General features: G+C 42.1%; 2 protein-coding genes across 2 annotated transcripts in view; one reads left to right on the forward strand and one right to left on the reverse strand.

The window, feature by feature from the left end:
- The window catches only part of LOC115104672 (C-type lectin domain family 4 member E-like), a 2,631-nt gene extending 2,294 nt beyond the window's left edge, over nucleotides 1-337 (forward strand). Inside the window, exon 4 of the mRNA XM_065007348.1 lies at nucleotides 1-337. This exon is cut by the window's left edge and continues 227 nt beyond it. The gene's annotated coding sequence lies outside the window, so the exon portion shown is untranslated.
- A 3,817-nt stretch (nucleotides 338-4,154) lies between these two features.
- LOC115105573 (spectrin beta chain, non-erythrocytic 4-like) lies at nucleotides 4,155-34,181 on the reverse strand. The gene is made up of 20 exons (XM_065007345.1): nucleotides 33,999-34,181; nucleotides 22,601-22,864; nucleotides 21,750-21,980; nucleotides 21,379-21,468; nucleotides 20,838-21,116; nucleotides 20,488-20,618; nucleotides 20,072-20,276; nucleotides 19,554-19,799; nucleotides 19,063-19,197; nucleotides 18,295-18,535; nucleotides 17,457-17,644; nucleotides 16,708-16,792; nucleotides 15,790-15,870; nucleotides 15,641-15,756; nucleotides 12,069-13,648; nucleotides 11,804-11,867; nucleotides 11,402-11,649; nucleotides 10,950-11,120; nucleotides 10,742-10,784; nucleotides 4,155-10,381 (listed from the first exon to the last, which is right to left on the reverse strand). Exons 1-20 carry the CDS (start codon nucleotides 34,125-34,127, stop codon nucleotides 10,070-10,072), a joined length of 4,839 nt encoding a protein of 1,612 aa, XP_064863417.1. The 5' UTR covers nucleotides 34,128-34,181; the 3' UTR covers nucleotides 4,155-10,069.
- Nucleotides 34,182-58,232: the final 24,051 nt, after the last annotated feature.

Raw genomic sequence — 58,232 nt, forward strand, 5'->3', positions numbered from 1 at the left:
CCCAGCGTACATGTTACACACAGCAGACTACGGCCGGATACATTTATTAACAGTACAACATGCTAATACTCCTTTCACCTCTATCATGTAGACATTCCTTAAAATTGCCATTTAATGTTGAATGAACCATTATTACTTCATTTTATCTCTTACAGACTTTAACAAACTTTTCTGTAGTGCTCTCATGAACCATATTTACATATTTATTTATGTATATGAACACAGTGCCTTCAGAAAGTGTTAACATCCCTTTTTCCACATCCTGTTGTGTTACAGCCTGAATTTAAAACGTATTACATTTAGATTTTTTTTGTACAAATGAATAAAAAATGAAAAGCTCAAATGTCTTGAGTCAATAAGTATTCAACCCCTTTTATGGCTAGGCTAAAACGTCCAGGAGTAAAATGTGGCTTGGATGACAGCTTTGCACACATTCTCTCACACAGCTTCTCCTGGAATGCTTTTCCAACGGTCTTGAAGGTGTTCCCACATATGCTGAGCCCTTGTTGGCTGCTTTTTCCTTCTCTCTGTGGTCCAACTCATCCCAAACCAGCTCAATTGGGTTGAGGTTGGGTGATTGTGGAGGCCAGGTCATCTGATGCAGCAATCCATCACTCACCTTCTTGGTCAAATAGCTGGAGGTGTGTTGGGTCATTGTCCTGTTGAAAAACAAATGATAGTCCCACTAAGCGCAAACCAGATGGGATGGCGTATATCTGCAGAATTCTGTGGTAGCCATGCTGGTTAAGTGTGCCTTGAATTCTAAATAAATCACAGACAGTGTCACCAAAAAAGCACCCCTACACCATCACACCTCCTCATCCATGCTTTATGGTGGGAACCACACATGCGGAGATCATCTTGACCTACTCTGCGTCTCACAAAGACACGGCAGTTGGAACCAAAAATCGCAAATTTGGACTCATCAGACCAAAGGACAGATTTCCACCAGTCTAATGTCCATTGTTCGTGTTTCTTGACCTAAGCAAGTCAAGTTTTTATTGGTGTCCTTTAGTAGTGGTTTATTTGCAACAATTCGACCATGAAGGCCTGATTCACACAGTCTTCTTTGAACAGTTGATGTTGAGATGTGTCTGTCACTTGAACTCTATGAAATATATATTTGTGCTGCATTTTCTGAGCCTGGTAATTCAAATGAACTTATCCTCTGCAGCAGAGGTAACTCTGGGTCTTCCTTTCCTGTAGCGGTCCTCATGAGAGCCAATTTCATTATAACGCTTGATGGTTTTTGAGACTGCATTTTAAGAAACTTTCAAAGTTCTTGAAATGTTCTTTATTGACTGACCTTCATGTCTTTAAGTAATGATGGACTGTAATTTCTCTTTGCTTATTTGAGCTCTTTTTGCCATAATATGGACATGGGCTTTTACCAAATAAGGCTATCTTCTGTAAACCACTCCTACTTTGTCACAACACAACTGATTGGCTCAAATACATTAAGAAGGAAAGAAATTCTACAAATGAACCTTTAACAAGGCACACCTGTTAATTGAAATGCATTCCAGGTGACTACCTCATGAAGCTGGTTGAGAGACTGCCAAGAGTATGCAAAGCTGTCATCAAGGCAAAGAGTGGCTACTTTGAAGAATCTCAAATATAACATATATTTTGATTTGTTTAACACTTTTTTGATTACTCCAGTTGCCGGAGAGGAAGGAAACCTCTCAGGCATTTCAACATGAGGCCAATGGTGACTTTAATACAGTTACAGAGTTTCATGGCTCTGTTGGGAGAAAACTGAGGATGGATCAACAACATTGTAGTTACCAGTGATGTAGGAGTCTTGTATCGAGACCACATTTTGAGTGTCTCGGTCTTGTGTCGGATACAGTTGTATTCGGTCTTGACTTGGTCTCGGACAGTGAGGACATGTAATTTCTTCCAGAGACCAGCCGAGATCAGCGGAGTAAAACACTCATAATTATCAGGTATGTAGGAAAGGCGTTTCAACTTATGATATATACAAGTAAATGCTAACTAAGGCAACAATGGGTATGCAAACCAGGTATTGAAAGAGTTTAGTCCGAAGTCTTGGTTAGTTATTTGTGATGCACAATTCAGTCATCATGCCCCATTTGCCCACCCTCTGAGGAGCCAGGCCCACCCAATCAGATTGAGCAAAAACAAAAAAAGAATACATTATTATTACAAAAATACTCCTCAGCACCCCCCACCCCCCAAAAATATATTTTTGTAGATTTTTCCCAGGCCTCCAAAATGGTCTCCTGATGTAGTTTAAGCATTGTTGTGGACTTAGAACATGCCATTTTTATTGTTTTTCTATAAAACAAAAAGTTTAATTTTGAGAATGCAAATCTGAAAAATATATAGGAAAAATAAAAATAACAGAAAAATACAGGAATTTTCACACAGGGTGTCTTTCCTTCGTTGTGCAGGCTGTTAGGGGAAATGTTTGCCAAATCAGAGTATACACACTTCTCCAAGCACCACTACATAGGGCTGATGGAAAGACAGCAACCACACACAGCATGATGTTAAAGATAAGCAGACCATTCACTCAGACATAATAAGCCAGTAGGTCCCAATCATAAGAATGCAAAAACACAACCATTAGGCTAATTATTTCCTTATCGAAATATACAATAATTACTTCCCATTGCAGAAAATATTTAATGTTCAGCACAAAGTAACCTGTGACCTAAAGTTTAAATGCATCAATGTTTCACACACAAGTTATTTTAAAAGAGATGGCTATCAGCGAGCACCAATTAAAAAAAAAAACAGTTCCACTCACCAGATGATGATCATTTATACTTAACTTATTGTTGAAAGTTATTCTTGAAAAGGGAGAAGTTAACAAATTAGCAACAACATCCTCTTCGATAACACCTGCTGCTGCCGCTGCAAACTGGCTTTCAGCAAAAGATAGCTAGCTAGACCATGGGAAATCTACTGCTCCTGTGACCTGTTGGCCTTTGAGAAGGCTGAAGTTTCCATATTCTTCGTAAAAACGGTCAAAATGTGATTGGTTGATTCCACTGTCACTCCAAAATGTGGACCTAATACAGTTACATTTTAAATTGAATTGAACCTTTATTTAACTAAGCAAGTCAGTTAAGAACAAATTCTTATTTACAATGACGGCCTACCAAAAGGCAAAAGGCCTCCTGCGGGGATGAGGGCTGGGATTAAAACAATTAAAAATATATATAAATATAGGAGAAAACACACATCACGACGAGACAACACAACACTACATAAAGAGAGTAGATGGCAGATGCCTTCTATCTAGCTTCTGATGGACTAGCCAATGGCTGATTTAGCTAGCTAGATTTATCGCCCAAGAGACCACCAAACAAAACTCAGTGTTAACCCTTTCCTTTCCAACAAAATTGGCTCTATTTTCCTTCAGCATGCGTATATATGTACATTTATGTACATCATTGGTCACACCTCATTGTCAAGTAGAAAGTCTTAATAAACCATTTGCTGTTTCATACCATGCCATTTGCAGATTTGAAATAGATCCATATATCCTTTTCAGGGTAGTGGTTAGAGCGTTGGACTAGAAACCGGAAGGTTGCAAGTTCAAACCCCCGAGCTGACAAGGTACAAATCTGTCGTTCTGCCCCTGAACAGGCAGTTACCCCACTGTTCCTAGGCCGTCATTGAAAATAAGAATTTGTTCTTAACTGACTTGCCTAGTTAAATAAAGGTAAAATAAAATAAAAATACATTTCAGTTCACAGATTGGTAGTCTCCTTCACTGCCTGTGTGTCTGAAGCCTGGCACGCGGCGATAACAAACAGGTGGTGCATGGGCATCTTCTTGAAACAACAGTTCCCTGTCTGCCTGTGGTTATGTCTAAAACAGCATCATTTACAGAGATGCAGTGACAACGTACAGAAAGAAATCTGCAGGTTAGTGAAGCACAAAGACCAACAGTATAGCAGTAAATAATGATACAGTATCATCATATAGAAGCCATATAGAATTGTTCTGCTCATATTACTGCAAATGGACCAATGATCAAAGCCAATAATTAGATTTGAGGTTAACACAACACAATACAGATGAAGTTCTTGCACATTGTGTCATAAAACATATGATTTTCATGTAAAGGAGTGCCATTCAAGCAATAATAATAAGTCATAAAAATGACAGTGCCAAGATTAAGGGATGAACAGAGTTTATGAGACAATATGTTTCATATTTCAACAGACAGATATTGGCAGATGTTACTCCAGTCTATTTAATAAACAAATCAGAATTAAAATGTACATTCTTAAAATACTTACATTGAGTTGTGCAGACTTTGTGCAATACTGTATACATGTATATTTCTTATAGACCCTGCGTCACCACTAGCATTTTACACTGTGCAATGGGGCAGTGCTTTAGTGCAAAACAAAAGTTGCATGACATTTCTTCTTCCACATCATCAATTATTCATGTTTCCACTTGCACATCTTGAAAACTGCGGGTAGCACTGCTGCGTTTCAGCCTTTCACTGATCTGCTATTAGAGGGCTAAAACATTTTTATTTTGTACCAAGCAAAGATTTCAAGCTTAATGATCTGAAGCGTTATTAACTCTAAACAGAAAACTTTTTTTTATTTTTAAAGACCAGCCCTTCAGTTGACATCCATCACTGACTTAATCACTTAGGTTATCAGAGCTATGTGGTTCTGTTACTATCCCCAGATGGCATTATGAATACTACAAGGTGTGGAAGACACTGACAGCATTTTTCATCTTACAAAAAATAAATCAAATGACTTAGTTAAATACAGGGAATACTTTAGTTGAAAGTGTATGCATAACTGTGTCATTATGCCTATATAAGTGTATCATCATGACACATGACATTTTGCTCCATGTGTTAAATGCACAAAGGCATTAAGAAGTGGAGATTGGAGCATGGAGCTCATAGCTGGTCATATGGATTAAGTCCATGAATTCTAATAAATGTTTTCCTATGCTAATTGGTGATTATGTCATGAGGTATTATAATGACAGTATGTATACCCCCTCAAAATCATGATAATGGACCTTTATGAAAGCATATCTCAAAAATTGTACTCTCTTTTATTTATTTATTTATTTATACTGAGTTTAATCCCTTACACAGGAATCTCTTAACTTTCTCTAGTCAATCAAGTAAATTGACTTAGATTTTTATACACTGTGAATGGCTGCAACGTCAGGAATTTCTTAATCACTCCCACTACTATATAGAATGCATCATGTGTCTAGTGATCTGTGGAGGATGGTTGATGTTGACTTTTAGAAAAAATCTTGGTTTAACACCTCTGTGTCAAGCATACATCAATGTTCATGTCAATTTTGCATCAGCAAGTAAGGAGGTTTACATAGAGAAAATGTCATAGCAGCAAAGTATAGGTATCATTAAGGTACACTGTATCTGAGACAAGAAAAACACAAACACACAAAATCACAAAAACACTTCTCACCAGCAATGAGGTCAAGAGCTTTGTTTCTGTGGGTTTAGTAGGTTTTGTAGTATTTTTGTTTGTTTGGTAGGTACTGTAGTATCATTAACCTGTTTTATTCATGAAGTGACAGGATTTCTCATTGTCTAACGTCAGATCGTGTCACTCCAAACGCAACGCTCATCAGTGCAGGCGGAATCGATGTGCTAAGACAATGGGGATTTCTCTGATAAGAATGTAGATGGAGGAACCATAGAATTGGAATGAATAGAATTACAACCATATAATTATCATTATAATTATATTGGAGGAACTATACATCATGTGCAAAGTAGAGCCTCTCTTTCCTTCCACAGAGGAGAATAAAAGAAACAGCTACTAGTGTTTAACTAACTAATATGTATTGCAATGAAAGGCTCAATTCCGGAGGGGTAGGTTACACTAAAAACAACTGGCTATAGGCCTACAAATAGATGACAATTTTAGGTACCATTAGTTTTTAAAGCCTGTAATATAGAATGGTGTGGTACCTATAATAACCACCTACAATAGACCGTTTGTTGTTATACTGTAATTGACAGTTTCGCAAAAGTTTCTTTCCCACGTTGTGACAGAGGACATAACACATATATTGTGACATTTTCAAGTGTTACCAATAAGTTAACTGCGTCTAATCAACAAGCTGCAGTTAGAGTCCTGACTGTTGCGTGTGTCATAACACTTTAATGCCAAAGTCAATAAGTGCCAGTATTTGCATCCTGAGTCAAATGGAACAGTCTGTATTGTGTCTTTTGTTAAATTAATTCACTTTCAAAATACTGGTTTCCATTGTTTTGGGGATAAGGCTTGATAAGGTTGTATTTTTTATATTTGTTTTATATATTTGGTTATAACTAACACTACATTACACACAAACCAGTTTAAGCAGTAATGTTTGATTTGGCAGGTCCATGATATGGGGCATTTGGGAATCAGATAAAACATATCTGTAAAAAGTGGCCCATTTGAAACTTGGAAGTTCAGAGTGACATAAAAAATAAACACAGTCGACCAAATGTCAAACTATGCTGGCTGTTGAAGTTTATGAGTTGTACAGTACTAACTAACCTTACATTTTCTTTGTGTTTATGAATGTTCTTGTCAATATGTTTATAATTAATCATCCAATATGACCGAGGCTTAAGCAAAAAAAGAAATAGTGGGATGTATGGTTGTATTTAGCTTTGAAGTCACAACCCAAGAGTCACAGCTAAAACGTGTGTAGCCTGGATACCAGACTGATCAGCTCCAGAGTTAACAAATAAACTACAGTAGCATTTAGTCTACCAAGTTCTTTGTTATCATTCAAGCCATTTAACCCGTTCAAGTAAATGGTCTGTAGACTTATCCCTCGCAACAGGACTGTTCTTATAATATTTCACTTGCCTGACTGGATTCAGCTACTAATAGAAAAAACTGTCTGTATCAAGTCCGTATGATCAGTTCATTGAAATACGCACATTTATAAATACACAACAAATGTACCTGTCCAGCACTCTTTTCCCTTGTAAAGTGTCAAATGTAACTAGATATTGGTGTATATATCCTTTGAAAGATGACTCCTAATCTGCATATTTTCATTTAAATGGAATAAACAGTAATATCGTAATTGACTGATGAGTTTTCCCCATTTCATTTGTGTGGAGTTAAGAGAAATGTTTTAACCTTAACCCACTTCAGTACATAGAACTCCGTTAATTAGAGTATAGAATTTATTCGTAAACATTCAAAGATACACTACATGTCCAAAAGTATGTGGACACCCCTTGATAATTAGGGGATCCGGCTATTTCAGCAACACCTGTTGCTGACAGGTGTATAAAATCCAGCACACCGCTATGCAATCTCCATAGACAAACATTGGCAGTAGAATGGCCCATGCTGAAGAGCTCAGTGACTTTCAAGGTGGCACCATCATAGGATGCCACCTTTCCAACAAGTCAGTTTGTCTCATTTTTGCCCTGCTAGAGCTGCCCCGGTAAACTGTGAGGGCTGTTATTGTGAATTGGAAACGTCTAGGAGCAACAATGGCTCAGCCGCGAAGTGGTAGGCTACACAAGCTCACAGAATGGGACTGTCGAATGCTGAAGCGCGTAGTGCGTAAAAATCGTCTGTCCGTTACCGAGTTCCAAACTGCCTCTGGATGCAGTCAGCACAATAACTTACATTTACATTTAAGTCATTTAGCAGACGCTCTTATCCAGAGCGACTTCATTAAATTAAATAACTTCATTAAACTTCATTAAATGGGTTTCCATGGCGGAGGAGTCGCACACAAGTCTAAGATCACCATGCGCAATACAAAGCGTCGGCTGGAGTGGTGTAAAGTTCGCCGCCATTGGACTCGCTTCACCATCTGGCAGTCCGACGTACAAATTGGGGTTTGGCGGATGCCAGGAGAACGCTACCTGCCCCAATGCATATTGCCAACTGTAAAGTTTGGTGGAGGAAGAATAATGGTCTGGGGCTGTTTTTCACGGTTCATGCTAGGCCCTTTCGTTCTAGTGAAGGGAAATCTTAATGCTACAGCATACAATGACATTGTAGACAAGTCTGGGCTTCCAACTTTGTGGCAATAGTTTGGGGAAGGCCCTTTCCTGTTTCAGCATGATAATGCCCCCGTGCACAAAACAAGGTCCATACAGAAATGGTTAGTTAAGATCATTGTGGAAGAACATGACTGGCCTGCACAGAGAGAGCCCTGACCTCAAAAAAAGCCTTCTCAGAAGCGTGGAGGCTGTTATAGCAGCAAAAAGGGGACCAACTTCGTATTAATGCCCATGATTTTGGAATGAGATGTTCAACGAGCAGTTTTATTTATTTAACCTTTTATTTAACTTGGCAAGTCAGTCAAGAACAAATTCTTATTTATAATGATGGCCTACCCCAGCCAAACCCTAACCCGGACAACGCTGGACCAATTGTGCGCCGCTCTATGGGACTCCCAATTACTGCCAGTTGTAATACAGCCTGGAATTGAACCAGGGTCTGTAGTGACGCTTCTAGCACTGAGATGCAGTGCCTTAGACCACTGCACCACTCAGGAGCCTTTGTCCACATACCTTTGGCCATGTAGCTTATGTACAATTTCATGACTAGATAAATCCCCTCTGACTGACAATTGTTTTCTATTGGTTTCAACTCAGAGTGAAAGAAAACAGGGAGGGAGAAGTAGTTAATAATATACTCTGAGGTTCATCTAATATTGATGTTACTATTGTATTTTCACTAGTGCAACAATTACAATCCTTATGAAATATATTGCAGTAATATAATAAAAACAGCAATGAGGTTATACTGCTTCTTGTCTCAGATCAAATAGAACTCGAAAGAAGCATGAAGGATGTCTGACTTGGGCTTGTAATGTGGGGAACTTTCTCTGCTCTGTCATTAAAACATATCTTCCTATCACCATACTTCATGTGGGGAGAGTTTAAGATCCCTGAAGAGAAGCCTTTAGAACGTTCTTCAGTATTCCAGAATTATACCACGATGTTAGCATTATACACAGTACTTTCCTTTAGATTAAATTATTGCACAGCCAAATTCATTTCAGAACTGGTCAACTTCAAGACCATGAAGAACATTACTTTTCATTAAAGTAAAAGGTGCACTATACAATGTCATGCCATGGATGGTTAGATTTAATAAGTGAGATGTAGACACAGGCCTGGCACTACAAGTGGGTTAAGTTTGGCCTCCTCAAATAGACTCTTGGGGGTGATTGAGTTTTGCTTACGTTGGCAACTCTAGTTCACCTTTATTCCTGGCATGCCATGGGCCTGTGCACGATTAATCCAAACGTTCAGAAGAGAAACATGTGTGTTGATCAATTCCATTATTAACACACACAGCATTCCATCATGACAGCATGACTCAGATATAGAGATGAGGTGAGTTTGAAATGTCAATATGCTGAGTATACACAGATGTGTTGAAAGTGTTTAAGGTGCTGCTGACCTGCTGGAAACAAGCTGATGATGAATGTGACCAATCATACAATTAACAATAAGTAACTGTTTCTTGTCTCCTTTCCCTCTCTCTCAAACATAGAGAAGAAATAAAAAAGTATATTGCTTCAGAAAAAAAGCGTTTTCAAAATATTGTGAGACATTTCATTCACCATTGCTTGGGTTTTTCTAGAGCATTACATAGTCAGTCATAGGTATATTATATATATATATATATACTGAGAGATGCTGTGAATCCAAGAGATAAATTATCAATGAGTTGTGACTGTGATGAATGCCTGTGACCACACGGTGGCGCTGGTTCATCTCCACCATCCTCCAACCTACCAGCAAGGGCCAAAATGCAATACAAGCATTGATGTATTTTGCCTGGGATAGGGGCTGAAAGATCAGTCTGTCACAGTTAACATTAGGTAGTCCAAGGACACAAGCCTCAGGATGTCACAGGGAGAGAGAGAGACAGAGAGATATATATAGAGAGAGAGAAAGAGAGAGAAGATATGCACAAAAATGCACACACTCTCCCTCCGTCTCGCTTGCTCACCACCGTCTGGTGTCTTAGGGTAATGTTAGGATGGAGCGGGCAGATGGTTGGATGCAGTCCACTCCTCCACTTAGCGGGGATCATTTGCTCTTCCCTGACGTGCTGGAGCCCCCTGCCCCTCCCTCTGCCATCTCACCCCTCTCCGACGTGTCTGCCTTCTCGGAGCCCTCGCCTGTCTTCTCGGACCCCTCTCCCTTCTCAGACCTCTCTTCCTCCTCTTCTCCTCCCATCTCAGATCTCTCTGACCTGGCATCTGCATCCCCCTCTGACTTCTCTTTCCTCTCCGAGCGGTCGGGATCTGTGGACGAGGTCGTGGGTTTGTCCCACTTGGCGATCTCCTCGTGTTCACTTATACTGGTGGTGATGTTAGTGACCCAAGCCTTCAGGTCCTCCTGCAACAGTGCACCCAGAGACATGGGAATGTTAGGGATTCTACAAAACCAAGAAGCAAGACTAGTAATTTTATCAATAAATCAATCAAAATAAGTTTATTTTATAAAGCCCTTTCTACATCAGCAGAGTTCACAAAGTGCTTTACAGCTAACCGGTCTAAACCCCAAAGAGCAAGCAAAGCAGAAGCGAAAGCACAGTGGCCATGAAAAACTCCCTAGAAGGAAGGAACCTACTGTAGGAAGAAACTTAGAGAGGAGTTCTGCACAGAGAGGTGGCCTATCTAGCTCTCTAACAGGAGTAAATCATTGATGTTAAGACATTAGATGAAACATGTTCATTTTCATCACAGGCATTCTCACCTCATCCTTTGCATGGAAAATATAGTCATTGCCATCATTTTTCCTGTTGGAGAAGAAAGGAGAGAGTCATTGTTATGGAATTACCAAGAGTCTATTCTCTAGTCAGGGATTTTAAAGACACTCAAAAGTTTTGAGGTGAACAAAATAATGATATGCTATAATAAGGAGTAAGTTGGAGTAAAAAAATATCCTCTTCATCAAGCCATACTTGATAACGAAGACATTTTTCTTCTTCTTGTATCCCATGGTGCTATCACATATACAGACGCTCAGGTCGAGTGGGGTTTCTTCATTGTAAGGTGTGGTGATGCTCTTGGCGTCCTTGTAGAAAATGATCTCTCCTTTTGACAACACGCAATACAAGTTCACCCACGACTTACTGCAAAACAAGAACAGCTTATTGTGCAACATATGCGTGTTTCTCCTTTTTCCCAAAGTTAATTCATAGAGTATGGCAATAGAGTACTGTATATATTCTTTAGTGATCTACAGTAACCGTTTAATTCTGTGCGGTGTGTGGTGGGGTGTGTTGTGTGGTGTTTGGTGGGGTGTGTGGTGGGGTGTGCATTATGGTGTGTTATGTGTGTGGTGTGTAGTAGGGTGGGTGTGGTAAAGTGTGTGGTGTGGTATGTGGTGTGTGTGAGTCAGTGGATAGCCCACCTGCTGGGACTCTTTTGCTGGCCCTCAAAGTCGTGTTTGCGGTACAGGAAGCCTTCGTTATGGGCAGTGTGTGAGGGCGGCAAGAGTTGCGCCGGACTCTGGGCTGGAGCGGAGCGAGAGCGCCGCTTCTCCTCAAGCTCTTTGGGGCGGGGTCTCCTGCGGGGTTTGGGGCGGTCTCGGGCGCGCGGGCGCTCGTAGGTCACGGGTGCTGAGAGGCTGCTGGTGGGGCGGTATGTCTCCCCTCTGGCCTGGAACAGACAGGAGAGAGGTGTGTCATTCAGAAATCCGGCCTGTGTGGCTTAACAAACTGTATCTTCACTATACAAAAACTAAATATAAAATGTGCACCAGATAAATGTACCAAAATAGGAAATACTGTTAAATCCATGTGAAATAACTTACTTGTGCTGCCTCTCTCTCCTGGGCCTGCTCCACAATCTCAGCCATGGTGGTGGCTCTCTTCTCTCTGCAATGAGACAGTTTCTGCCATGAGTCACCCAAACAGGGAATATAATCAAAACCTTCCAAATCAAAGCATTTGGTTCACAGTGGACATTGCTGACAAGACACAACTGTTTTTGTAATGAGCATGTGAAATGAGTTGCCACAAAAACAGACAGCACAGGGAATCACTGCTAAGACTATGACCAGGCAGTCCTGGACTCACGTTGAGCGTTTGTCAGAGCCTTCCTTGGCTGACTCCATGTCGCTGGAGTCGTCCTGCCTTGGTGTCCTCGCCTTCCCACTGCCCTCCTGCTCGCTGGACGACTGCCTCTCCAGGCGTCGCCTATAGCGCTCCTGACGCACGATCATTGGCAGCTCGTTGAGCCGCGCCTGGATCTCCTGTTCGCTGGAGGTCTGGCGGCCCAGCTTGTACTCCCTCTCCCGCCGCAGGTGGTCCATCTGGGGGTCGGAGCGGCTGCCGCGGGGGTCCCTTTGAAGCCTGCCATGGAGGAGCTCCAGGCCGGACTCTGGTCCGATCATGTCTACCATGGGGATGTCCCCAAACTGTTCCCTCTGCGCCCTGCTGGCCTCCAGGAGGGGGTTGACAGCCTTGTGGATATGGTTGATCCTGGGCTGCATGCAGTCGGCTTTCAGATGCTGCCACGCATATGCCATTTTGGGGTCCATGACCCCACCACTTTGAGGCAGATAGCTAGAACTACCCATACCTCCACTACCTTGGATTTGCGCAAGGTACCCTGAACTACCCATACACCCACTACCTTGGTTTTGTGCAATGTAGCCTGAACTACCCATACCCCCACTACTTAGATTTTGTGCAAGGTAGCCTGAGCTACCCATACCACCACTATTTTGATTTTGCGCAAGGTACCCTGAACTACCCATAATTCCACTACATTGGTTTTGCGCAAGGAAGCCTGAACTACCCATAACCCCACTACCTTGGTTTTGAGCCAGGTAGCCTGAACTACCCATACCACCACTGCTTTGATGGTTTTGAGCCAGGTAGCCTGAACTACCCATACCACCACTGCTTTGATGGTTTTGAGCCAAGTAGCCTGAACTACCCATACTCCCACTACTTAGATTTTGTGCAAGGTAGCCTGAGCTACCCATACCACCACTGTGTTGATTTTGCGCAAGGTAGCCTGGACTAACTATACCCCCAATACTTTGATTTTGCGGTAGGTAGCCTTGACTACCCGTACCCCCACTACTTTGATTTTGCGGCAGGTAGCCTAGACTACCCATACCCCCACTGCTTTGATTTTGCGGCAGGTAACCTGGACTACCCATACCCCCACTACTTTGATTTTGAGGTAGGTAGCCTGGACTAACCATACCCCCACTGCTTTGATGGTTCAGTCCAAGGTAGCCAGAACTATCCACTGGCGGGGGGGCAGTCTGATGGTTCACTCCAAGGTAACTGGAGCTGCTGTCCACACCTCCACAGGCCTGATGGTTTAGCCCAGGGTAGTTAGAACTCTCCAACCCCCCGCTGCTGCTCTGATGGTCCAGTCCATGGTAACTGGAGCCATTCATGACAGGAGTGTAGCTGGCCATGGTAGAACCCAACCTCTGGGCTGCAGTGGAGGCAGAGGCAGCCATCCCCAGACTAGTCTGCTTGGGCCTGGGCTCAATATGCAGCTGGACCGTCTGCCTCAGCAGAGTTGAGGTAGCAAGGGGAAAGGTCGGAGTGAGGCAGGATGATGGGAACATCCTCCGACTGGAGAGTGGCGTTGGGGCAGGCTTGCTGCTCTGTTCTTCTCTCAGCTTCTCTGCCTGAAAGTCAAGATTGCAGTGAAGAGTAATGAAAAACATAACAGCAAAACAATTATCAGGTATAACAGATACAGCACCCGTGACCTACGAGCGCCCGCGCGCCCGAGACCGCCCCAAACCCCGCAGGACTGGACAAACTGTACTTAAAATACCTTTTTTGTCTTGTAAGCTATTTAATCAAACGTCTGAACGAAACCCTTTGACTAAGAAAGAAAACAAAATCCTAACAGATACAGTACCAGTCAAAAGTTTGGACACACCTACTGATTCAAGGGTTTTTCTTAATTTCTTTTCTATTTTTTTCTATATTGTAGAATAATAGTGAAGATATGAAAATTATGAAATAACACATATGGAATCATGAAGTAACCAAAAAAAGTGTTAAACAAATCAAAATATATTTTATATTTGAGATACTTCGAAGTAGCCACCCTTTGACTTGATGACAGCGTTGTATACTCTTAGTATTCTCTCAAATAGCTTCTTGAGGTAGTCACCTGGAATGCATTTCAATTAACAGGTGTGCCTTGTTAAAGGTTAATTTGTGGAATTTCTTTCATTCTTAATGCGTTTGAGCCAATCAGTTGTGTTGTGACAAGGTAGGGGTTGTATACAGAAGATAACCCTATTTGGTAAAAGACCAAGTCCATATTATGGCAAGAACATCTGAACTCAGCAGAGAAACGAAAGTCCATCATTACTTTAAGACATGAAGGTCAGTCAATCCGGAAAATATCAAGAACTTTGGAAGTGTAGTCGCAAAAACCATCAAGCGCTGTGATGAAACTGTCTCTCATGAGGACAGACACAGGAAAGGAAGACACAGAGTTACCTCTCCTGCAAAGGATAAGTTCGGGAGGTCCGTGGGGCGATGCAAAATTGGCCTAGCGTCGTCCGGGTTAGGGAGGGCTTGGTCGGTAGGGATGTCCTTGTCTCATCGCGCACCAGCGACTCTTGTGGCGGGCCGGGTACAGTGCACGCTAACTAAGGTTGCCAGGTGCACGGTGTACCCTCCGACACATTGGTGCGGCTGGCTTCCGGGTTGGATGCGCACTGTGTTAAGAAGCAGTACGGCTGGTTGGGTTGTGTATCGGAGGACGCATGACTTTCAACCTTCGTCTCTCCCGAGCCCGTACGGGAGTTGTAGCGATGAGACAAGATAGTAGCTACTACAACAATTGGATACCACGAAATTGGGGAGAAAAAGGGGTAAAATAAAAATAAATAAAAAATAAAACAAAAAAACAGACATATCTCAACATCAACTGTTCAGAGGAGACTGTGTGAATCAGGCCTTCATGGTCGAATTGCTGCAACGAAACCACTACTAAAGGACACCAATAATAAGAAGAGACTTGCTTGGGCCAAGAAATACAATCAATGGACATTAGACCGGTGGAAATCTGTCCTTTGGTCTGATGACTCCAAATGTGAGATTTTTTTGGTTCCAACCACCCTGTCTTTGTGAGACGCAGAATAGGTGAACGGATGATATCCGCATGTGTAGTTCCCATCGTGAAGCAGCGAGGAGGATGAGTTGGGCCACAGAGTGAAGAAAAAGCCGCCAACAAGTGCTCAGCATATGTGGAAACTCCTTCAAGACTGTTGGAAAATAATTCCAGGTGAAGCTGGTTGAGAGAATAACAAGAGTGTGCAAAGATGTCATCAAGACAAAGGGTGTCTACCTTAAAGAATCTAAAATCTAAAATATATTTTGATTTGTGTAACACTTTTTTGATTACTACATGATTCCATATGTGTTATTGCATAATTTTGATGTCTTCAATATTATTCTACAAATCGAAAGTAGTGAAAATAAAGAACAATGAGTAGGTGTGTCCAAACTTTTGACTGGTACTGTATGTTAGATGTTAGATAATAGACATAAGCAAAGACTTAAGTAAATCTGCTTCGTCACCAGACAGTGCCAACAATGACGAGCCAGTGGTACATTACAGTAGACTGTCTGTATCTATCTAAAGAAGAGCTTACGTTGGAGAGCTGTCTCAGTGAGCTGAAGCGCTCCTTCCAGGTAGCTGCAGCCTTACGGAAGGCCTCGTGGCGGAGGATGAGCTGCTCCACCTCGTCAGTCTGAGCCTGGGCCTCGCCTCCAGCACCCCCAGCCTCCCTGGAGTTGGAGCTAGAGTTGATTAGCGGCTCCTTGGCCTTCAGCCAGGCCTCCGCCGTCACCGTCTCCTGGGCATACTGGAACTGATCCTTCTCTGTAGAAAAGAAGAAGAGATGGGCATGCGCAATTCGATAGTTCTTATTATAACAAAGTCTTTTAACATTAACCAAAGCTCATATACTGTACACATTTATGCTGAATGGGCATGAATTTGTCTCCCACTGACATCCATGAATGATTTACATGAAAGTTACAGGTGGTTATCTCAACTCTAGTGCTAGGTCAGGGTTCCCCAACTGGCGGCCCGGCGGGTCAGTGGTTTTATTTGGCTCCCCACGTTTTCTGAGCCAAAAGTAAGTATATATATACAAAAGTATATATTATTTATTTTTTGGGGACATAAAAGACTGTAAAACAACAGGAAATCAGCTCCAAGTGATTTACATTTTGGAGTATTCCCACACATAATAGAGAGAGACGTGATCATATACAAATTTAAGCAAGGTTTGAAATTATTATGTTTTAGTCAAATATTATATCTGTTTGGGATTATTGTGACCAATTTGCAGTGTAAATATTATTTGTAATTAAGTTCCGCCCCCACCCCCCCCGCTCAAGACAAAAATGGCTGTACTGTTTTGTAACGTGTCGTCTAGTTTAGTCACGTTGAAATGATTGTTGAAGCCCACACACACACACACACACACACACACACACACACACACACACACACACACACACACACACACACACGCACACACACACACACATAAATATTTATAGTGAAAGCCATTCGCTGAGGCACGATCTAAAACCAGTACTTCTCTTGAGCACGAGCCCTTCCTTCCTTCCATATAAAAAATTCTGCAGTGCTGCCTGAGAGCTCTTTGTGCTCCCTCCACAGTGCCTTACAGTGTAGTGAGTCACTCACTGCGCTGTAGCTTTTCCTGGTGTTTGTCCCATCTCTCAGAGAGATCCTTCTGCTTAGCCAGGAGTGTGTCCAACTTATCCTTTATCTGTGGAGAGAGAGAGAGAGAGAGTGAGAGAGAGAGTCGGGGTGCATTCAAGATTACAGGAAATGTAACGTAATGACAATTTATCAAAATATTTTAAGTCAGTCTTGACACAGAATCTCATTCATCATCATATGAGGTTAAGTGATACACCTCCTTACGCACAACATTGACGACACACTTATACAATATCTATTGTTCTTTTTTAGTTACAGTAACACTACATGATTGAAATATGGTTTTGCTGCATTGTGTGTTGTTTACCCACTGGGCACAGATGTCAGTTCAACGTCTAGTATTGATTTACATTTGGTTGAGTTGTCAAATATTTCAACATGAAATCAACAAAAGATGTCACGCCATTGGATTTAGGTTAAAAGTTAGGTGACAAAAATACGAAATGCCCTTATGTTGATTACTTTTTACAAATTCAATGAGTTCTCCATGTCATCACATACATTAATGGGGTTGATATGATGTGGAAACAACGTTTATTCAACCTGTCTTTCTGCACACAGTGTGTTGTGTTGCATGTGAGGCTGTGGGGTTTTGCTGCATAGAGTGTTGTGTTGTTTTGCTGCATACAGAGTGTTGTGTTGTATGTGAGGCTGTGTGGTTTTGGTGTATACAGTGTGTTGTGTTGTGTTGTGTTGTGTGTGATGCTGACCTCCTCAGCTGCTGGGTTGCCTGCGGCCAACAGGATCTTTCCCAGCTCAACACACTGTTGTAGGGTCTTACTGCGGCCGTCCATCTTGGCTTTCAGCTCACCATGTTGTTTCATCATCACGTCCGCAGAGGACGAATCCCTGGCAGAAGCCACCCCATAGGACCAAGTCAGACAGGAGGGAAACACACCATGCAAATGTCATAAAAGAAGAGTCCAGTGAAGAGAGGGACCTATTACCATTATAACACCATATCGTTCCGGTTCGAACCACACTTTCTTGTGCTGGCTTGGATATTTTATTTTCAAGTCGTCCTTTCCAGCATGGTTCTAGTAACTATATGGTGGATACATACTGTAAACATGCCAGCGAAGTACAGGCTGGCCCGGCTTAGTTCAGTAGTATGTAAAGTGTATGTGTGAAATGTTAGCCAAGTGCCTGGTTAGTGTACTGAGAAACTAGCTGTAGAAAGTAGAGTAAATGAGCGATGTGAACATCCTGTCATACATAAATTAAAAGAAGAGTCAGGACTACTTAAATACGGTAAACAAAAATTGAATGGCAGAAGACATTCAGGTCAAGGTGACTAAGCGTTTTATTTTTAAACTAGGCAGTAAAGAGAGCTTTATTGCATAACATGAATGGGACCATACACCCTACATTGTGTGCAAGCCAAGAAGGAATTAGCTCAACTAGGGGTGCTGAAATGGTAACTCAAATAGAACATTACATATACATTACAGATACAGTTATTTTTTTACACGTATCAGAGGTATGAGATTAACAAAATGGCTGACAATTAGACTTCAGTTCAGGTAAGGAGACCTTCAATTACTTACCTGGGGTCGTCCCCTCCAATCTGTCCCATGATGCCTTCCATCCACATGAGATGCTCACGCACCACTGAGAAGAACTGGACCTTGTCTGTCACCGAGGTGACCTGCACGCGACTGGCCTCACAGGAAACCAGCAACTCCTTCCATGCTGACATCACTTCCTGTTCCTTGCTCATGATGGCCTCTGCCTTTTCCCCGGCGTAGATGGCCCTCAGCTGGGCCGCGTTCTCCTGCAGCTGCCTTACCTGGAGTACCACACAGGACATGCCTCTGTCATCTCAAATCATCATCTAATCATAGTTGGTAGTCAGTTTAGTTTACAGCCAAGTTAATCAGGTGTGCTAGCTAAGGTTGAGGCAAAAGTATGACTCGAGTTCGTGCACAATATCTTTCATCTTTGCTACTGTGCGCATAATGCTATTCTGTTTACAGCTCCACTGTGTATCTTGGGGTTAACATCTGTAACATACTTATGCCCTCCAGGATAATTACTTATTTGACTGATGGGTGTTTTATTTTATTTTACCTTTATTTTACTAGGCAAGTCAGTTAAGAACTAATTCTTATTTTCAATGACGGCCTAGGAACAGTGGGTTAACTGCCTGTTCAGGGGCAGAACGACAGATTTGTACCTTGTCAGCTCGGGGATTCGAACTTGCAACCTTTCGGTTACTAGTCCAACACTCTAACCACTAGGCTACCCTGCCACCGTGTTAGAGGAGATCCAGAGAGCATTGATGTTCCTCAAGGTCATAGAGGAATTTACACTCACCTGTGAGACAAGCAACTGGAGGGCGTGCTCAAAAGAGCGCATGAGCCTCTGCAGCGTGGCCGGGTTGGCGATGCTGGCTTGGCACGCCCTCACCTCTGGTAGTTGCCTCATCTTCCCCGCAATCTGAACCAAGACCTACAGCACAGCACAGCACAGGACAGACAGCATCATCACCATCACAAGACCCTCAGAAATAGTACCTCACACATCAGGATAATGGCAGGACCACAGTGTCTACACTGTCTACGGTCTACCAGCAGCTCGAAACATTACGCTGTCTGATGTTATCTAATATATATCCAGCCGAGCCGTACTAGGGTTTATTTCACCATTGTACAGGCAGGTCAGGCCTCTCTGCCTAGCTCTGTTTCCCTTTGCCTACATTTATTTGGATTCAATTGGTTTCAATTAAACATTTTGGTTAAAGAGGACCTTGATGTTGATTTGGGGGCCTATATAGAAAATAATCTTGTGGAAACACTGTGCTATACCTCTTTGCAGTCGGTGAAGAACTTGTGCAGCTGGTATGATGCTGTTAGCATCTGTCCTCGGGTTTCCATGAGCTCCAGTAGGTCGGCCCATGACTCGTTCAGTCCATCCTTCCACTCAGCGATTGTGGCCGCGTCCGTGTGGCCGCAGTCTATCATCTCGTTCACCATCTTATTCACCTGCTCCATCCTCTGTTGGCCTATGCTGTTGGTCTCTGAGCAGAACTTGGTGAATTTTTCTTGTAGCATCTGTGTGAGAGAGAGACCAAAATAAGCTTGGGACCAAAGTTATAGAGGGCATGTATCATATTTCACATTTTCATTTCATTGATGCTATTTTTATTGCATTTCGTTTTGTCTCACTCAGTTCTGTGTTTATGGTGCACTTGAAAACTCAAATACTCACATAAAATTATGTTTATTGAATAAACACATGACAATGCCATTTGCCAGGGACTGATTGTGAACATGAATCATCAATTGATTGATTGATTGCCTGACTGATTGATTGACAGACTGACCGTGACATCTTCCAGGTCTTGGCCCAGCTCAGTGGAGCTGGCAACGGCCTCCCGCTCAGTGATCCACTTTTCTAACTCCTCCACCTCTCTGTTGAGCTGGTACATCCAATACTGCTGCTCCAGTTTGGTCTTCCTGTGCTCCACCATGTCCTTCAGAGACACGTACAGACGGTCTATGTGGGACTGCTGCTTGGTGATCCCCTCACTGCCACAGAGAGAGGGGATATTGAGGGTGATGTTTACACAGTAGACAGTAAGAGAACTGATCATTCTATACAAACTGAGATCATTTTATTTGCTCCATGGTCTATCGTAAAATTCCACTAATAAATTAGCCGTTGTTTGTGGGTATCATTGAAGGATGTGTTTAGATCTAGTCTGAGCCTGAGAGTGACTGTCAGTGTGTCTCCTCGTGCCTGTCTGGGTGTGCCAGTTCCAGCTGCCTCTGACACTGCTGGGAGAGCATGCCCACTGTCTCAGCGTAGTTCTCCACCATCGCCTCCAAGGCCAGGTGCTCCTTCAGCAGCTGCAGGGTGCTTGCTTCGTCCTACACAAGAGGGACCTCATATTAGGGACCAAATCCTTGTTCACAGATACATACATTTTACAAACAAACCATCACTCAGACGTAAATTGTTTGTAAAAGAAAGGCACAGCAGACAAATGATGGTAAAAGTCCTCCTGGAGCACTGTGCACTAACCAATGGGCCAGTCTCATGCCCACCCTATCAGTTCAGTCTCATGATACCATGCCAGCAATACGTACCATACCCTTCTCCTCGCTGATGAGGTGCAGTTTCTGGCCTGCCAGCCAGGACTCGACTTTGGCCGCCTCGCTGTAATACTGCTGGGCCTGCAGCACCACATCCAGCATCACAGTCCTCCTCTCCGCCTCTAGCCTCAGCACCTCCCAAAGCTGACGCACGTGCCCTGCCCCCTCGCGCACAAAGTCCACCTCAGGGGTCCGCAGAGAGGCGATGATCCCCGCCCGGTCCAACACCTCCTCAACCCGCGCCCGGCGACCCTGCAGATCCCTCTGCAGCGTCTGACGGACCAATAAGAGACAGGGGTCATGTTCAGCTGGAAAAAAACGCCTCCAAACAGAGTGAAATGGGGAGGTAGTATCTGGGGAGGTACTATCGTTTTCCTTCACCAAAAGTGTGTGGCGGTGTTCCCTACTGAACACAACCATGGTTTAGTGTTGTGGGGAGTGTAAGGTCTGAGCTGAGCAGGGCTAGTGACTGAGTTGATACTGTGCTGTGAGCAGATAGTGTTGTGTGCTTGTATAGAGGTAATCTGTCTCTCACCTGGTTGATCTTGACATGCTGCTGAACACTCTGCAGGTTGTTGCCGTAATCCTTAGAGGAAGCCAGAGGAAGCCGCTCCTGGATCCACAGCTATAACATCAGCAAATTGTCATCAGTGACTGTCTGTACATACCTATCTCATTGATAGGAGAGCCTGGTGGTTTAATTGATCAAGGATGGGAGACATATTAAACCTTTGGCCACATAACATAAGAAACATTTAGAAAAACATATTAGAGACCTTATGAGGCTATAGGATAGAAACAAACTGAATATATGGATAGATTAAGTTATGCCAGGAAGAGAGGGATAGATAGAGAGTAAGAAAGGCTGGAGGCACCATGGAGTAATGAAGTGTGTCAGTCACTCACTATCTCTTCCTCCAGGTCCTGGGCGACCTGATGCATCTCCTTGGAGGCCAGCAGAATGCGACGTCTCTCCTTCAGGGGCTCGATGAGGCGCACGATGCGGGTCTCCACCACAGCTGGCTGCTCGCCCCCTTCTCCTTCCCTGCCTTTCTCCAGGCTGCCTCGCTGGGGGAGGCACACCCCCTGGAGGGACCCTAGTTCCCCTACGTCCTTGTACAAGTCCCCCATCTGAGACTGAGGAAGGCCAGCCCGAGAGAAGGAAAGGTCATGTTAGAGCTAGATGATGAGAGACTGATGCCCCAAACACACAGCACATGGGCTTGAACAGCACTTTCAGCTATTTTCTTATGTGTGTGTTGTGTTTCAACGTTATGTAATGGGTTAGACGGCTTTAAGAACAAAGCATACGGTGCATTCTTTAATGTCAACCAACCTAGTGGCTGGTGGGCGGGAACTTGGCACAGAAAAATCACAACAACGGCTTCTATAGCATTAACAGACAGTAGAATGGATTGTAAAGATTACATAAACTCATTGAAAATGTAGTTGAAATCTTAAATGTAGTCTCCATGTTCTGATATAAGTTGTCCAAAGCACAAAGTCTTTGTCACAAAATAACTGCCTTCAAACAAAAAACATAAAAAACAACCTGTAACAGTAAACAGACACCACAGGAGGTTGGTGGCCCCTTAATTGGGGAGGACAGGCTCGTGATAATGACTGGAGTGGAGTCAGTGGAATGGTATCAAATACATCAAACACATGGTTTCCAGGTGTTTGATGTCATTCCATTTGCTGTGTTCCGGCCATTACTTTGAGCCGTTCTCCCCTCAGCAGCCTCCACAGATAGACACCTGGAATTTATGCAGCTGCTCATTGAAGGTGGGCAGATGGTGAGCCTGCTCCAGCTGAGGGGGCTGTTTCTCCAGGCCAGAGAGCTGGTGGTCCAGGTCTGAGTAGCTCTTCACCACCGGCTCTGGCTTGTTGTTCTCAAACAGAGCCCGGGCCTTGGCCTTGGTGGTGCTCTCCAGGTCCGTCCAGCACTCCCGGATCTCCTCCAGCTTCTGCTGCACCACCGAACGCAGCTCCGGCTTCTCATCGATCAGTTCCTGACCCTCCTGAAGGCACATAGAGGAGAGAGAGAGAGAACGGTGGTTACATACAGTATCTGCACTACCAAAGTTATTTTCTTAGTTTTAGTTTATCCTAACTACTGTCATTTACATGGCCAACAATTCATTTCACTGTTTGTATGATTAAATATAAGATAGTTCAGTTGATATAACGTTTTTTTTAAATCATATGCCATTATCGTAACGGTAAAGGCACCCTGCTGGTACTGTGATAAAATCAAACTCTGATGTTAAATAAAGTAATGAACAGTCGGATTTCTCAACTGAGAGATGTCATGGTTCTCTCCAACATGTACACTAGTATAATGTCAGCTTTCCCTTGGAGGGATGTTACTCACTGGCTGTGCTGATTGTTGCCTCGTTTAGTACAGTATGCTGAAAATCTCTCAGATATAGGCTACAATCTCCATACAGTACTACTCTTTAGTGCATAATGCCAGAAAATATGAAATGATTAAACCCAAGCCTAATATGACCAGATCTGACTAACAAAGCATAGTGTGAAATGTGCAGGATGACTGCAGCAGATTGAAGCATAGACAATGTTTCATGTCTCTCTATTGCTGTCTATGCGTAGGTGGATTGATCTTCCGTAATGTCATACTTATGTTCATCGTGGCCATTTAAAGATGCTTGGTTGTAGGGCAAGCTTTTCAATCAGGTTGATTTTAGGTTGATTTTACATGAATTCCATGAAAATCATCCTGTGTCTGCACACAAGTCTACAGTGTCTCAATAAAAGGCTATGGCTCCCAGTCATTCAAAGCATAATCATTTGAAGTCACCACAGAAAAGCACAGCACTGTCTCGGTTTAAAGTAGTGCTGAGCAATTAATGTTTTTTGAGGTCGGTTCAGTTTCGGTTCGATTACTAAAAAACAATCACGGTTTTCGCTTTCGCTTTCAATTATGTGGGTTGAATGCTTTAACAACACATAAATAAAACAATCAAAGTCCCATGGTGGTAGTGACTGCCCATTACTGCTTATCACTTATTAACCATCATTTATTCACATTACTTTAATCAAATATTTCAGTTGTGTATATTACATTTGTTTATTTGATTACTTTATTATTTAATTCCAAGTCATCCCATTTCTATAGAACTGCTGCCTATGCTGTCTGACAAAATCCCTATTTTGTAGTTCTTCAAAGTAAAAAGGCATACTTTTATGTAGCAGGCCTAAAAGAAATAACAATCTACTGGACAAGTAGACGAGCAATGGATTATGGTCATTGTAGTTAATTACCCATTTTATGCACTAAACTATGTAGAATATTGGCCTGTTGGAAACTACAACTCCCTACTACATCGCACAGTTCAGGCTGGATATGAGTTATCTCTAGAGAAACTGCAATGTGCGGATTGAGCTCACACAACAAAACTGAAATAAATGGAATCCAAATAATTTAACCGACATCGGTCAATTAGTTGTTTAAAAACAGAGAAATAACCCGATCACCACTAGTTTAAAGGTCATGACCCTAACTAAAAGGTTGTTTAGGAAAAAGAAGACAAATACCTTTTGAATGAACAACCGATGTTATGTCTGGTCAAAAACATCAAGACAACCTCAAATGTCATATCTTTTGTTCAATCTCTGGGCTATAACAAATGTGTGGTTAATTTATAATCTTGGTCCCTGAATCTAAGTCAACACATGAGCAAGGCTACAATGGCCCAAGAAATGTCAAAAGGCGTTTTTATTTGGACAGTGGAAGCTAGAACTTTAATTTTGTTTAGTATGAAGCGACAGTAAACATGTCACCTTTTATTTGAGGGTATTTCCATACATACACTATGTCTACAAAAGTATGTGGACACCCCTTCAAAGTAGTAGATTTGGCTATTTCAGCCACACCCGCTGCTGACAGGTGTGTAAAATTGAGCACATAGCCATGCAATCGCCATAGACAAACTTTGGCAGTAGAATGGCCTTAATTACAGCGTGGCACCGTCATAGAACGCCACCTTTCCAACAAGTCAGTTCGTCACATTTCTTTCCTGCTAGAGCTACGCCGGTCAACTGTAAGTGCTGTTATTGTGAAGTGGAAATGTCTAGTCTCAGCGCAACAACAGCTCAGCCGTGAAGTGGTAGGCCACACAAGCTCACAGAACGGGACCGCCGAGTGCTGAAGCGAGTGGATCGTAAAAATCAGCTGTCCTCGGTTGCAACACTGACAACTGAGTTCCAAACTGCCTATGGAAGCAACATCAGCACAATAATGGTTTGTCGGGAGCTTCATGGAATGGCCGCACACAAGCCTAAGATCACCATGCACAACGCCAAGCATCGGCTGGAGTGGTGTAAAGCTCGCCACCATTGGACTCTGGTGCAGTGGAAACGCTGTCTCTGGAGTGATGAATCATGCTCCAACATCTGGCAGTCCGATGGATGAATCTGGATTTGGCGGATGCCAGGAGAACGCTACCTGCCCCAATGCATAGTGCCAACTGTAAAGTTCGGGCTAGGCCCCTTTGTTCCAATGAAGGGAAATCTTAATGCTACAGCATACAATGACATTCTAGATGATTCTGTGCTTCCAACTTTGTGGTAACAGTTTGGGGAAGGTCCTTTCCTGTTTCAGCATGACAATTCCCCTGTGCACAAAGCGAGGTCCATACAGAAATGGTTTGTCAGTGTGAAAGAACTTGAACACCTTTGGGATAAATTGGAATGCAGACTGCGAGCCAGGCCTAATCGCCCAACATCAGTGCCCGACTTCACTAACGCTCTTGTGGCTGAATGGAAGCAAGTCCCCGCAGCAATGTTCCAACATCTAGTGGAAAGCCTTCACAGAAGAGTGGAGGCAGCAAAGGGGGGACCAACTCCATATTAATGCCCATGATTTTGGAATGAGATGTTCACAGAACAGGCGTCCACATACCTTTGGTCATGTAGTGTATCTGTTTACTGTTTGGACACTTTATGTATCTAGTCTCCCCATTTGAAGTTGCCATAAGTATTTGGACAAATTCACTTATATGTATTACATTTACTTAAAGTTTTGTATTTGGTCCCATATTCCTAGCACGCAATGACTACAAAGCTTGTGACACTGCAAACCTTTTGGATACATGGTACAGATGGTTTTGGTTGTGTTTTGGATTATGTTCTGCCCAATAGAACTGAATGGTAAATAATGTATTGTGTCATTTTGGAGTCACTTTTATTGTAAACAAGAATATAACATATTTCTTAATACTTCTAATGTGGATGCAAACGTGATAATCATGAATGAATCTGGAATAACGCTGAGTGAGAAAGTTACAGATGCGCAAAGATCATGCCCCCAAAACATGCACCTCTCACCATTACCAATAAGGGGAGCGTTTAGCATTTTTTTTTTGGGGGGGGGTATGATATTTATGCCTCTGTAACATTCTCACTCATCATTATTGTCTGTAACTGTTTTAAAGTCGGTGAAATCCCTGAGCGGTGTCCTTCTGCTCCGGCAACTGAATTAGGAAGGACGCCTATATCTTTGTAGTGACTGGGTGTACTTCATCATGCTCAAAGGGACATTCAATGTCTGCTTCTTCTTTAAAAAATGATATACCAATAGGTTCCCTTCTTTGTGAGGTATTGGAAAACCTCCCTCGTCTTTGTGGTTGAATCTGTGTTTGAAATGAACTTCTCGACTGAGGGACCTTACAGATAATTGTATGTACGGGTCACAGAGATGTTAGTGTTTAAAATCATGTCAAAAACTATTATTGCACACAGAGTGAGTCCAACTTATTATGTGACTTGTTAAGCACATATTTACTCCTGAACTTGTTAAGGCTTGCCATAACAAAGGGGTTGAATACTTATTGACTCAAGATATTTCAGCTTTTAATTTGTATTCATTTCTAAACATTTCTAAAAACATAATTCCAGTTTGACATTATGGGGTATTGTGTGTAGGCCAGTGACAAAACATCTCATTTGAATATATTTTAAATTCAGGCTTTAACACAACAAAATGTGGAAAAAGTCAAGGGGCGTGAATACTCCCTTAAGGCACTGTAACTTCAAATGGGGGGGATTGGATACATAAAGTGCTTTAATTTCTAAATGGTATCGCTTTAATTTCTAAATGGTATAACAGAGATATATATGAAAATACCCTCAAATAAGGGGTGGCATTCTGTACTGTTGCCCCATATAAAACACTTGATTTTAAATCCACAATGGCGGTATAGAGCCATATTAAACATCTTAGCTTCACTTTCCAAATAAATACGTAGGGGAGTGTAGATGTGGAGAGAGAGATCAAAGCTTGTGGCGTTTTCCTTCTCTCTCTGTGTATGTATGTATGTATGTATGTATGTATGTATGTATGTATGTATGTGTGTGTGTGTGTGTGTGTGTGTGTTTGTGTGTGTGTGTGTGTTTGTGTGTATGTGTGTGCGTGCGTGTGTGTGTGTGTGTTTGTTGATGGAGCTCTCTCTGTGTATGTATGTATGTATGTATGTATGTATGTATGTATGTATGTATGTATGTATGTATGTATGTATGTGTGTGTGTGTGTGTGTGTGTGTGTGTGTTTGTGTGTGTGTGTGTGTTTGTGTGTATGTGTGTGCGTGTGTGTGTGTGTGTGTTTGTTGATGGAGCTCTCTCTGTGTATGTATGTATGTATGTATGTATGTATGTATGTATGTATGTATGTATGTATGTATGTATGTATGTGTGTGTGTGTGTGTGTGTGTTTGTTGATGGAGCTCTCTCTGTGTATGTATGTATGTATGTATGTATGTATGTATGTATGTATGTATGTATGTGTGTGTGTGTGTGTGTGTGTGTGTGTGTGTGTTTGTTGATGGAGCTCTCTCTGTGGCTCCACTCCAAGTCTCCTGAAATAGAATCCGCATGCAAAGTCTCCTCCCATGCTCCGACTGAGAGGAACAGGAGGTGTTTCCTATGACAAGCGTTCATATCAGACGTTTCCTCGTCATCTCTATCAAGGACCACTGAATGTCAGTCAGCCATAAGGAAGCAAAGGGAAAATGTGCAGTGAAACTGACAAAGTCCTGTATTGCACACACGTAGCAGACCTTCAAAACCAAAAGTCTAATAAGAGACCTGCCTAGTGCAATGTTTGTTTTCAAGTCAACCCCGTTTGAAGAAAAGCTTGGATCAAATTGGTCCTTTGTTATGAATACCTTACTAAATGATAATAACTGGTGTTGCTATCTACTGGACTATTGCAGGGAAATGCATAGTAACCCAGAATACAACATATTTCATCCTGTAAATCTTGGTCTCTCTCTCTCTCTCTCTCTCTCTGTCTCTCTCTCTCTCTCTCTCTCTCTCTCTTTCATTTTCTTTCCTATATAGCTCTCTCCTATAGGTTTCTCAGAGCAAGCTGGGCCTATCCTGTGGCTTTCATAATGCAGTGCTGCATTTCTCCTCTTGGCACAGTCTCTCTGCTTAACTGCTGCTAGCGCTCTCTCCCTCTCTCTTTTTCTCTCTCTCTCTCCCTCGCTCTCTCTCCCTCTCTCTTTTTCTCTGCCTCTCTCTCCTCCTCTCATAATGCAGATCCGGCAGAAAGCAGCCTAGGTCTCTTTCTCTCCCCTCTCCCTCGTCTTCACTGACACACAGGGAGAGAGAAGGAAGAAGAGACATCAGTGTGAGGGGAGAGAAAATGGAGAGGAGAGAGAAATGAGAAAGACAGAAAGATAGAAAAAGGAGGAGAGGGAGATATGAGAGGAGAGTGAGGAAGAGCAAAGGAGAGGGGTATGTCAGGGCAATACATTAGACATGGGACCAATACATTCCTACAGTACATACACACATACACCATGTGTATGTGGCACGATTGATAAAGATTAGCAAAAAATTATGTATAAACAAATAACACAAATACTAAGCAATATTGTATGCTAAAAAAACCCATTATATATTATTTTACACTAATAGTTGCTCATATAAATTGCTCATATAAATACATTTTCTTTAATAAGTAATACTTTTGTTCTCAAAAAGAGAGGTGTCCAAATGATTGGCCACCCTAAACATTATTATAAATTAAATCAAACAAAATTAAATCTGCATTAACTTAAAACATTGAATTGTGGCTTTACATGGCTTCCTGTTTCACTTAAATCAATTTAAGAAGTGTAAACCAACTGGAACAGACATAAACGTTCCTGATAGAGGATGCATGTGTATCTTGTCCCCACGGTTCTGGACGCAAAGTAAAATCCAAGGGCCAAAGTTGGAGAATTGCAATACTCGGTCTCATCTCAGGGTCACCAAATCCCTTAATTTACAATTCGATGCCACCTCCATGTCAATATGCTCTTTGTAAGGGTTGCCAGAATTGTTTATTTATTAAGAGTGACCAACAAATGTTAACACTGGGAGTTTGCTAAACAGCATTGACATCTGGATTGGAAACAGGCGCTATGGTCATATTAGACGAATGTAGAGGTTTTAGCCACACAGCAGTGGCAGGTATGTATCAAACGAAGGATGCATATACAGAACAGAACATCATACCTACTGTCAAATATGGTGGTGGATCTTTGATGTTATGGGGCTGCTGGTCCTGGAGCCCTTGTTAAGGTCAACGGCATAATGAACTCGACCAAGTACATAGTAACTAAGACATTTTAGCCAAAAACCTGGTTGGCTCTGCCAGGAGGCTGAAGCTTGTCCACAGGTGGATCTTCCAGCAAGACAAAGACAATAACCCTAAACACACATCAAAATCCACAAAGAAATTGATAATTGACCACAAAATCAACATTTTGCAATGACCATTTCAGTCTACGAACTTGAACGCCATTGAAAACCTGTGGTTTGAAATGAAGAGGGCAATCCATAAGGGTAGACGAAGGATATCAAGGATCTGGAAAGATTCTGTATGGAGGAATGGTCTAAGATTTCTCCAATTGTGTTCTCCAATCTAATAAAACATTGTAGAAAAGGGCTCAGTGCCGTTATCCTTGCAAGGGGAGGGTGCACAAAGTATTGAAAACAGGGGTGACAATAATTGTAATGTAAAAAAATAACTTTTTGAAATCCAAATACTACTCATATTACAGAGCAAGCGGTAAAGCTTCATACCACTGGGGAAAAACTGGTTAAATCAATGCTGTTTCCACATCATCATGTGATGACATTGAATCAACGTGGGAAATGAATTGGATTTGCAAAAAGTCATCAACGCAAGGGTCATTTAGTCTTTTATTCACCCAACCTCCAACCTAAATCCAATGACATGGTGACATTTTTTGTTGATTTCACATTAAATTCACATTAGTTGACAACTCAACCAAATGTAAATCAAAACTAGACATTGAACTGATGTCTGTGCCCAGTGGGATATGACACTAATGTTTGCTTTGTAGCACCTACAGATGAAACACTATAGAGTATTAAAGGAGGCCTGTAAGGCCAAAACATAATTAATATGGCAACTTTAATAAATTATTTCTCAATTATGCTTTGAGATACAAATGTCAAATATTTGTCAACAATACTTTATTTAATGGACTATTCTATGGTTCCATTTTGTGAAAATCCCCAAAATCATGGTCTTCTTTTGTCTGGGTTTCGTGAGGAATCACTCTACATGGCTTCTCAAGTGGGTGTGTAGCAGTGGAGGCTGCTGAGAGGAGAACGGCTCATAATAATGGCTGGAATGGAGGAAATGGAATGGTATCAAAGACATAGTTTTCATGTGTTTGATACCATTCCATTCACTCCATTCCATCCATTATACTCCATTCCAGACAGTATTATGAGCCATTCTCCCCTCAGCAGCCTCCACTGGTGTGTAGATAGATTCTAGCTACTACTCTGAGAAACCAAAACAACACCATGACTAAAATTCAGACTCACAAACCAATATTTAAAAAATAGCTACACCAGACCAAATCAACGGACATGAGATCCTGTCGTCTGCATATGTTAAACAGTGTAAAATGGATAGGTATTTTTGTGTTGTCTCTATGTTTACACAGTGTTTGACCCCTGAGCCATTGGCAAAGCATTGCCACAAGGTCAGCCTTAAGTAAAAACCCAGAGTCCTCTCTTTGCTACAGACAAGCGTCCCCAGGGGACTGAAGAGGCCTCCACAGAGAGAGCTCCAGTTCAGAGGTCTGAGCTCAGTCCTAAGCCTCAGATCAGAGCTCCGAGCTCATGCCCAGCCCCAGCTCAGAGCTCCAAGCTGGGGCTCAGGCCCATCTGCTGAGTAAGTACAGTGGGAGAGCAGAGGCATGGGGCCGGGGCGATAACCCTTCCAAAAGGACACAGAGTTTTCTAATCGCACCAGGTCGCAGTGTAATCTTTTCTCCCCAGTCTCCCAGGTAACGAGAGAGGGAGAGGAAGAAGGAGAGGTGGGGGCCGATTAAGTGATGTTAGTGAGTAGCGAAACATGAGGGTCTCTGTAACACTCTGTGTGGGGGCTATCAGAGACAGAGCCCTTGAGAAACCCCGCTAGTCATCCTTGTGGATGCATTCACCACAGACAGAGCAGCCATCTTCTGCACTCCATGTCCACTCATTCGATGTACTGTATCTATCTGGTGTCTGGCATGAGAGGTTAAACGAATAGCCTGACGATTCCGAAGCAGAGCTGGTATCCTTTTTCACTCCATTTTCACTTTGACCAGAGCTGTTGTTCTAGAGTTAGGGCCTCTCTGTGCCAATAGTAGATGTTTCACAGCCATTTGTAGATGTATGTAAATAACAAACAATGCATACTTAATTGTAAGATGCTTTCATCCAAGATAGTAAATCTTACACAGGTATGAAATGTATGTCACTAACATCTGATACTGAATATGAAAGGGCTTTTTTATGCATGTACATATTATAGCTACTCTACAAACAGACACACCAGCACCGAGTACATCCTCACTCCCAAAAATCAACCATTTAAGAACCAGCTCCAATCCCCACTCTTCAAGACAGAGAGGCATGACTGTTCAGTAGAACGCTATGTCCTAGTGAACATTCGTCAGTGTTGGACGGATGGAGACAAACTGTTTGGTACTGCAGCTCCAGCTAAGGACATCTCCTCTGATTACTTTTATTCCCCGTTGGATTGATCAGTTATTTCACTGCACCTATTATAATATAATCCAATTTAATTTTACAGCCACATCTAGAATAAACAAAGACGTGCTTATGAAAAGGGCGTCAAACCTGGATCCTCTACAAAGCCCTTTTGCCTTTGGCTGCAGGACAGAATCTTGAGCAGCATCAGGCTCATGAAGGGGGGCCGACTCTTGCATGGTACACTGCATGACACATTTCATGCATGGACAAGCAAGATGGCCATGTGAGCATTCTGATATGTATGGTATGGCGAGGGGCTCTCAGTCTCAATCATTCATTCACCACTTCACGTTTAACCTCTGCTACATCATATTAACATCTCAGTGGTAAATCATTTTGATTTAAATGAAATGTGTGATCAATAACTTCTGCATTTGGATATATAGCAACAGAATAATTTTAGTGAATTAGAGATGATCGAGTTTATCATGCCATAACATTCAATGTAATTTTGGAAGTGAAAAGATAAATACTCTGCTTATGAGCTTGATGAATAAATGATTTCAGTACACCTCTACAATAACAAAATAGATTTACCAGAATGCATTGAAATCCGTTAAATATCAATCTTAAAATGTACGCCAACTGAGGTTAAATCAAGTTCTTGCAAAAAAGCTGAGGACATTTCATGTTTAACGTCAAGACATCTAACTAACTCATAGAGCTTTTAAAATGGTGTTATCCACAATAATTAGTTAGCTAGATCCTACATACCATGTTGATCAAGTGCTGTTTTCACATCCAATCTATTGTATTTCTCTCTTGATGGGCCTCAATAAATTGACGCAACAGTGGTCAAGAAAGCATTCAAAAGGATATGTGGGCTAGATAAGCGAATTCTCACAGTATTGCCTAGCCCTCAATCAAATAACTTGCACTAAAAACTTTTACAAACCACACAGACCATTTCCTGGAATGGGTCCATTTATTCTAAATGGACTCTTAACCCTTGTAGATCTGAAAGGATTGGGTATGGCAATTGCTTTAACAGGCCTTCTGATTGGCTGTGTGGAATTTGTGTCATATTACTTACACCTATACCATCCTCCAGTTCCACAGGAGTGCCTTAGGTGTAGGGGCTAGGAGTCATTTTGGAATTCTGGGTTAAATCAACTGATTCAAACATGGAGCACCCACATGAGCCTCCCACCAGGCCTCTCTGCAGCAGTGTGGTTCAAGTACGCTTGTTCTTATTGGACAAGTTCAGCTAGTACCTCCCAGTTTCTTCCTGTTTCGAAAAATGTTCTCTCTACTGAACACGACCCGGGTATGGGTTCTATTCACTGTTGACAGCAGTGGAGAACTGGGATGCTGGCATTGGGAGTCCCATAGGGCGTTGCACAATTGGTCCAGCGTCATCCGGGTTAGGGTTTGGCCGGGGTAGGCCGTCATTGTGAATAAGAATTTGTTCTTAACTGACTTGCCTAGTTAAGTAAAGGTTAAATAAATGTTTTTGCTGTAGGCCTATCTAGTTACCATACAACCAATTTCCTATTGTACAGAACTACGCTATTAATAAAGACTGGGCGGTATATTCATAAAACAAGGCCATGAATGTTGGCAGTATCACACAGGTTTGAGAGATTGCCCACTTGCTGTCAAGTTGTTCACAGGTTTCATCCAATTCTTAATAAGAAATATTTTGAGGAGGAAACACTGCGCAAATAGAATCCAATGTTAGTACGTAGCTGAAAAGGCAATGGAAAAATACCTTTCTTATGATTTACTGCACCATTCATGCAGAAAACAATACGGCTTTCACATTTCTAACCTTGAACTTGAAATTCTGGATGTCCTTAGTAGAAGCATATAACAAAATGTGTTTACAGTTTACTCATGGCTAAGTAATCAAAATGGAGTAATGACACATCCCCCCCATCCCCCGATGTGTCTTATTCCCTTTTACACGCGCATACACACACACACACACACTGCTACCCCCCCACGCACACACCCACTACCCTCTCTCAATCATGTGCTCACACTACCCTCCCCCAGCACCTTCCATACACCTGCCCTCTCTGACCTCCTCCCACTATCCTCTCCCCTCCCTTCTCCACTCACCTGCTCTATCTTGGCCAGCCATTCTTTGTTGCGGGCCAGCTCGGTCATGAAGGCCTGGTGCTTCAGCCATTTCCGGTGAAGCTTCTGGGCCTCATCCCGCGCCGTGTCTCGTCCCGCACCCATAAGCATCTTTCCCTTTACCGGCTGTCCCCAATCACTCAGCTAGGGGAGATAAAAATAGCCACCATCAGGGGCCCGAGCCTGAGCCAGCCCTTCTTCTTCTCTTCTCTCCTCCTTTCCCACAGGACGTCCTGCCTCCCTGCCTGGCACCTCTATGCCAGAGCCACCCACTCCGCTCTGCAGGGTCCTGAGTACCTGCACTGTCACAACCCACCCCAACCAGCCGCCCTTTCTGGAGAAAAAAAATCAAGATAAGCACCTCAGCAGCAGCAGGGGCAGCAGCAATGGTAGCTCAAGCCCTTCCGCTGGCTCGCCCCTGGGTCCTCATGCCCTACCCTTCACGGCTCCTGCAGTCCTTCCTGGTGCTGCAGTGCCTGCTAGCCAGTCTCAGAGAAGATAAAAACAATCAAGCAAATAGAAGAAACGAATCAACTACCCAACAGCGCCGACAAAGATCGTCACAAACATCTAAGACTCCTTTTTCGTTGTTTGGGGTGGTTTTTCTTCTCCTTGTCTCCTGAGCTAGAATAGAATCCGGTTGTTAATGGAGGTAATGATGATTTAGCATCTCCACCACGACTCCTTCAGAGGGGGCAAACCTGAGCATCCAGTGATTGCCGTTGGTGATCCCGGACGGTCTGTAGTCCTGCCTAATGATGCCGTTGTTGGGAGGATGAGGAAGAGGTGGAGTGGGAGGAACAGAGTGAATGGGATGGATGCAGAGGCAGTGCAGTCAGAGGGGGAAGATAACATAAGCTGTCCGCTCTTGAAATGCACCGTTGCCACTGCTGCAGAGCAGAGACGTAGCTACCGTACGCATGGGGGTTGGGTTGTGTAAGATGCTGCTACGCTATATCCTCTTCCCAGTTCTTCTTCCTCATGTCACCACACAGATCAGACGCGGCTGGTGCATGCTGCTGCAGTCCCTGTCTCTCAGCTACACTCCGCTGTGTGAGAGCGTGTGTGTGTGTGGTGTGTGGCGTGTGTGTGTGCGCGTGTGTGTGCAATCACAACCAGCACTGCAGTGCCGGGATAGAGGGAGAGGGAGGAAGAGAGAGTGAGGAGAGAGAGCGAGAGAGAGAGCAAGGAAAAAGGGAGGAGTGAGAGAGGGAGAACAAGGAGAGAGATATAGAGCTATTGGGAAAGAAGGAGAGAGAGAAAGGAAAAAGAAAGAGAGAAAAGAGAGAGAGAGAGAGAGAGAGAGAGAGCCTGCGTCATCCTTCAGTGTCACCAGGGACATGTCTCTGCACTAGAAATGACTGCACTCGGAGCAGAGCAGAGCAGAGCGGGAGCAGGAGCAGGGTTTAAGAGGGAGGGGGAGGTGTTGTCGTTTGGAAACAGCTGAATGAGAGGGGAGGAGGACGCAGGGACACATGGCCGACAGTGCAGCTGACTGATTCGGATCACTGTTCACTCTCACCCATTTAAAGGGACCAGCATGCATTTGGTTCACCATCAGCAAATTGAGCTATCTCATTGGCTAGCTACAGTAACACCATTTCAAGGGGTAGAAGTGTAGTTATTTTCACAGGCATAACCTGTAAGCAATTCTAGACCTCTGACATAAATATAAACCGTGAATATTTGTTCCACATGAATCACAAATGAATCACATGAATCACAAACAGTGATATTTTCATGAGACAAATGTTCAATGACAGTTGATGTCATGTATATGGATTAGATTTGTGTAAATGTACCCAAATTATATTGTAACATCTTTCTGTCGTACAGTATGATAAAGACTATATACAATGAAAGATCAAATGTTACACTTTACTATAAGAGCATAAGAACAGGATAAGCAATTTGAGTAACTTTACCCCGAGTACTTTAGGGTATAATATTTTCATAATGAAATATATTCATAACGCCTATGAATTAAAGTGCAGTCTAAAGAACATTATGGACCTGTATAATGTTATAACTACATCACAGCTAACATTTTTGCTTTATTATGATGTTCCCTGATGCTGGCAGCATCTACAGTATTAGGTGCCATATCTTGGCCACATTGTAACGATCTATACGTACGTCATAAACATGACATTATGGCTACATAGAGCATTATTAAAGCTTAATTCATCTTGTTATAGTAGTACCTTGTATGTCAAGGCCAGTTAGCCTTGAAATATGTGATTGCATTATAATATATGATATACTATAGGCCAGGCTCCAGTCCGTCATTGCCGTCACCCTCATCTGTCTGTGTCTCCCCTGCTGCTAAGCAGTTTTCTTGACAGAGGGACAAACAAATGATTATATCTGTCCAGATTGCATAAAGGCAGTGGCACCATATAATGCCTCCTCGATGGCATCAGCTGGATCTTTGTGTTCAGTGCATGAGATGGGTTCGATATGACCTGTCTGGCCTGTCTGATGATGGTCTCCTCGAAAATGTCCTGGACAAGAGGAAGAAAGTGTCATGCATATAATCTTCCCTGCTCTCTTGGTCAGTGTCAATATTTGGGCCTATCAAAACAATGCTGCCACAGGAAGTGCAAGAGCAGTCGGATGCGTGAGCACACATTCTCCATATGGGTGCGCCAGCACAGCCCACTGTCAATGTGGACCCCCAGGTATTTGTGTGAGTTCACCTGCTCAATGTTCTCTCCTTGTACCTCTATGGGGCTGTGGTCCCCAATGGACTTAGGGTCAAGGATCATCTCCTTTGTTTTTTTTCTCCAAATTCAGTTGTAGGTGATGTTCATCAAACCATCTGTCTAATCCTTCAATCTCTGCCCTGTAGCCGTTGGTGTAAGAGCCTTTGTTTAAGAGCCCGAGGAAACCAATGTCGTCCGTAGCTATAATGCCATGTTGCCATGTTTTTAATGTGGTTATAGTTGTGCAATGTAACCTATGCGTTATAATATAGCCTAAAATACAATACAGTGTGTTATAGAAATCCTTATTCAAGGCTCAGAAACAAGCCTCCATCAGCATTACCACATTTTGCATTCCTGGTGCCACAAGAGGGCATTGTTTCTAAAGGTTTTAGTAAATTACTAGTAGACAATGCATATTTTGTTATCATTTGTGAAAAATAATAACAATTTGTCCATTGTCAATTTTTTGGGGGTGTTAAATAAAAAGTTGAAAGTAAATTCTAAATGTAGACTCAAGTTGAGTAGATCTTTGGGTTAACTAAATAATTTAACCTTGGCTTCTATTTACTGAACTCAAAAGTAGCAGGCCACTTAGCCACAATCATGGTTAATGTTTTCCCCCCATATAACTGAAAAACATAAATAAAGAGTCACTTTCTCATCTAGAAATCTCTTCACTGAATGGGAACTTCAACACTTTTAAGTAATGTCACACCGATGTCAACAGCCAAAGGCAACAAAAGGTCATGACCTCCACAGGAGTGACCTGGAAAGTAAAGCTGCAATTATCAATAACTGCCATGGTTAGTCGGCTAAATACTTGCCTTGGTGTGCTAAAGATATACAAACAAGTTCCTAATCCTTCTTCTGGTGTGTGTGAAGAGGCTGATGACTGCATGAACTGAACAACTTGCAGAAATAGCAGAATGTGTTCTGTGGTGCTTCTTTTCAAATGATGTTATACAGTTTTTTACCATTTGTATATTGGGTGCAGTGGTTTGTGTGGGAACAGAGAACTGGAAACTAGCCTACAAACACTTAACCTTGACCAGTGGCTCTAACACTCCAAATGGACCACTTAATGATAACCCAGCATAATTACTGAGTAGTCCTCACAAGGAATGCACCATGAGCATGCTACCTCTGCCTTTGGAGTTTGTCTTCAGCTAAAATCCTCTCTTCATAAGCTGACAGACATACAGACAATGGGAGTGTTTTACAGGAGCTGTCTATGTATCATAAAGCTTATGTAACGTATCATTGACATGACATGATACTGTACATGGATAAACTGAAAAAACAATATACTTTTTTTGTCCAAGCAATCAATCAGCAATTCACAGCACATGATTCTGTTTGGAAGATCCTAGTAAATGCCTTATCACATGATATCTCATGGTTTGTTTTTGTTTTGTATCCCCTTATAACATTTTCACATGTGAAATAGCCGTTTTTATATGTCGAGCTTAAATTTCACACGTGAAACCATATTTTCACATGTATTACATGTTAACTCTAGTTTTTCACAAGTGGGGAGAATAACATGTTTACACCTCAGACGTTGCGGTTTCACATCTTAAAATCTCACTTTCACATGTGGAATTGCAAGTGCACACGTGAAATTCAAATGTGCAGGTTCACATGGAAGAGAACACTACATGTGAAAATCTCACTTTCAGATGTGGGATTGTATTTTCATTTGTGAAAAACAATCATACGTGAATATCATATATGCAGTTTCATATGTGAAAAACTTCCACGGGATTGTTTTTCACACGTGAACTTGCAATTCCAAATGTGAAAATGAGATTTTTGCATGTGAAATTTTTTCACATGTGAAACTGCAAATTAGATTTTTAAATGTGAATGTTTTTCACATGTGAAAATTGAATTTGCAGTTTCACATGTTGAAAATCTAATTTCACACGTGGAATTGCAAGTTCACATGTGGGTTAAATTAATGTTAATCTCCTCACATGTGAAAAAATGATGTTAACATGTTGCAGAAGCAATGTTTCCACTGGTGGAATTAGGTTGACCACATCTAAAACGGCCAAATGCAGGGGAATGATTTTGCAGGACATTTGCGGAACAGTGGACAGAATACATTTCTGGGGGGTTTAGCGGGTTAATGGATCATGTTCAAATGGCGACATAGCTCTACTGTTTGAAGGCCTGTTAAAGTGACAATCCTTAGTTGCTTCATCCATTTTCGACTTATAAATGAATGGTATGTACCCATTGATTCTTGAAGAATATAACGTATAAATGCCTCATGAGCTTAGTTCAACTGTTGTACTCCATCAGAACCCATAATATAAGCTTGTTTTACTCCCATGTTTGGAAACAAATTAAATGTAAACATGGTTAAAACTATAATTTTGATATCATGGATGGTCAGTACTTGCAGCCCCTTCCCTCAGCTTTTTACTGAAATTGTGGTGAGGATGATGTTATAATTAATTAAGAATTGCAGCTTTAAACACCTTTAATAGAGTACTCATGTTATTATATGGTGCATTAAGCTAGTGAGCAAGTAACATTTGTGCCATTAATATCAAGCAAAACTTATATATTTTAATTTGTATATCTCCTCATACGAAATATTCTATCTCAAATCCAAAATTCTGGAGTATAGAGCCAAATTCTTTAATACACAATGTGACCACAAATACTTATGAAATAACACTTATCATTGAGGACTCCAGCACTGTTTTCTGCCATGCCAGAAAGATCTGGTTACCGTGGAGAAAAAAAACATTGAACACAGCAGTGATATTCAAGTACAGTATTCTTAAAAATAACTCTATGATCAATAGTCAACATTTTGACAAACATCCTGAGTATGACACTTTCAGTGTTGAGTTGTGTGTGCTGAAGATGCCACCATCTTTATTTCCACTCAATATTTCAGATTTTATGGCCGGTGCGCTATCTGAAAGAGATTACAGCAGCCGAACATGAGTAACTGCCAGTAATTTCAGACAGAATGATTCACAATGTTGCACGTCAGTAACCTTCCAAGTTTTCACGTGTTGTTTAGAACATATTTGGAGGGACCTTTGATGTACTCACACTGTATGTATGGTATGGGGCCCCACGCTCTGTCTTGGGAGACAAGTATCCCTCAAGTTTGGTAGGTTCTCTCAACACGCAACTACTGCACACACAACCCCACCTCAACACTAAAACTTGACAAAACTACATGATATTGAACTTATCTTTCTGAGTGTGTATACTGTCTCATATGCAATGTGGCTCACTCTCTCCGTTCACTAGGGAGCAAAAAGTGACACAGTAGACTAGAGGCCTGCCTGAGTCAGAAAGGGAGGGGGATCCTCCTCCCCTTCAACAACACATCTCTGATCTGGTTCAAGAAATGACACCATTGCCTGTGACAGACAGCATTCGTCAGTGCCAGCAGACATCAAGAGAGAGAGATGGGCCCAGATATGAAGGGAGATGTGGCCTGAGAAGTCATTGCCTTACTAACGGCACTCCCACTCCACAGAGCACTACAGATGAATGTTGAGTGGCTGCCATCTGAATTCTATAGTGCCCGAGGCATCAGTGGACTCTGAAGTAAATTTATGGTGTATTCAATAATCAATACTAATTTCTGCATGTGCACACATCTCTTAATTCAGAGACACAATCCAAAAGTAACTAAACGTCAATGCATATATTATATGCACATCACATATATGGATAGGCCTATGTGCCAATTCCTTGAGCAGTGCTACAATATAATAAACAGAATAGCAACTATTAGGCGTACTAAGAAACTATCATAAAAATGACAAAAATATTGTTGAGTCTACAGGTGAAAACATCCATCATCTTTTAAGACATTAATTCCTCAGAAATTGTGGTGTGAGAAAAAGGAAGTGCCTAGAATAATGGGGAGCCCTCTTTTTTGACTGCAGGCTTTTTATTGAGGTGAGAAAATTCCAGTGGATGCCAAAAACATGCATTAACATACCACTGCAAAGCCAAGGTTAGCGAACCCGGACCTTACTCACTTATTACCCCTTTAACTACCCCTTTGGAAATATACATCTATAACGTTTGGCACACAGACCTCTAATAATGAGCAGGTAACAACCAGTCATTATGGGGGTTTGTAGCAGGAGATTTACAAATCTCAGGTTCAGTGGCGTTGGGCAGGTTCCCGTCGCTTGAAAGTGTATATTTAGTCAAGGGCATTGTGAGGTAGAGGAGGCCGGGGGTAAAAGTAACACGGAGTCAGTTGTCACAGCTAAAAATATATATCATTTAGAAACCACTTAGAACGTTGTTATTCAATGTGATAATTCTTGGTTATTGTCTCTAAACACATAGATCTTTTTTGTATTGACAAATATTGTTTTTGAGGCCTAAAGTAAATATTCTTGCCTCCTCTCTTTCTCGATTATTGACCTGTGGTTGCGGCCAAATATATTGGCACCCCTTGCACTTTTCTTAAATAATTCCCAGTTTCTTCTCAAATAAGTTTAATTTGGAAAAAACGTTGTCTCCACTCACTGGATTTTAAACATTGCAGAACCAATTTTCTTATTGCAAATATATTTTACCAATTTAATTGAGAAAATAAAGACAAATGGCATGGACAAATGTACAAAATTATTGTCACCCCAGACCTAATACTTGGTTGCACAGTCTTTAGACAATATACAGTTGAAGTCGGAAGTTTCCATACACCTTAGCCAAATACATTTAAACTCAGTTTTCCTGACATTTAATCCTAGTAAAAAATCCCTGTGTTAGGTCAGTTAGAATCACCACCTTATTTTAAGAATGTGAAATGTCAGAATAATAGTACAGAGAATGATTTATTTCAGCTTTTATTTCTTTCATCACATTCCCAGTGGGTCAGACGTTTACATACACTCAATTATTATTTGGTAGCATTGCCTTTAAATGGTTTTACTTGGGTCAAACGTTTCGGGTAGCCATCCACAAGCTTCCCACAATAAGTTGGGTGAATTTTGCCCCATTCCTCCTGACAGAACTGGTGTACCTGAGTCAGGTTTGTAGGCCTCCTTGCTCTCATATGCTTTTTCAGTTCTGCCCACAAATGTTCTATGGGATTGAGGTCAGGGCTTTTTGATGGCCACGACAATACCTTGACTTTGTTGTCCTTAAGCCATTTTGCCACAATTTTGGAAGTATGCTTGGGGTCAATGTCCATTTGGAAGAGCCATTTTTGACCAAGCTTGAACTTTTTTTAACCCTTTTTTTCCTACAAACATAATGATGGTCATTATGGCCAAACAGTTATATTTTTGTTTCATCAGACCAGAGGACAAAAAGTACAATCTTTGTCCCCATGTGCAGTTGCAAACCGTAGTCTGGCATTTTTATGGCGGTTTTGGAGCAGTGGCTTCGTCCTTGCTGAGCGGCCTTTCAGGTTATGTCGATATAGGACTCTTATATAGGACTTTTACTGTGGATATTGATACTTTTGTACCTGTTTCCTCCAGCATCTTCACAAGGTCATTTGCTGTTGTTCTGTGATTGATTTGCACTTTTCGCACCAAAGTACGTTCATCTCTAGGAGACAGAACGCTTCTCCTTCCAGAGCAGTATGACGGCTGCGTGGTCCCTTGTGTTTATACTTGCGTACTATTGTTTGTACAGATGGACGTGGTACCTTCAGGCGTTTGGAAATTGCTCCCAAGGATGAACCAGACTTGTGGAGGTCTACAATTTTTTTGCTGAGGTCTTGGCTGATTTCTTTTGATTTTCCCATGATGTCAAGCAAAGAGACACTGAGTTTGAAGGTAGACCTTGAAATACATCCACAGGTACACTGGCGATTGACTCAAATGATGTGAATGAGCCTATCAGAAACTTCTAAAGCCATGACATCTTCTTTCTGACATTTTCCAAGCTGTTTAAAGGCACAGTCAACTTATTGTATGTAAACCTCTGACCCACTGAAATTGTGACAAAGTGAATTATAAGTGAAACAATCTGTCTGTAAACAATTGTTGGAAAAATGACTTGTGTCATGCACAAAGTAGATGTCCTAACCGACTTGGCGAAACCATAGTTTGTTAACAAGACATTTGTGGAGTGGTTGAAAAACGAGTTTTAATGATACCAACCTAAGTGTAGGTAAACTTCCGACTTCAACTGTAGATAAGGGCACTCAACACTGCACTGACACAAATGACTGATGATTGGTTGAAAGAAAGTGATAATAATAAGATTATGAGAGCTGTACTGTTAGATTTCAGCGCAGCCTTTGATATTATTGACCATAACATGTTGTTGAAAAAACACATGTGTTATGTGTCTTCAACCTCTGCAATAAAGCAGTTTCAGAGCTATGCTATATATACAAAAGTATGTGGACACCCCTTTGTACACCCTGCTGACAGGTGTACAAAATCGAGCAAACAGCCATGCAATCTCCGTAGACAAATATTGTTAATAGAATGGCCTTACTGAAGAGCTCAGTGACTTTCAAAGTGGCACTGTCGTAGGATGCCACCTTTCCAAAACGTCAGTTAGTCAGATTTCTGCCTTTCTAGAGCTGCCCCGGTCAATTGCAAGTGCTGTTATTGTGAAGTGGAAATGTCCAGGAGCAACAACGGCTCAGCCGCGAAGTGGTAGGCCACACAAGCTCATAGAACGTGACCGCCGTGTGCTGAAGTGCGTAGTATGTAAAAATCGTATGACCCCGGCTGCAACACTCACTACCGAGTTCAAAACTGCCTCTGGAAGCAATGTCAGCACAATAACTGTTCGTCAGGAGCTTCATGAAATAGGTTTCCATGGCCGAGCAGCCACACACAAACCTAAGATCACCATGTGCAATGCCAAACGTCAGCTGGAGTGGTGTAAAGCTCACCGCCATTGGACTCTGGAGCAGTGGAAACGTGTAAAGTTTGGTGGAGGAGGAATAATGGTATAGGTGTCACGTCCTGACCTTAGTTCCTTTTTTATGTCTCTATTTTGGTTTGGTCAGGGTGTGAGTTGGGGTGGGCAGTCTATGTTTTTCATTTCTATGTTTTGTTCTGTGTGTTGTATTTCTATGTGTTTGGCCTGGTATGGTTCCCAATCAGGGTAAGCTCTCAATCGTCTGATTGAGAACCATACTTAGGTAGCCTGTTCCCACCTGTGTTTGTGGGTAGTTGTTTTAATAGACAGAACTATTTTGGTTTCGTTCATTCTCTTTTGTTGTTTTTTCATTCAGTGTTCAATTCATAAATAAAGATGAACACATACCACGCTGCATCTTGGTCCTCACCTTCTTCAACCCACGACAGCCGTTACAATACAGCTGTTTTTCATGGTTCGGGCTAGGCCCCTTAGTTCCAGTGAAGGGAAATCTTAATGCTACAGCATACAGTTTGGGGAAGGCCCTTTCCTGTTTCAGCATGACAATGCCCCTGTGCACAAAGTGAGGTTCATATGGAGATGGCATGTCAAGATCAGTGTGGAAGAACTTGACTGGCCTGCACAGAGCCCTGACCTCAACCCCATCGAACACCTTTGGGATGAATCGGAACCCTGACTAAAAGCCAGGACTAATCGCCCAACATCAGTGCCCAGACCTCACTAATGCTCGTGGCTGAATGGAAGCAAGTCCCTGCATCAATGTTCCAACATCTAGTGGAAAGCCTTCCCAGAAGAGTGGAGGCTGTTTGTGCAGAGAAGGGGGGACCAACTCCATATTAATGTCCATGATTTGAGAATACTAGTGTGGATATTGGAACAGAGTCATGTTCCAGGTTCAACATAGACGCTATGCTCACTATCCATCTCTGACCTAATTCTATCTCATGAAGCTATGTCCAATTTGTAAGTCGCTCTGGATAAGAGCGTCTGCTAAATGACTTAAATGTAAATGTAAATGTAAATGTTCAACGAGCAGGTGTCCACATACACTACATGACCAAAAGTATCTCTCTAATAGAACACAAAGGATTTTCTTTAATGGAAGCTTCTCTAATATTAAACATGTTAAGTGTTGTGTATTGCAGGGAAGCTCTCTTGGGCATCTACTCTTTTCCATTTTTAACAACCGTATATGCATCTGCAACCGTATATGAATCAACCGTATATGCATCTGCAACCACAGCTAGTGAAGTCACTACAACCCTAAACAGAGAGTTGCAGTCAGTTGTAGAATGGGTATCCAGTAATAAACTGGTCCTGAACATCTCTAAAACTAAGAGCCTTGTATTTGATACAAATCAATCTAGACCTCAATTCTAGACCTCAGCTGAATCTGGTAATGAATGGTGTGGTTTTTGAGCAAGTTGAGGAGACTAAATGACTTGGTGTTACCTTAAATTGTCAACTGTCATGGTGAAGAAAAATATTGATTCAATGTTTGTAAAGATGGGGAGGGGTCTGTCCGTGATAAAGATATGCTCTGCTTTTTTGACACCACACTCCACAATAGGGTTAAATGGCGGGAACACAGTTACCAAGATTTACCGGGATTTACCACCCAAATCAACTGCCTTTCCCCGGGATAAATAACTGCGAGAAACAGGTAAATTATAAATAAATTATTTATATGAATAGCATGGTGTGAAATGGAACTGTTAAATTATGTCTAAATCTAGCTTCTCTACAGCCTCTGCATGATGAATCAACGCTCAGGGTAGGGACAGACAGCCCATCTCAGTATGGAGTGCAGTTTACAATGCATATAAACCTATTGTCTCATCATGGTGACGTTTTCCTTGTGACAGGTAGGCCTACATTTGCTGCAGCATAAATCAGTGCACTCGCGAGAACTCTCTTGCAGTCTTTCTCTCTCACCATCAACTCAATTTATCAGATCCTCTTATCCAGAGTGACTTACAGTGGTATGCAAATAGGCCCTATTATATTTCAAATATGTAAATATGCTAGCCTTGTAAACTGCATGTGCTGCACCAGAATTGCATGTTCTCTTCTGCTTTATCAGGGATGGAATGATGTGCGTAATTCCAGTCCATATAATACTGTATAATACAATACAGAACAGTAATACAGTTCACACTCAAAAATATTAGCCTAATGGACCTAGTTTAATTTATTTACACAAGAGAGCATATAGCTAACTACATCTATGGGCTTTTATGTTTTTTGGTCGTAATTAATGTGCATTAACCTATATCATATATGTATTGGATAATGGCACAATCATTTGGGCTTGGGATCATTAACTGTCGTTAATGTAGGGCTCATAAAATGTATTTAATATATGGCTCATCAAGCTCAGGTAGCATCAGGTTTGAATTTTCATGCTGATCAAAGCTCTAATCAAATCCAGAAATATTTATATACTTTAAAATGCTTTTGAATGACACTTCCTGTTTTGGCGGGAAATACTGGGTTACCTGGTAGAAAGTGATTTATTCTCAGGGTGGAACATTTGTAAAATACCGGGAAAATATTCAACCTTACTCCACAAAGCAAGTCCTGCAGGCTCTAGTTTGATCTTATCTTGATTATTGTAATTATTGACACAATCATATGGTCAAATGCTGCAAAGAAGGACCTAGTTAAGCGGCAGCTGGCCCAGAACAGAGTGATGTTTTGCTCTTCATTGTAATCAGAGGGCTAATATCAATAATATGCCTGCCAATCTCTCTTGGCTAAGAGTTGGAAAAAGACTGACTGCATCGCTTTTTGTTTTTATGAGAAACATTAATATGTTGGAAATTCCAAATCATTTGCATTGTCAACTTACACACAGCACTGACACACACTTACCCCACCAGACATGCCACCAGGGGTCTTTTCACATTCCCCAGGTCCAAAATTACTGAGGATAATAGCGAACAACATTGTCACTCCTATTTGCCATATCTTCAATCTAAGCAAAGTGTGTGCCTTTAGGCCTGGAGGAAAGCAAAAGTAATTCCATTACCCAAGAATAGTAAAGCCCCCTTTACTGGCTCAAATAGCTGACAAATCAGCCTTTTATCAACCCTTACTAAACTTTTTGAAAAAATTGTGCTTGACCAGATACAATGCTATTCTACTGTAAACAAATTGACAACAGATTTTCAGCAAGCTTATAGGGAAGGACATTCAACAAGCACGGCACTTCAAATCAAATTATTTGATTCTGGTTGAAACTTTGAAAATGGCTATACTAGAGACATAATAGATCAGAAGTAATACTATAGTATCTGAGGGGTGATGGAGAATGGTTATAACATCAGAAGTTAATGGTTATCTTTAGGAGACAGGCTTTGGAATGTGTAGGGGAGACGGGTGGAGATCTTAGAATCTAACAATGTTACTGAGGGAGAGAGGGTAATGTATAACGTTTACATTGTCAGGATATGTTATTGTTAGCCATCAGGGATCCTCTGGGAGTTGAGGAGACACAGTCTGGTATCAATAACCATGACAGCCTTGAGTTGTGGAGGAGTGAGCACTTTGGGGTAGAGGTCAGGTTACATGAAGTGAGGAAGAACAGATATAACTAAGGTTCTGTCTAGCAACAGAGATGCATTGGCTGTTCAGATATTGAGGAGGAGACTCGAAGAAAGGGTTAAATATCAATGCTTGTATAAAATGTTGTTTGTCTGAATGCAGCTGTATCAACCCTTTGGGAATAATTCAACTTGGTTAAGCTTTCCGAGTGTTCGTGGTGTCATTTACTCTTAAAATTAGAACCTGACAAACCTGACAAAATCAAACGTTTATTTGTCACATGCGCAGAGTGGATAGCCCGGGTAGCCATTTGATTAACTGTTCGGGAGACTTATGGCGTGGGGGTAAAAGCTGTTGAGAAGCCTTTTGGTCCTAGACTTGACATTCCGGTAACGCTTGCCATGTAGTAGCAGAGAGAAACATTCTCTGACTGGGGTGGCTGGAGTCTTTGACAATTTTTAGGGCCTTCCTCTGACACCACCTGGTATAGAGGTCCTGGATGGCAGGCAGCTTAGCCACAGTGATGTACTGGGCTGTATGCACTACCCTCTGTAGTGCCTTGTGGTCGGAGGCTGAGCAGTTTCCGTACCAGGCAGTGATGCAACCAGTCAGGATGCTCTCGATGTTGCAACTGTAGAAACTTTGGAGGATCTCAGGACCCATGCCAAATCTTTTTAGTTTCCTGGGGTGGGAATAGGCTTTTCCGTGCCCTCTTCGTGACTGTCTTGGTGTGTTTGGACCATGATCATTTGTTGGTGATGTGGACACCTAGGAACTTGAAGCTCTCAACCTGCTCCACAAAAGCCGCATTGATGAGAATGGGGGTGTGCCCGGTTCTCCTTTTCCTGTAGTCCTTTGTCTTGATTACGTTGAGGAATAGGTTGTTATTCTGGCACCACCCAGCTAGGTCTCTGACCTCCTCCCTATAGACTGTCTCGTCATTGTCAGTGATCAGGCCTACCACTGTTGTGTCGTCTGCAAACTTAATGATGGTGTTGGAGTTGTGCCTGGCCATGCAGTCGTGGGTGAACATGGAGTACAAGGGGGACTGAGCACGCACGCCTCAGGGGATCCAGAGTTGAGGATCAGCGTGGCAGATGTTGTTACCTACCCTTACCACACCTGGGGGTGGCCCGTCAGGTGGTTGGCTGAGAGAAAGTGACGATAAAAAGATTGTGGGAGCTGTTTTGTTGGACTTCAGTGCTCCTTTTGACATTATCGATCATAGTCTGCTATATTGTAGATAAAGAGTTGCCTGTCTAACAGAACATAGAGGCTGTTCTTTAATAAAAGCCTCTCCAACACACTCAAGGTACAGTAGAATCAGGAATTCCCCAGAGATGCTGTCAAGGCTCCTTACTTTTTTCAAACTTTACTAATGACATGCCACTGGCTTTGAGTAAAGTCAGTGTGTCTATGTATGTGGATGACTCAACACTATACTCGTCAGCTACTACAGTGAGTGAAATTACTGCAACACTTAACAAAGAGCTGCAGATAGTTTCAGAATGGGTGGCAAGAAATGAGTAGTCCTAAATATTTCAAAAACTAAAAGCATTGTATTTGGGACAAATCATTCATTAACCCTGAACCTCAATAAAATCTTATAATAAATAATGTGGAAATTGAGCCAGTTGAGGTGACTAAACTGCTTGGAGTAACCCTCTATTGTAAACTGTCATGGTTAAAACATGTTGATACAAGAATAGCTAAGATGGGGGAGAAGTCTGTTAATAATAAAGCACTGTTCTGCCTTTTTAAAAATACTATCTACAAGGCAGGTCCTACCAGCTACCCTAGTTTTGCCGCACCTGGACTACTGTTTAGTAGGGGCCTCGGAAAATTACAATTGGCTCAGAACAGAGCAGCATGGCTGGCCCTTAAATGGGCCAGGAGAGCTAACATTAATAATATGCATGTAAATCTCTCATGGCTCAAAATGGAAGAGAGATTGACTTCATCACTACTTGTTTTCACTGTTGTAAGTTAGCCTAGTGGTTAGAGTGTGGTGCCAGTAACCAAAAGGTTGCTGAATTGAATCCCTGAGCTGACAAGCTAGAAATCTGCTGTTCTGCCCCTGAGCAAGGCAGTTAACCAACTGATCCCCGGGCGCTCAAGACATGGATGCCGATTCTGGCAGCCCCCCGTACCTCTCTGACTCAGAAGGGTTGGGTTAAATGTGGAAGACACATTTCAGTTGTACAACTGACTAGGTATCCCTTCCCAAACAAGCATGTAATGATGCATTTGGCTGCTCTACGAGTGGTCTGGATCACTCTTAGATGTGCAAAGGTTTTTAAGAGTCATGTTACTAACAAAGGTTCTGGGAAACACCTCAACGTCTGAAGATACATCGTAAGAAGATTTTAACGCTACAAAGGCTTTGGGGAATGAGAACCAGATCTAAATCACATCCAAAACCTATGAAAAACAACAGTTGCTACAGGGCACCCCTTAAACATAGAAGAATTAGAGCATTGTTTTGCTGAAGAGTGGGCCAAATTACCAGTGGAAAGGTACAGAAAGCTCATTGATGGCTACAAGAAGTGTTTGTCAGCAGTTATCTTGACCAAAACCTGTGTAAGCAAGTTTTGGACGCCCTGAAGCCCAAGACAAAAAAATCTAAAATAGTTAAGACTCTTGGAATTATCTCATTTGAATGACGTAAATAAAAGGGAAGAAATCATCTCAAACTGCAGGGGTCAAATGATTTGCAAGTACCAACAAGCTTCACATGTGCACTGAGCGTGGGAAATGCGCTGTACAAATTAAATATTATATAGACAGAAAAATACACATGAAAAGCTTAATTACATAAATAAATATTGGTGGGTTTATGGCCATAATATAAACAAGAGAAATATACTGAGATTAAGCCATCTACGTGTGTTGATGCTATTATTATTATTTTTTAAATATTTATTGCAGTGTCTATTGTGCTATTTTCTATTTTATTTTATTGGAGAAATAAAACTAGGCGGCCAGTATTGTGCAATAAACTTTAGTGAGCTATTCCACATTTTGTTGTGTTACTGTTACGTTCGTCGTTTCAATGAGGAGACCAAGGTGCAGCGTGGTAGGCGATCATCTTACTTTTATTAAAATGAACACTGAAAAAACATCAAAATACAATACGAACGTAAAGTTCTGCAGGCTACACAGCAACTATACAAAATCAAGATCCCACAAACTAAAGTGGGAAAAAGGCTGCCTAAGTATGATCCCCAATCAGAGACAACGATAGACAGCTGCCTCTGATTGGGAACCATACCAGGCCAAACAAAGAAATAGGAAAACTAGTTGCCCACCCGTGTCACACCCCAACCTAACCAAAATAGAGAATTAAAAGGATCTCTAAGGTCAGGGCGTGACAGTTACAGCCTGAATTCAAAATGTATTAATTTATTATTTATTATTTTTCTCACCCATCTACCTACACACAATAACCCATAATGATGAAGTGAAAATATTATTATTCCTTTTTAAGCAAATTTATTGAAAATTAAATACAGAAACATCTTATTTACATATAGTAGATATTCATACCCCTGAGTCAATACATTAGAATCACTTAGGGCAGCGATTATAGCTGTGAGTCTTTCTGGGTAAGGCTCTAATCACCCTCATGGTGAAATCCCTGAGCGGTTTCCTTCCTCTCTGGCAATTGAGTTAGGAAGGACACCTGTATCTTTGTAGTGACTGGGTGTAGGCGTTGGAAAACCTCCCTGGTCTTTGTGGTTGAATCCGTGTTTGAAATTCACTGCTCGACTGAGGGACCTTACAGATAATTGTATGTGGGGGGTACAGAGATGAGACAGTCATTCAAAAATCATTGTAAACACTATTGTTGTACACAGTGTCCATGCAACGTATTACAACTTATGACTTGTTAAGCATATTTTTACTCTTGAACAATTACAGTGGGGAGAACAAGTATTTGATACACTGCCGATTTTGCAGGTTTTCCTACTTACAAAGCATGTAGAGGTCTGTAATTTTTATCATAGGTACACTTCAACGGTGAGAGACGGAATCTAAAACAAAAATCCAGAAAATCACATTGTATGATTTTTAAGTAATTAATTTGGCCACAACTGTATCTAATCTTATATCATTTTTATAAGCAAGAAGAGGTCTTTTGATTGGTATAGTTAATGACAACAGTTATTGTTGTATTTCTTACAAGTCTCAGATTAGTAATGGGGATTAGTTGTAAGGGGGTTGGTTTTAATGCAGTGTACCTATAATAATGTCACTTCTTTACATCAAGTATCCATCCCAGGTCAAACAAAAACAGAACAAAGTAAAGTTCATACTTTTGAATGCTAATATAAAACATTCATTTTAGTTACTCCATTTTGGTCAATATGGCATGCCTGAAAGATCAAATGGAAATAGATTTTGTACATTGTGTATTTTCATTTAAAAAATCGGTTTCATATCATACAGTTTTATATCCGCCACATGTATGTCCTAGAAACGTAGTTGCAGTGTGTAATGGCAACTGAGAAATGTATGTTGTTTGTAAAAAATAAATAACAATTCATCAAACTACATGACTACAGTACATCATACATAAGCAAAAGGTGTTACATTTAGACCTGGTCTCCCTTACACAGTAAAGGCCTGTGATTTACTCCCAGCGGCCAATAATTACCTGTCAAATTGAATGGACTGGCAGAGTCAGAGGCTCAAGTCTCTCCATGCTCTCTCTACAACCGCAGCAGCAAATCTGATGTGCTCTTAAAGACATAAATCACATACAACTTGTGAAGAGAGGCCTAGCTTGCTGCTCACTACTTCGAGCTGCATGAGTTATGACTCCATGTTGCAAGTAGGCAGTTGGACACTTCAAACACTTTCAATTACAAATGTATGTAAAGGAGTATTGGGGTGTATCACCAGGGTAATTGTAGGTGTGTGGTGTTGCTGTGTGGACAATATGGTTGCCTTAAACAGACAATTGGATCAGCAGTGGTCTATAGACTCAGCCAAGCACAGGGAGAGCAGGACACATACAGTAGGCTGGGAACTATTGGCAGCTTAAATCAAAGTAAGGTCAGGTGAATATTGTTTGCCAAAGTCTGCATTCAGCTTTCTACAGTCTTTAGTGAAAGTTTACACACCCCTTGCACGGTCTTCACTTTTTGTTGCCTTCAAATTGTATCTAAAAAGGGATTACATTGGATGTGTTTCCTTCCGATCTACACAACCTACTCAATATTTTCGAAGTGAAATTTTTTTTTCAAACATTTTCTAAATGAATAAACATTTTAACATGAAGTTTTATTGATTGCGTATGTCTTCACACCCCAGAGTTATTACTTGGTGGAAACACAGTTGGCAGCCTTTACACCTGTGAATAATTTTAAATAAGATTCTACCAACTTTGCACAACTCTTAGGTCAACAAATATCTTAAGGTTACTTGCGTAAACCTGGTTCTCTGATATTATCAGTGAGACATCTCACAGTGAGATTCACTAGAATCTCCTAAGTAGCTCGAATAACCGATCATACACATCTGTCAGAGACAGACAGGTCATGTGGCGAATGAGGGAGCCCCTCCCCTCAAACTAAAGAGCCACTCGCCTGCCCTCTGATCATTCTCTTTTTTTTTACCCCTTTTTATCCACAATTTCGTGGTATCCAATTGGTAGTTACAGTTTTATCTCATCGCTGCAAGTCCCGTATGGACTCTGGAGAGAAGATCGAGAGCCGTGCATCCTCCGAAACACAACCCAACCAAGCCGCACTGCTTCTTGACACAATGCCCATTTAACCCAGCCGCACCAATGTGCCGGAGGAAACACCATAAACCTGGCAACTGTGTCAGTGTGCATTGCGCCTGGCCCACCACAGGAGTCTCTAGTGCGTGATGAGACAAGGACATCCCTGCCGGCCAAACCCTCCCCTAACCCAGATGATGCTGGGCCAAATGTGCACTGCCCCATGGGTCTCCCAGTCACGGCCGGCTGCGACAGAGCCTGGACTCAAACCCAGAATCTATAGTGACACAGCTAGGACTGCGATGCAGTGCCTTAGACCACTGCACCATTCGGGAGGCATCTCTGATCATTCTCGAGCATGCCAAACTTCCTCACCCTCTTGTAAGTAAGGGAATGTGGTGAGATGTCTCACTCACAATATCAGAGAACCAGGGGTTATGATTTTTTTTAAATTTGAAGTACAGTTACCTTAAAGATGCACTATGCAGAAATCTCTCTGCCATTTCCTGGTTGCTAAAATTGTAATTGTTCGCCTAATTTCAGTTTATGTGAAAAAACAAGAAAGAATAGTGTAGAGAATCATTGTACCATCTAAACCGCTGTGAAATATATTTTCTATAACCAAAAATATTGTATATTCAGCTGTTTAAAGCTAGTGTACAAAACTCACATTTCTATGTGAATTTGGTCCGGTCGCCCACAAAGTTACAAATTGCAGCTTTAAGTTCTCTTTCAATTATCTCACAGTGGGATATGGCCAACTCATTTATTGCACATGCTCTCTGAAGCCAGGCAGTCTCACATATCAACCCTGCTACACTGAGGACAGTATGCGACACTGAGGACAGTATACACCAATGAAGGCGCAGTGCCGTGTACTGTAGTCGTTAGATCCTCATAAAAGTATGTCCCACAAGCCGCATCGCAAATCTCCTGTAAGGAGATGTCCTTGAACAGTGCCCAAGAGGTAGCCATAGCTCTGGTGGAGTGAGCCCTTAGGCCCTCCAGAGGCTGTAACCCCTTGCTATTATAGGCCAATATAATAGGTTCCAGAAAGGGGCCTGCCCTTGAATGGAGGTGCCTAGGACACATAAAAGTAGGTCGCTCTTGCGCAAAGCTCTCCTCCTATCCAAGTATATGCGCAAAGTGTACTGGATACAAACGGTGTAGCCCCTCCTCTTCAATAGAAGGGAAAGGCGGTGGGTAGAAAGCCACAAGCTCCAAGTCAAGACAATTCTAATGCTAACCTTAGGCATAAAGGTGGGGTTGGGCAACAAGGTATCCTTGGAAAAGCCCCAGGCAAACTGTAGGCCGAACAGTGCATGTAGCTCACGCACTGATTTATGAATGTAAGGGTGACCAGTAAAGTGGCCTTAAAGGAGAGATATTATATCTCCAAACCTTCCAGCAGCTCAAAAGGCTGCTGTGAAATAGCCTCATGCACAATAGACAAATCCCATGATGGGAATTAAGGCTTGAGAACTGGAGATAAGCGATGTGCCTCCTCTTCATGAAACATACATAAAAGTGGAGTTTTCCCATCGTGCTCGTGTTGGAGCCTATATTACAGGCCAAGATAGCAGCAGGCCAAGATAGCACCTTAACAGTGGAGAAAGCCTTCCCTCTGTTCAAAAAGTCCTTCAGGAAGCATAAAACCTTGAATACAGAGCATTGGTAAGGAATGATTTGTTTTTGGTCACATCGCTTCTCAAAAACCCACCACTTATTTCCATACAGTGATCCTGTAGAAGGGGCCCTAGCACTCTGTATAGTGTCAATGACTCCGAGAGGCAGGCCTGTCGCATCCAGATTGAACCTCTCATGGGCCAGGCACAGAGGGAAAATCTATAAGTTCACTTCAGTCAGCAGATCACTGCCTAGCAGCAAGGCTTGTTGTATAGTCTTGAACGTGACAGAGCGCCCCCTGTTTACAGGGAGAGGCACTGTCGGAACGACGCGATGCGGTCTTCTGAGAGTGTTACCTTATAAGAGAGAGAATCTAGCCTTATGCCTCGGTATTCTATTGGCACCAAACAGTTATTTTTCTGATAGATCTTGAAGCTCAGAGAAGTGGGTTACAAGGGAAGTTGTGTCTGGTACCACTTGTTCTCGGGATGGGGAGCAAAGTGTCTATGTAGGCAGAGACCTCGAACCCACCTGCTGAACAGGTGAATCAGTCGCCTCCACGAAGAGCGAGACGGCACATTGAACATAAGCATATGGAACGTGAACTTCGTCAGATAATGTTGAAGACCCTTAAGAGACGAAGGAAGAAAAGCAGTGATGCTAATTCATACCTGAAGCAGGTGAAGTGGTGAACTTAACTCTTACCTGAAAAGTCACCCAACACAAAAGACGAGAACTGATAACCCTGCGCATGAACAGTAAACAGGAAAACAGATCAAGTCATGCTGAAGAAAGCAAAGTAGAACTCTTCTGTGAGGAAGGGAGGTGAGAATGATCAAAAGCCAACTGGCATTTACTCCTGAGGTGTTGAACTGTTACACCCTCTATAACCACTGTGGTTATTATTTGACCCTGTTGATCATCTATGAACGTTTGAATGTCTGTAATGACTTTCCTTAGAAGAAGGTGAAGACCAAGGTGCAGCGTGGTACGTGTTCATATAATTTATTCTGACTGAATACAAAATAACAAAAATAATAGCCGAAACAGTTCTGACAGGTGCAACAAACACTAAACAGAAAATAACTACCCACAACTAACACGCTGCACCTTGGTCTTCAGGCTACCTAAGTATGGTTCTCAATCAGAGACAACGAAAGACAGCTGTCCCTGATTGAGAACCATACCCGGCCAAAACATAGAAATACACAACCTAGACATACAAACATAGAATGCCCACACACATCACACCCTGACCAAACAAAAAATAGAAACATACAAAGCAATCTGCGGTCAGGGCGTGACAATGTCTTGAAGAACGATTTGACCTTATTGGCCATGTACTCTTATAATCTCCACCCGGCACAGCCAGAAGATGACTGGTCACCCCTTGGAGCCTGGCTCCTCTCTAGGGATTTTTTCCTAGCCACTGTGCTTCTGCATCTGCATGGCCCTGCTCTTTGGAGTTTTAGGCTGGGTATTTGTATAGAACTCTGTGACAACTGCTGATGTAAGAAGGGCTTTATTGAAATAAATGAAATGTTGTGTCATTTTCTCACTGAAAAATAAAACTCTGTCTCAGGGTTAGATTTTCAGAAGATAATGGCAGGTTTTCCTTTAACTTTTAACCTGGGCTTTGCTCATGGATTCTGGAGTTCGTCAGGATCAAAATAAATATGAAATGAGTAAAGACCAGGTAAATAGTTAGAGCAAAGAAAACCTGCATCAGTCTTCTGAAAACCTAATTCTTGGATAGTTGTATTTTTCAGTGGGACAATTACGCACATTTTAATGACAAAGATACACAAGAATCAAACAAATGTATTTTTAATCAATCAAATTAATTAAAAAAAATCCCTTTTCATATATATTTTTGTGATATCAAATTGGTAGTTACAGTCTAGCCCCATCGCTGCAACTCCAGTACAGGACTCAGGAGAGGCGAAGGTCGAGAGCCACCTGTCCTCCGAAACATGACCTCGCCAAGCTGCACTGCTTTTTGACACACTGCTCGCTTAACCCGAAAGCCAGCTGCACCAATGTGTCAGAGGAAACATCACACAGCTGGCACCCGGCCCGCCACAGGAGTCTCTAGGGCACGATGGGACAAGGAGATCCCTGCCGGCCAAACTCTCCTCTAACCCGGACGACGCTGGGCCAATTGTGCACTGCCTCATGGGTCTCCCGGTTGTGGCCAACTGTGACACAGCCTGGGATCGAACCCAGGTCTGTAGTGACAACTCTACCACTGCGATGCAGTGCCTTAGACCGCTGCACCAAGCCTTATAAAGTCATTTTTTACCAAACAAGTATGTTACCATGCACCTCTGATCCACAGTTGTGATTGGAAAGTTGTGATTGGAAAGGACTTTGTAATTGTGCTAATGGTTGACATCTCTCAGCTGCAACATATACCTCAAAACGAAGAGGGCAGGAAGAAAGCAATGTTTATCACCGACCTCCAGTTCTCCGTGTGAGGGCCTATCCTTAAGTTACCCAACACACACATTTGGCCAGAAGCCTTTCAAGCCTTAAAAGGTCAGGCCAATCACCTTTCACTGTGTCCACCCAAAGCAACCAACACAAATGTCAATCCTGTATATGCAGGGCTTTCCCCAACTCTAAAACATTCACCCCACACGGTTTTAACTGACTGGGGGCCATAATTATGTGCTCAGCTGGTCATACTCAGATAATAGTAGCTTATTGTGCCAGGTTGACCTATGAGAAAAGCTAGCAGCTAGCCATTTTAGACCACAGGTCTAAACCTCAGGTATAAGCAAAAGTTTGTGAGTATGGCCCCCTGTTGTTTTCTCTGATGAAGTGAATTTAAGCACTTTTACAATTTGCTCTTTTCAATCTGTTCAATTGACATCTGATGCAGATAATCTAAATCCTTCAGAATATCGTCATCTGTATCTGTACCTGATTTGATGCATGGCCAACTCCAGCTTGACACAAAACCCAATCTGAAACTTCCATCCAACCAGTTTGGACTAGGCCTGTCTAGATACTAAAATAACAAACAAACAAAATTATTACCATAGAGAAGTCGAGCCCCAAACCAGCCCAGTCAGCCCAGTCTGCCCTAATTTTCCTTTGCTTTGATGTCCAAGCCGTGCTGTGTTCCTGTCCTCAGGTGCTGCCCAAGCCTAATTTATGAGGATAGGGTTCCACAGGAGCCCCCCTAAATTACATGTCTCTTAAACATAGAGCAGATAGAGAGAAGGAGAGAGAGGGGGGATTGCCACTTTGGAGAGCTAATTGTATGGACAATTCTAACCCAAAGTAGATAAGAGAATTCCTCTTTCCTCCTTCCCTCCCTCCTTCTCCCACATTGGTAAGACGAGGGGAAACTAGCACAACGCAGATTAGGCTGCTATCTGATAAACACAGTTTGTCACGGACGTCCAGTGACTGATATTCATGGGACTCTCCAATTAAGATAAATATCAGAAAAAGTAGCACCAGAATAAATAGCACCAGTAGAAGCAACGTGACTAGTAGGCTGCAAAATAATAGGTATTTGAGAGGAAATAAATGAATTGTGGATTTACATTGAAGCAAGCTTCATACATTGGAGCACCCGCTCAGAGCCGAAGTGATCCATCAATGGCATAGATACGGTATGATCCAAAAATAATGAATAGGCAGAAGTCAAGAAAAAGTCAATTGTCATGCCAAAAAGGCTGTGGAAGTGTTGAAACACTTAGAGATCCTCTAAGGGGTGTGAGGGAGTGTCTGTGGAGGAGGAGGAGG

This window comes from Oncorhynchus nerka, linkage group LG22 (assembly GCF_034236695.1).
Source record: "Oncorhynchus nerka isolate Pitt River linkage group LG22, Oner_Uvic_2.0, whole genome shotgun sequence".
NCBI lineage: Eukaryota > Metazoa > Chordata > Actinopteri > Salmoniformes > Salmonidae > Oncorhynchus > Oncorhynchus nerka.

Coding starts and splice junctions, on each gene's coding strand:
- LOC115105573 (XM_065007345.1), bottom strand. CDS start 34,127: ATGCTTATGGGTGCGGGACGAGACACGGCGCGGGATGAGGCCCAGAAG. Junction 21,981..22,600: donor AGCAGCTGCATAAATTCCAG/GTGTCTATCTGT, acceptor GGCCTTCCTCAG/TCTCAGATGGGGGACTTGTA. Junction 11,121..11,401: donor CAGCAAAAGAGTCCCAGCAG/GTGGGCTATCCA, acceptor CTTGTTTTGCAG/TAAGTCGTGGGTGAACTTGT.